This window comes from Nicotiana sylvestris, chromosome 1, assembly GCF_000393655.2.
Source record: "Nicotiana sylvestris chromosome 1, ASM39365v2, whole genome shotgun sequence".
Classification (NCBI taxonomy): Eukaryota; Viridiplantae; Streptophyta; class Magnoliopsida; order Solanales; family Solanaceae; genus Nicotiana; species Nicotiana sylvestris.
This window is the reverse complement of record NC_091057.1, coordinates 20,654,549-20,726,637: the sequence shown is the minus strand read 5'-3', so window position 1 is coordinate 20,726,637 and position 72,089 is coordinate 20,654,549. Positions and strand designations below refer to the sequence as shown.

At 38.0% G+C, this 72,089-nt stretch overlaps 1 protein-coding gene and 1 long non-coding RNA gene across 3 annotated transcripts; both read left to right on the top strand.

Annotated features, from left to right (window-relative positions):
- The first annotated feature begins 11,126 nt into the window (after positions 1-11,126).
- LOC138891183 (uncharacterized) lies at positions 11,127-12,804 on the top strand. The gene is made up of 2 exons (XM_070174257.1): positions 11,127-11,281; positions 12,195-12,804. The coding sequence occupies exons 1-2, from the start codon at positions 11,127-11,129 to the stop codon at positions 12,802-12,804; spliced, it is 765 nt and encodes a 254-aa protein (XP_070030358.1).
- A 31,993-nt stretch (positions 12,805-44,797) lies between these two features.
- Positions 44,798-50,945, top strand: LOC104242534 (uncharacterized). 2 transcript variants are annotated; one of them, XR_011405971.1, is made up of 4 exons: positions 44,798-45,043; positions 49,210-49,286; positions 50,058-50,139; positions 50,267-50,945. It is a non-coding gene; the product is annotated as an uncharacterized lncRNA (long non-coding RNA). The 2 variants fall into 2 exon arrangements; XR_011405970.1 differs by lacking the exon at positions 50,267-50,945 and having other exon boundaries at positions 50,058-50,192.
- Positions 50,946-72,089: the final 21,144 nt, after the last annotated feature.

The following is a 72,089-nucleotide window of genomic DNA, read 5'->3' as shown; positions in this document are numbered from 1 at the left end:
TATGAGAGATCAATAACCGAGGGTTTAAAGGCAGGATTAGGGATAACAAAGCCTTGGGTGTGATCTAAAGTGAGCTGTAATCAAGGCCAGCTAACGTAACTCGGGAGAGTGCATCTAGTAAATTGTCGTAATTACTCAGGAGAGATTTACAGTAGTAAGAGTGCTCATGATCGATAGAGATGATTATGCAAATCTGTATGAAACATAACAGGAAGGGATTCCATCAATATGGGAAATCACAACCTTAGGTCCTTTTCTTAATTGTTTACAACTTAATCATAGTTAGTCTTTAGTTACTTATTGCAATCAGTTATAGTTAGTAAAAATATCCTCAATTGTTATTCAAAACGTTTGGGAAGTTGATTACGTAGAATTTAGTGAGTCTAACAAGAGTAATTGATAGGTTAATTCCTTGTGGGTTCGACTCTAGGCTAAATACTCAGATTATATTTGCAATGTCCGCTTAGTCCTTTTATAAGGCATAGTTGGGCGTGATCAGCTATCTACTGTTTGAATCTCTGCATACTTGAAAATGTTTTCGAGTTCCTGTGGTTTTTCTTTAAGTTTCTCTTATTCCTCTACTATTGACCGATTTTAAGCACTATAATACTTCAAGTTTTTTACTTCTATGACTAGGGTTTCCCGAAATGTTCTTTCTAAAAAACGTTTAATTATTTTTGAGTGTTTAATCTTCTGTTTCTTGTGTGTTTTGACCGATTTCATGAAGATTGCTTTTACCCTAATTTGTTTATGCTAAAAGCCCTAATTTTCGACATTGTTGTTTGGATTTTGAGTTTGTCTAGATTACTTGGGTACTGACTTTGTCCTATGCTTTGATTTCTATGATTCTTCTTAGCCTAATTCAATGTCTTTTGATCCTAATGTGCCTCTACTAATGTTTTTGGTTCAACTCTTCTACTGATTCTATTGTCTATGTTCATTTTTTTACCTATTCATGGTAAACCTATACTTTTTTCCTTAAATCAATGATTGACTTGGATTCTTGATTTATCAGTTTGTTTTGTTAAGACATATTCCTGACTATTTCCTTATTTGCAATCCTGAGCCGCTTTCTTACCTTGTTTGATTAATTGTGATATTTATTGATTCTTTACCAATCATTTCCTTAGTTAAAATTCTGTCGAGTTACCCCTAATTACTCGTTTGATTTTCTTTCCTTAAATGTGTTCTGCCTTTCCCGTTGGTTGATTACCCTTAATTAAGGGAAAATTATACTAACTGATGTATAATTGATTAAGTGGCTTCCTTAATTGCTGAAGGGTTGATTCCCTTTACCTTATTTTCCTTGTTCTTAACTAGTATATATGCTCTCCTTGCTCCTCACTTCTAGGCAGGGACAATAGTTCATCTATACTCTCACACTCTCAAAGCTCTATTCTCTTCTGTTACTTGTAATTCTTATTAATCCAGTCGGCTGTAAGCCAAGGTTGGCTACTTGCACCATCTTTGCTCTATACTCTGTATTATCTCCTTAACTGGTATGTCCTGGTTCAATTCACATTCCAAAACTATGTGTTTCTTGGTTGCTGCAGTTCATTAGTTGTAAATTCCAGTTCTAGTTGCTACTCTATTCAATATGCAGTCAACATGCCTAGATTATTGTATCACACATCATGTTTAAATCTATTATGTTAGAAGCTATAACTAGTACATTGTTTAGCATGCCAATACTGCTTTGGATAACTTGTTCACTAGTATGTCTAAGCTATATTTTGTGTTTAGTGTCTCACCCAGCATGTCAAGATTCTGCTTGTTTTGTATATGATTAGTATTTCTAAAACCTGGAATGCTTCATGAAGTGTTTATCTAGTTTGTCCATCTAAGTTTAACATGCTCTACTTCACCCATGAGATCCTGTTTGTGTCTAAGACCTGTGAGTTCTCAACTTAACTTTGCAACTACAATATGTATATTTGTTTGCTATCACTAAGGTGCATTCTAGGTGTTCCCTCTACCCCTTTCCCTTATGTGAAGTCTGTTCTGAAACTGTATGTTCTGTGACTTGCTCTCTGATCCCAACATGTTCTTTATGTTTTCTCAAACTGTTTTCCACTCAAACCAGTACAGGTTTTCAGAAAACTCTTTTCCTAAGACCTTTTTTATACTATTTACCTAACTCTTTCAAATCATTATGCACTCTCACCTTACTCTTAGATTGCTAAGTTCTGCCCCTCTGATATGTGTACTGCCTTGAGACCCTTGAGATCTCTCTAAACTCTGGCATATCAGGGTTGACACTTCCACACTGCATATAATCAGTCTTTGTTTGAGAAAAGTCTAGGTGTGAGCATTGCCGGGGATCCTTGAGATCCTTAGGGAGCTCTGACACACCTAGACATGAATTGGGATATGGAACTTTGGGTAATTGAGATCAGTGAAGGCTTGGTACACCATGACTATTTTGGGCCTCCTTCAGGCTCCCTATAGCTTAGCTTCTATTTATTTATGTAATTCATATTTATTTCTTGGTCTGTAATAATTATTGTAAACAAACATTGGGGTGATTAGTGAAAAAGGGTGGGTAGTTGTGTATTGTGGGTAAATTGGGTAGATAACATGCCTATCGGGTCTATTTTGATTCAAAATATGATCTGTTAGATAACATGCCTATAGGATCTACTTTGGTTTAAAATAAATTCAGCATGCTTTACTTTCACACAATTGGAAACCATATCTATAGGATCTAAATGGCTTTAATAATAGAGATTATGCCTATAGTGTTAAAATCATCTTTAAAGATATCATGCCTATAGAGTGTAAAGTAATTGAAGTTCAGTTTTTATTACAGCATGTATTCAAATTCGTCTCCCTAGAAATCATGCTTATAAGTTCAAAGTCAGCTTTTAATACTTAGATACCATGCCTATAGGAATTAAAATCAACTCTAATAGAAATCATGCCCATAGAACTTAAAACCAATTTAGTTAGAAAAGCAGTTTAATTCACGTTTGTTTATTGTGAATTGGATTAGTCAATTAATCTGTCGCTTCTTTAATAAGTTTTCAAACACTGCCTTAAAATTAATACCGTTAGAAATCATGTCTATAAGATCTCAAGTTGTCCGTTTAAAATTGATCACTGTTTTACTGCATTCTTAATCAATATAGATATCATGCTCATATGACATCACTATTACGCCTAGGCAAGCCTGTTGGGCGATTAAAACTTTATGACTATAAAACTGCGCTTTAAAACTGCTCGCATTCACAGGTCTAAAATCAGTAGGTCTTTGAAACTTTAGTCCTAATTCAATGTTGTATACTTTCTTCTCACTTAGATACCATGTTTTAGGGTTTTCTCTTAAATACTTGAAACTGTTATTTGAGACGTGTACTTGTTTGTTATGATTGTGGAGGTAAAATGTGAGCCTTTATTTGTTCCTCCTTTAAGTGCAGTCCTAATTGTTTTGATTGACGCCTAGACTTTTATCCTTTAAAATTTTAGGATGGTCTAGAACTACCTAAAATTAGAGGTCCTAAATACCTCCAGGGCCACGAGGAAGGAACGGGTAGTGCACATATAGGATATCTTTCAAGGTTGCTAGAACGCTTTAGGCCATAACCAAGTGAGGGAATTGGGTAGTAAGGAATATGATGACTACGCGCTAATGTCACGTGTAGCCCCTCGTTGAGGAGTTGTTACCGGGCATTGTGTGGGTATGATCTTGTAGGCTAACCAACCTAAGACCCATCTTTCCCAACTCCCATCGTTTAAATAAATTTTACTTTCCTTTATATATGTGTCACTTGTTCAGGTCTTTTTCTTTCGTTACTTGAATCATGCATGTGCTTAAAAAATTAAAACATGCCTTTATTTGCAAGTATGTATTTAGACTATTTATTTGTTAAAAGGTCTAATTCACATAAGTATTAGTTCGGCCGGGACCCATCGTTATGAACCGAGAGGGGTGCCTAACACCTTCCCCTCAAGGTTATTTCGAGCTCTTACCCTAAATCTCTGGTAAAGCAAACTAGTCTAAGAGTTAATTGCTCTAGGTGCCCTAACGCACCATAATCTGTTAGGTGAAGACTCTTCAAAATACCCAAATCCCAAAAGGAAATAATTTATTACCCCCATGAATGTCGAAACCCGGACTTCTCTCCGCGAAGGAAAAAAAGGGGCGCGACAGCATGGTGACTCTGATGGGAATTGTTTTAGGCTCTTACCATAACGAACTTATTTTTTGTGAATTAGTCCAAGCATGCTTTATCCCGTGTACCTTTTCCCCTTATATGAATTTAACTGCTTTCAAGCATTTATGATTTCTTTATTTCTTCTGAAACTGACTTGTCTCCTTGTTTTCTTTTTTCGTAATTGTCTTTCAATTATTTAAATATTGTATTTACTTTTTCCTACGTGCAAATACTTGACTACATGCTATTTATTACTGTAGATCATGCTCCACATCATATTTCACTCGTGCGTATTAAATCCTATTGCAACGCTTGATGAGTGGTTGTGCTCTTCCCATTTATTACCCTTATATTCGAAAAGGCTTATTTGCAGTAAAACTAGTCGATCAGCGGTGCAGTCGACGGTTCTGTGCCTTTCCCCCTCAAGTTGTCCGCTTGAGGGTACCAGTCTAAACCCCCATAGTAACCTTACTCTGATTAAAATTGTTCATGCATCATGGTCAAATCTAGTCGGATTAATATGTTGTCCACATAATAATCCTTTAAGACGAGCATTATCCAAAAGTCCACCAGGGTTTTCATAATCCCAACGGACTCAACTACGTTCTGTGCATTAGTTTGGAGAACTAAATGCATATATTCTAATCATGAATGTAGAAATAGTCGAGTCTGGTGGGGGAGAATGGCCTAATCTTTTTGTTTTGCAGAAAATGAGGTACGAGGTCCCCAGATTCGGTATAGTTAGCAACATTCCACCATTGCTGCTAGATTGGTGGGAGGACCTTTCCTCAAGTGACAAGAAACATGTAAGAAAGTACCTGGGTAATTTGCCTTCCCTGCTAGACATTTAGCCAAACAACATGTTGATCGAGGCTACCGCTTTGTTCTGGGACAATGAAAGGTCTGTGTTCCATTTCGGCGATATAGAAATGACTCCACTCCTAAAGGAAATTGGGGGACTTGCGGGATTGACCTGGGATAGCCCTGGGTTGTTGGTACCGGATAACCGTACTGGTAAGGAGTTCCTAAAGATGATGGGGTTGAAGAAAAATGCTGACTTGGGATGCCTGGAGAAGTCCTATATACCCTTCGAATACTTATATGAGAGATATGGCCATAGCAAGTCCTACTGTACCTTCCACGACGAGCTCTCTATCACTTCTCTGGGACACATCCACCGCAGAGTGTTCGTATTCATCGTATGCTTCTTGGGCTTGATAGTATTCTCGATGAAAAGTGAAAGAATCCACACTAGGTTGGCCATGGTAGCCAAGACTCTGATGGAAGGGATCAATAGACAAAAATACACTATAGTCCCCATGATCATAGCAGACATCTATAAGGCTCTGGACCGCTGTCAAAGAGGGGTCAAACATTTCGAGGGCTGTAACATGTTGCTGCAGTTGTGGTTATTAGAACATCTTCAAAAGGGTCACTATCACCAAGAATTTCCGCGAAGGGCTTGGAACGACCATATTTCCTTACATCACCCCAAGCGGATGACTTACATTCCAGACATGTTTGCTCAGCCGGAAAGTGCCAAAGAGTGGGTAAAGTTCTTGGAGAATCTGACTGAGGAGCGGGTGCAATGGATGTTTGAATGGTTCCTAACAGACGATTCATCATCAGATCCAGGGATGCTCCACACTTGGTACTGATTGGGTTGAGAGGGATATACCCTTATGTCCCTATCCGAGTATGAGACAAGCATGCAGGAAATAGGTTGTACCCAGAATTGCCAAAATGAGCTATTTCAGAGCAGACTTTCAGGATGATGATGTCCCTTACAAGTGCCAAGCTAAGCACATGTGGCACTACAAGATCATTGTGTAAAAGAACACCATTGAGCCAGACAGGTATCATGCAGCATGTGAACCTCTCTACCCAGCATGGTTAGAGGACAATCTGAAGGGGATGGTGATACCGGGAACTGGTCGAGGGAATAAGATCATAGACGAAGAAGCTGAGGCTCAAGTAAAATACAACATGCTATGCAAGAGGGTCCACGACTCTGAGAATGAGCACCTAGAAATACACGAGAAAAACATAAGATTAATTGACGAGTGGAAAGAGATGGCTTTCACTTCCAACAGAAAATTGGAATATCCGGAGCGAGGATTAGTGGAGCTGGAGGGTAAAGTCATAAAGAGGATTGAGGATTGCCAGAATGCTGAAGGAAGTGAAGGAGGACATCTGGCTAGAGCCTACCTGCTGCTGGGTCTGCGCGAGCTGGGTAACCTGTACGACGGAGTCAAGAAGATCGAATCTGAGGAAGGTCCTTCTAGGACCAAGTAGGCTAAATTTATTTTCTTTCCTAAATGTAATAAGGCCAAGTGCCAATACTGACTTGCTTTTCTATTGTCTTAGTGTCGTTTTGGGATTCGTCTATTTTCACATTATGAAATAAAGCATTTACTGGCATCTAAAAAGATCTCCAAGTTTACTTGTCGTTAGACCTACCTCGGGCACAACGAGGCTCCCAAATTAGGACATGAATTTATATTCCCGCAATATGTGTTTAAATACTGCAAACATTTCAGAATCCTCACTGACTTGTCTACCTTTTTGCTTTTTCTTTATTCTTTATTCATATCCCCTAAGGTTGGTTCCCTCATACTGGCCTTATCAGCATATCACACCAGATATAGAGGCCCTCCACCTCCTCCTCCTCCTCCTCTAAGCAATACAAAAGGCAGAGGAAAATCAAAAATGGATAACTTAAGTGTTATCCAAAAGGAGAATATTGAGAACGCAGAAACTTCAGATGGACGGAGTACTCTGGTACCAAATGATCTAGTTTTGAGACTGGAACAAAAGATATTGGAATTACAAGGAGAACTTGAGCAGGTTCGCAACTTGGCAAACTTTTCACTCACCCTGAATGTCCTCGACATCAACCAACAAAAACAAGGAACCCAACACCTCCCCAAACACACAAAACCAACACCCACAAAATCCTCCTGCACCGAATCAATATGCAACCCCACCCCAAAATCTCAATCCCTTACCAGTACCAACTCCGCCATAACATCTCCATCAACCGATTCAGTATATACCAACCACCACTTACGATACTCCCCAAAATACACCACAACTCGTTCCCGATCCTCAAAACTCAACCAATGACCATCACTACACCCAAGTCCCCGACACCCATCAAAGCATCCCTATATACGTAGAAACCGTACCTAACTCTATCCAACCAATCTCCTATACACCAGAATCCTTCGAGAAGGCCTGCTCATTAAGAACATGGATAAAGAACTCAAGAAGTTGACGAGTCGAGTTTAGGGTGTCAAATGTGGGAAGGAATAGAAGGGTTGAACTATGAAGACCTATGCATACAGCCAGACGTAGAACTGCTAGAGGGATACAAACCTCCTAAGTTTGAGATGTTTGATGGCACAAGTGATCCTAGGGTCCATCTGAGGACCTATTGCGACAAGCTTGTCGGGGTCGGGAAAGACAAAAAGATTCGAATGAAACTCTTTATGAGAAGTCTTACTGGAGATGCTTTGTCCTAGTACATCAGCCAGGATCCCAAGAAATGGTCTAATTGGGTGAATATGGCGTCATATTTCATGGACCGGTTAAGGTTCAATATAGAGAATGCACCTTGATGTTTTCTATATCCATAATCTTAAGAAGAAACCCACCGAAACCTTCCGCGAGTATGCTACTCATTGTAGGTCGAAAGTGGCCAAGGTCAGGCCATCTTTGGACAAGGAACAGATGAACAAGTTCTTCATTAGAGCACCGGATCCATAGTATTAGGAAATATTGATGGTCATTGAAAACCATAAGTTTTCTGATATCATCAAGCTTGGGGAAAGAATTGAGGAAGGCATGAAAAGCGGGATGGTAACGAATTTTGAGGCATTACAGGCCACAAACAAGGTGTTACAATCAAGCAACATATCAAAGAAGAGAGACGTTGGGGCAGTAATGGTGGCCCAGGGCCCAAAATCTCCACTCACCTATCAAACACCCCCACCCACATATCAAACACCTCCACCCATTATCAAACACCTTTACCCACATATCAAACACCTCCGCCCACATACCAAGCATCACTACCTACATATCAGCCTTCATCTCCCAGATATTCCCAACCAGCCACTATCCATCACATCTATAATTCCCAAATATACCATTTCCAATCACCTACAACTCGCCAAAACTTTCCAAGACCAAGACCCAATTTCGACCATAAACCACCCAAATAATACACCACCAGTGCTGAACCCATCGACCAACTATATGAAAGGTTGAAAGCCGCTGGTTATGTCACCCACATTCCTACTGTGGCATTAGAGAATCCATCCCAATGGGTCAATCCGAACAAAACTTGTGCATACCACTCTGGTATGAAGGGGCACACCACTGATGAGTGCCGAACATTAAAGGATAAGATCCAGATGCTAATCGACAACAAGGCCACACAGGCAAAGAAAGCCGCACCTAATGTTCGCAATAACCTCCTTCCTGATCATAGAGGCGGTAGGGTACATGTGATAGAGACGAACGAAGAGTGGGACCCTGAGGGGTCGATTGGGCATATTCGAGAAGGCGATGACTTTAAAGTTGCAGTCACACTTACTCCTATTATGGTACAGACTCAGTCACCAATCGAGTTCGAGGTAGCTGTACCAGTTCCATTTGAGGTAAAGGTAGCTTCACCTGCGGCCACCCCCGCTCCATTTGAAGTAGAAGTGGTCACACCTTTCATAGTGACAGTGTCAACCACACCTCCTTTCGACTCAAAAGCAATACCTTCGGATTACGTTGCCGAAGCTCGGCGAAAGGAAAAGGAAAAAATGGAGGAATTCGATGTTGCACAAGGAATGACTAGGACTAGAAGAGTCTACACATCTGAACGTTTGGGAGGACCAAACAAGGATGACACTACTAGGAAGTCTGTCATTGAAACAAGGCCAGGTGACCTGTGGAGGAAAGTACAAGCAAATGAGTATTCTGTCATCGATCATTTGAACAAAACTCCAGCTCAGATATCCATCATGTCATTGTTGTAAAACTTAGAGGCACATAAGAACGCTTTAATGAAAGTACTGAGTGAAGCTTATATACCTAATAACATCACCGGCGGAGAGATGGCCAATATGGTAGGGCAAGTACTGGAAAATCATAAGATCAACTTCCACAAAGATGAGCTACCACCTGAAGGATTGAATCCCAACTGAGCATTGCATATTACAGTACAATTTGAAGACAAATTCATTGCCAGGGTTTTGGTTGATAGAGGTTCAAGCCTCAATATTTGTCCGTTAAACACCCTGAAAAGGTTGGACAAAGGTTTTCATGAAATACGGGTAGGAAGCATGAACGTGAAAGCTTTCGACGGGTCTTAAAGGGTCACGATCGGGGAAATTAACCTTTGTTTGCATATGGGGCCAACTTGGTTCGACGTCGAATTTCAGGTGCTCGACATACCGGCCTCATATAATCTTCTGTTTGGCTGACCATGGATCCATGCCACTAGGGCCGTGTCTTCCACACTACATCAAGCCGTGAAGCTCGAATGGAATCGTCAAGAGGTGATCATTCATGGAGATGGGAGTAACCCCATTTACACCAATCAAACCATCCTAGTTATTGGACATAGGAGAAGGCTAGGAGGGGAAACCTATCATTACATTGAACGCGTCAATGCCATTGAGAAAGATAAATGGTGGAGAAGTAAAATAGAAAGAATATTGGCATGGTCTGGGTATGAGCCCGACAAAGAGCTGGGAAGAATCTCCAAGGTATCCCTAAACCAATACGGCTGAAGGGTCATGGTACTACCTTTGGGCTCGGATATCAGTACATATGGAAAAAATACAATGATTTGTCACCTCCATGGCGCGGACTGTATTACCCTCTTTGAGCAACTAGTGCCACGTCTAGATCAAGCTTTTCACCAAGCTGATACAATATGGGGAACTACAGAAAAGGAAGCATTAGCTGAGTTGAAGAATCTGTTCTTGGAGAATGAAGACATGGACTACAGTGCCATAATTAAGGAGGAAGAGGAAGAAGGCCTCACTATTCAGACTGTGAAGAAGGGAGATGTTCTTAGGAACTGGACCGCCACACCATCTCGGGCCCGCCGAGTCCCTGGGTAGCTTGGCAGATTTTATTTCTATAGCCATTCTAGGCATTTAAGATTTTTAGTAATTTTGATTTAAAGACCTGCTTGTTTAAAAATAAGTGCTCGATTCATCGAGCCGCACTTGTCTGGATGTTGTTTAATTTTAATCAAATGCATTTGCTCTTTATTATTCATTACTATTTTCTACACTTTTTCTTTCTACAACGTTATTATTACTTTTCCTGATGAACCGGTGACTGTGACATGTAATGAGGCAATGCAACATAAGAATAGTGATTCAAATAAAGAAGAGGAGATACCCGAGGAAATTGTCAGGGAAGTTGAAAACTTTGAGAATAAGCCTAAGTCCAATCTGGACGAAACCAAAGCAGTAAACTTGGGGGACGTCGAGACTGTCAAGGAGACTCGCATCAGCATTCACTTATCACCAACAGAGAAGGAAGAGTACATCCGTTTCTTAAAAGAATATGAAGACATTTTCGCATGGTCATATGATGATATGACCGATTTGAGCACATCCATAGTAGCTCACAAGTTGCCTACTAATCCCATGTGTCCGCCAATGAATCAGAAACTCAGAAAATTCAAGCTAGATATGAGCCTTAAAATCAAGGAGGAGGTTACCAAGCAGATCAAAGCCAAAGTCCTCAAGGTCGTTGAGTACCCTACCTAGTTAGCTAACATTGTGCCAGTACCGAAAAAAAGGGAAAGTCAGAGTATGCATTGACTATCGAGATTCAAACAAAGCAAGTCCCAAAGACGAGTTTCCACTACCAAACATACACATTTTGATCGACAACTGCACCAAGCATGAACTCCAATCCTTTGTAGATTGCTTCGGGGATTATCACCAAATCTAGATGGACGAAGAAGACGCGGAGAAAATAGCTTTTATCACACCTTATGGGGTATACTGCTATAAGATGATGTCGTTTGGTCTAAAGAATGCTAGGGCTACCTACATGAGAGCCATGACAACCATATTCCTTGATATGATACACAAAGAGATAGAAGTGTATGTGGAGATGTCATTATCAAATCCAAGAGGGCCGCAGATCACATAGCGGACTTGAGAAAGTTCTTTGATAGGTTAAGGAGGTACAACTTAAAGCTGAACCCTACAAAATATGCATTCGGGGTTCCCCCAGGAAAATTACTGGGATTCATTGTCAGCCATCGAGGGATCGAGCTGGATCCATCTAAAGTCAAAGCCATTCAGGAGTTACCACCACTTAGGAGCAAAAAGGGCATGATGAGCTTTCTAGAACGTCTTAATTATATCAGTCACTTCATAGCACAGTCCACAGTCATATGTGAACCCATCTTCAAGATGCTGAGAAAAGATGCCGAGACAAGTTAGACCGAGGATTGTCAGAAAGATTTTGACAAGATCAAGGAGTACCTGTGCACACTACCGGTTCTGGTCCCAACAGAGCCGGGGCGGCCTTTGCTACTCTATCTATTTGTATTAGATGAAGCCTTTGGATATGTTCTAGGACAACATGATGAGACAGGGAGAACGGAGCAAGCCATATATTACTTGAGTAAGAAGTTCACACCTTACGAAGCACGGTACTCTCTGCTGGAACGCACTTGCTGTGCTTTGACCTGGACAGCTCAGAAATTGAGGCATTACTTTTGTGCCTATACTACATACCTTATATCCAAGATGGACCCTTTGAAGTATATATTTCAGAAGTCCATGCCGACTGGAAAGTTTGCCAAATGGTAGATACTATTGAGTGAGTTTGATATCATCTATGTAACTCAAAAGGCGGTCAAAGGACAAGCGTTGGTAGATCATCTTGCTGAAAATCCGGTGGAGGAGAATACGAGCCCTTGAAAACATATTTTCCTGATGAAGAAGTATCGTTCCTAGGGGAAGATATTACCGAAGCATACAACGGTTGGAGGATGTTCTTTGACAGAGCTGCAAATTTCAAAGGAGTGGGCATTGGAGTAGTTTTGGTATCAGATATGGGTCAACATTATCTGGTATCCGCTAAACTTAAGTTTCCCTACACCAACAAAATGGCAGAATATGAAGCATGCATACTAGGACTCAACATGGTTGTCAACATGAACATTCAGGAGCTGCTGGTAATCGGTGATTTAGATTTGCTCTTGCACCAGGTACAAGGAGAATGGGCCACCAAGAATTCCAAGATATTGCCATATCTATACCATGTGCAGGAATTGAGAAAGAGGTCCACAAAGATAGAATTCCGACATGTGCCCATAATTCAGAATGTGTTTGCCGATGCATTGGCTAGCTTGTCATCTATAATACAACATCTGGACAGGAATTTCATTGATCCCATCCCAGTGAGGATTCATAATCAGCCAGCGTATTATGCCCACGTTGAAGAAGAAACAGATGGAAAACCTTGGTTCCATGACATCAAAGAGTATTTGGCAAAAGGAGAATATCCGGAGCATGCAAACCATACTCAGAAACGCACACTCCAGAGGTTGTCCAATCTTTCTTCCACAGTAGAGGAAATCTGTATAGAAGAATTCCCAATTTGGGACTGCTAAGATGTGTCGACGCAAAAGAAGCTTCTAAATTGCTTGAGGATATACATGCTGGGACCTGTGGCCTGCACATGAATAGTTTTGTCTTGGCTAAGAAGATACTTAGGGCCGGTTACTTTTGGATGACCATGGAGACAGATTGCATCTAGTATATCCGCAAATGCTTCCAATGACAGGTACACGCCGATATGATAAAAGTGTCTCCAAATGAGCTCAATGCAACAAGCTCACCTTGGCCTTTCGCCGCCTGGGGAATGGATGTCATCGGTCCGATCGAGCCCACTACTTCAAATAGGCACAAGTTTATTCTAGTGGGCATTGATTATTTCACAAAATGGGTAGAGGGTGCATCTTACAAAGCTGTAACCAAGAAAGTCATCGCAGATTTTGTCAAAGATCGTACTGTTTGCCGATTCGGAGTTCCCGAGTCCATTGTTACTGATAACGCCGCCAATCTCAACAGTGATCTGATGACAGCTATGTGTGAAACTTTTAAATTCAAGCACAAGAATTCTACAGCATACAGACCTCAGATGAACGAAGCCGTACAAAGCCAACAAAAACATCAAGAAGATACTAAGGAAGATGGTAGAAAACCACAAACAATGGCACGAGAAGCTACCTTTTGCTTTATTGGGATACCATACTACAGTTCGCACATCAACCGGGGCAACTCCCTACATGTTGGTTTATGGTACCGAGGCTATCATTCCAGCCGAGGTAGAGATTCCTTCTTTAAAAATCATACATGACGCTGAACTCAATGATGCAGAATGGATAAGGAGCCGCTATGAACAATTAGCCCTCACAGATGGAAAAAGGATAAACGCAGTATGTCATGGTCAGCTTTATCAAAATAGAACGTCCAGAGCTTTCAACAAAAGGGTCAAACTAAGACAGTTCGCACCAGGATAGTTGGTATTAAAGAAGATCTTCCCACATCAAGATGAAGCCAAATGGAAATTCTCTCTCAACTAGCAAGGTCCGTACATGTCACGACCCGGATTTTCCACCACCAAGAGTCGTGATGACGCCTACTAATGTGAGCTAGACAAGCTGACTGTTTGAACAAATTACCTTATAACAAATTTATATTCTTTAACAATTATAAAGCAATAACGTGTAGACATCAGAAATTACAATAAGCGGAAGAAATGTAGCAAACTATCTGAAATATGTATCTAATGCAACTGTTTGAGACTCGACCACCCAGAACTGGTGTCACAGTTTCACAGACGATCTAAGAATGCTACATACAAAGTCTAAAAGATAAAAGATACACTGTTTCTAAACTAAGTAAATGAAATAGGAGTAAAGGGATAAAGGGAGACACCACGGCCTGCGGACGCCTGCAGGACTACCTTGGATCTCCACGTGGACTGAAGGCAACCACCCAATATACGGTCCACAGGCTGCTATTGTGGGATCTGCACACAATGCAGAGTGTAGTATCAGCACAACCGACCCCATGTGTTGGTAAGTGCCTAGCCTAATCTCGGCGAAGTAGTGACAAGGCTAGGACCACACTACCAAATAAACCTATGCAATTCAACTATATACAACGGAAAAGAAGAACAGTAATATATAGTTAAGTATGGGAGAGGTAAGATGCTGCGGGGGAACTATCAATTTAGAATAGAAAGACAACAGGTAATTGAAAGAAACAACATATCTCAGATATCAACAAAGAATCAGAAATCAATAAGTGCACGACACCACCCTTTGTGCTTTTACGCTCATCCTCACCAAAGCAATCAAGTAATGAAAATGTGCACGGCATCACCCTTTATGCTTTTACTCTCGTCCTCACCAAAGCAATCAAGTAATGAAAATGTGCACAACATCACCCTTCATGCTTTTACTCTCGTCCTCACCATATAATCAATATAATCGGCACGGAATGGTACTTCGTGCGGCATGGCATCATCCTTCGTGCTTTACACTCTTTACTCAGTAATCATACACGACATCACCCTTCGTGCTTTAACACTCTCTCACCAAAACAATACACGGGATCACCCTTCGTGCTTTAACACTTTTCCTCACCCAAACAACAACCACAAACAGTAGGGTAAGGGAGTAAATAAAATTACAATAAGAATCCCGGCAAGGGAACAATAGTTCAATAATCAAGTCTTGGCAAGGGAACAACATCAAAAGAAACATCAACATCCCGGCAAGGGAGATAACATCAAAAGCAACAATATCCCGGCAAGGGAGATAATATAATGATTCTCTTCTCTTTTTCACTTTTACTTCACAACTCACTTCACAACTTGAGCCAATGCTCTAAAAAGTTCAATTACCACTTACACTTTCACATTTCATTATGCAACTTGAGCCAACGCTCCTCAAAGTTCAAATGTCACAATTACTTCCACAAATTTGCCCAACAATGGAAAGTTAATAGCAAGAATGAATAATACAACGAAGTCACAATAATCACAATATAAGACTCACGAGCATGCTTGACACCAACGTATAGATACTCGTCACCATTCCTATACGTCGTACTCAACAAATACCACATAGCATAAGACTAGACTCCTAATCCCTCAAGCTAAGGTTAGACCAAACACTTACCTCGATGCCACGAATACAATTCAAGTCTCAACTATCTCTTTACCTCATGTTTCCACCACCAATTCGCTCGTATCTAGCCACAAGTTACTTAATTACATCAATAAATGCTAAATGAATCAATTCTAACGCATAAAAATAAGTTTTCCAAAGTTTTACCCCAAAAGTCAAAAATCGCCCCCGGACCCACATAGTCAAAACCCGAGGTTTGAACCAAAACCCGATTACCCATTCCCTCACGAACTCAAATATATAATTTGTTTTGAAATAGGGCCTCAAATCTAGGTCTAAATCCCCAATTTTTGAAAAACCTAGGTTCTACCCAAAACACCCAATTTTCCCCATGAAAATCATTGATTTTGAGTTGAAATCATGTGAAAAGATGTTAATGATTGAAGAAAACGAGTTAAAATTGACTTACAATCGATTTGGAAAAAGAGTTGCCTTTGAAAAATCGCCCAAGAGTGTTTTGGTTTTGAAAGAGTGTGAAAAATGAAAGATTTCCGGCTCAGTTATAAAGTTGCAGATGTCGCAATTGCGACCAGGGTTCGTAATTGCGAACCCAGAAGTCTGTTACCTTCGCATTTGCGAACCCTGAGGAAAACTAGGCCTCTTCGCATTTGCGAATGTGCATTCACATTTGCGACCACTTCTTCGCATTTGCGAATAAGGCAGCCCAGGCCACTTCTCGCATTTGCGATACAATGCTCGCATTTGCGAGTCAGGCTTCGCAAATGTGAAGCCTGCAGGCCTGCAAATTCCTAAGTGAAATTTTCACTCTGTGGTCTATCCAAAACTCACCCGAGCCCTCGGGGCTCCAAACCAAACATGCACACCAACCTAAAAATATCATACAGACTCGCTCGTGCATTCAAATCACTAAAATAACATCAACAACTATGAATTTAACATCAAAATCATGAAATTTCTTAGGAACTTCAAATTTTCCAATTTTCTCAAATAAGGTCCGATTCACTTCATTTCAAGTCCGTTTCTTACCAAATCTCACAGGTTCGACTCAAATCATATATAAAAGTTGTACCAGGCTCCGGAACCAAAATAAGGGCCTAATACCAATGTTTTCAAACATATATTCTCTTCTTTACTTCATAATTAATTCAACAAAATAATTTCTTTCAAAAATTCATTTCTCGGGCTTGGGACCTCGGAATTCGATTCTGGGCATACGCCCAAGTCCCATATTTTCCTACGGACCCTCCGGACCGTCAAATCATGGGTCCGGGTCCGTTTACCCAAAATATTGACCGAAGTCAACTCAAACTCATTTTAAAGGAAAAATTCATTATTTTTCGCAGATTTTCACAAAATGGCTTTCCGGCTACGCGCCCGGGATGCACACGCAAATCGAGGTAATGCCGAAAGAGGTTTTTAAGGCCTCAGAATGCAAAATTTACTTTTAAAACAAGTGATGAAGGTCATCACATTCTCCACCTCTAAAATAATCGTTCGTCCTCAAACGGACAGAAGAAGGAATTACCTGAGTCGGGGAAAAGATGGGGATAACGGCTTCGCATATTGGACTCGGACTCCCAGGTTGATGCCTCAGCAGGCTCACCTCTCCACGGAACACGAACAGAAGGAAAACTCTTCAATCTCAACTGACGAACCTGCCAGTCTAGAATAGCTACCGGCTCCTCCTCATAAGACAAGTCCTTGTCCAACTGGACAGTGCTGAAATCTAACAAGTGGGATGGATCGCTGTGATACTTCCGAAGCATGGATACATGAAACACTGGATGCACGGCTGATAAGCTCGGCGGCAATGCAAGTCTATCAGCCACCTCTCCCACTTGATCAAGAATCTCAACGGGCCAATAAACCTAGGTCTAAGCTTGCCCTTCTTCCCAAATCTCATCACGCCCTTCCTAGGCGACACCCGAAGCAATACTTGCTCATCGACCATGAATGCCAAATCTCGAACCTTACGGTCAGCATAACTCTTTTGCCTGGACTGAGCTGTACGAAGCCTATCCTGAATGATCCTGACCTTGTCCAAGGCATCCTGAACCAGATCCGTACCCAATAACTGAGCCTTCCCCAGCTCAAACCATCTAGCCGATGACCGACACTGCCTACCATACGAAGCCTCATAAAGAGCCGTCTGGATACTCGACTGGTAGCTGGTGTTATAGGCAAACTCTGCTAAAGGCAAAAACTGATCCCACGAGCCTCCAAAGTCAATGACACAAGCTCAGAGCATATCCTCTAAAATCTGAGTGGTCCGCTCGGACTGCTCGTCCGTCTGAGGATGAAACGATGTGCTCAACTCAACCCGTGTGCCCAACTCTCGCTGAATTGCTCTTCAGAAATGGGAGGTAAACTGCGTACCTCAGTATGAAATGATAGACTTGGGCACACCATGAAGGCGACCTATCTCCCGTATATAGATCTCAACTAACCTCTCGGAAGAATAGGAGACTGCCACAGGAATGAAATGTGCTGACTTGGCCAGCCTATCAACAATAATCCACACTGTATCGAACTTCCTCTGAGTCCGTGGGAGTCCAACATCGAAGTCCATAGTGATACGCTCCCACTTTCACTCAGGAATCTCAATCTTCTGAAATGAACCATCGGGCCTCTAATGCTCGTACTTAACCTGCTGACAATTCAAACACCGAGCCACATATGCAACGGTATCCTTCTTCATTCTCCTCCACCAATAATGCTACCTCAAATCCTGATACATATTCGCGGCACCTAGATGAATAGAGTACCGGGAGCTGTAGACCCCCTCTAAAATCAACTCTCGAAGCCCATCCACATTAGGTGTAGGATTGCGTATAGGTGTTCGTAACATGCAGCAGAAGACAATAACAATCCTAGGAAGATCTTTTCGTGTTTAAAATTTATTTACATGTCAAAGATCGGATCTGAGACGTACCTGGTGAAAAGAGCCTCGTTTTAGAATTTTCTTCGATAGTGCGAAGACTCTATGCGTATCTACACCGAGACCGATCCTTGCTATCAACGCTTTGATCAATAAAACGCGCGAACAAATTGAACAAACTATGTGCTCGAATTTTTCCACAAAACTTTCGGTGAAGAAGAACAAAGAAAACTATCTTCTTGTCAAAGTAATCTCTTGGTTGTACGGCTCGCAAAACCCTTTTTTCGTCATGGCTTCGTGATCCTTAGTGATGTATTTATATATCACATAAGGCAATAACACTATTCCGCTAGGTTTGGGAAAAGAATAAAGACGGTGGTCTAATTCCTTTTGCAAGTCATTCCAAAATTGGACATTGCAAAACCTTTCCTATTGAAATACAAAATCCCATTCCAAATGGGTGTCATGAAAGCCATACGTCCTTTATGGACAGTGCACGTGACAAGTCCTTTATGGACTTTCTTTGCAAAAAATTTCCTATTAAAGAAAATACAAATTCCATATCAAATGGGAATGCAAATTGCCGTACTTTTTAGGAATTTAATTCCTAATTGAATTTCATAATTAAGCTTTTAATAATATTTATATATATCCCTTATATAAATAAATATTATATATATATATATATATATATATATATATATATATATATATATATATATATATATATATCTCATATATATTTTTAACCAAGAGATATAATTTAATTTTCTATTCCAAATAGAAAACTTTAATTTGTTCAGAATATTTATTATATCCTTTGTGCTAGCAAAGAATATAGTAATATTTCTTTTGGACTAATAACTAAATTTATTTGACTAATCAAATTCTTTAATTTAATTATCAAATAATAAAGTAATTGATCCTTTAGCAATGATCAGAACACTCGTTAGTGTGCGACCCCAAAGGTTCAATACTAAACCGATAGTAAATCAATCACATTAATATACTAATCAAGGGTGGCGTCTAGCAACACTCCTTAACGACCAGATAGCATGAAGTATACAATTTACTCTCAAGAACCCGTAGAAGAATAATATAGTAATTCCTTCCATCCTTATAGCTTCGAGTCACCCTAGGATATGGTTCAACTGTCAAATCCTAATAGGCGACCAACTATGTGTTCATGTCAAATATAATCGACCATTGAATGACCTAAGAAACTCATTTCTTCTTTCATTCAATTGCCCTGGCCAAGGTCTTAATTTGGTTGTTTATGATTCATGACAACATGGAACTTAAACTCATTACCAAGAGTTAACAGATTCCATCTTGATCAATCACTAATTCTACAAGCATTTAATCATACCCAATATCCTTTCAACTATCGCCCTAGGGCCATAGGTGTCTGGTATCAAAGCACAATAAATAACTTGTCAATTACTATGACGATCTCAGGTCAAAGGAAACTTTTACATCACATTCTTCAAGAGAATATCCTATTGGCAGTTTATGGTAATTATAACCATTAAGAATTATCCAATGACTCGGTTCAATGATCATATCTCTATATGCATCATCTATCTATGTAATTTAGTTAACGAGATCAACTAATCTTTATCCCATAAAGATGATCACATAAATGTTGATCTAACCGGATTACTAATGTCCAAATTAATAATCCTACGATCAAGAACAAATTTAGATTAAATTATAAGAAACTTTACTCTCATTATCATGATCTCCATCACAATGTCAAGTCTCAAATTTAATCAAGGACCTTATCAAATTAATCAAGCAATTAATAACAATGATAAAAGAATATCAAATGCCATATATATTTTATAAAAAAATGTTCAAAACATCAAATATGATATTGGATCTAGGGCATATCTACTATATCCCTAACATTAGGCACACAAACTTGACCCTGCAACCTCAAAACTCCATCATCTCCTAAGGTGACTTGCTTGGTGCCTCCGTGCTGCACCGTGTCTCTGAGGACATACAAATGAGGATAGTCATACTACCGATCTCGAATATGCTCCAATAAAGAAGAACGAGCGACTGTGCAAGCTAACATATGGCTGGGCTCAGAAACATCCAACCTCACGAACTGATTGGCCAAATCCTGAACATCCAAAGCAAGCGGTCTCTCACCGACTGGAATATAAGAAAGATTGCCCATACTGGCTGACTTCCTACTCAAAGCATCGGCCACCATATTGGCCTTTCCAGGATGATATAAGATTGTGATATCATAGTCCTTTTATAGCTCCAAACACCTTCTTTGCCTCATATTTAGCTCCTTCTACTTGAACAAATACTGTAGACTCTTGTGATCCGTGAACACCTCACATGCCACAACATACAAATAATGGCTCCAAATCTTCAACGCATGGACAATGACTGCTAACTCCAAATCATGATCTGGATAGTTCTTCTCATAAATCTTCAATTGGCGCAAAGCATAGGCAATGACCTTACCATACTGCATCAACACTGCACCAAGTCCAATACGAGATGCATCACAATAAACTGTATAAGGCCCTGAACCTATGGGCAGAGCCAACACTGGTGCCGTAGTCAGAGCTGTCTTGAGCTTCTGAAAGCTCACCTCACACTCGTCCAACCATCTAAACTGGGCACCCTTCTGGGTCAACCTGTTCATCGGGGCTGCGATAGATGAAAATTCCTCCACAAACCGACGATAGTAGCCTGTCAATCCCAAGAAACTTCGAATCTCTGTAGCTGATGCTAGTCTAGGCCAGTTCTTGATTGCCTCAATCTTCTTCGGATCAACCTGAATACCCTCTACTGATACAACATGACCTAGGAATGCAACTGAACTCAACCAGAACTCACACTTCGAAAACTTGGCATACATCTGACTATCCCTCAAAGTCTGAAGATCCACCCTAAGATGTTGCTCGTGCTCCTCTCGGCTGCGGGAATAGATCAAAATATTATCAATAAAGACTATCACGAATGAATCCAAATAGGGCCTAAACACTCAGTTCATCAAATCCATAAAAGCTTCTTGGACATTTGTCAACCCGGATGACATCATCAAGAACTCATAATGCCCGCACCGAGTACGAAAAGCTGTCTTAGGGACATTGGATGCCCTAATCCTCAACTGATGGTAGCTAGATCTCAAGTCAATCTTTGAAAATACCTTGGCAACCTGAAGCTGATCAAACAAATCATCAATCCTCAGTAATGGATACTTATTCTTGATTGTAACCTTGTTCAACTGCCGATAATCAATACACATTCTCATCGATCCATCCTTCTTCTTAACAAACAACACCAGCGCACCCCAAGGCGAAACACTAGATCTAATGAAACCTTTTTCAAGCAAGTCTTGCAACTGCTCCTTCCACTCTTTCAACTCAGGGGGGCCATACGATACGGCAGAATAAAAATGGGCTGAGTGCCCGGAGTCAAATCAATGCAAAAGTCAATATCCTTGTCGGGTGGCATACCCGTCAGGTTTGAAGGGAATACCTCAGGAAACTCACGAATAATAGGCACAGAATTAATTGAAGGAACCTCAACACTAGAATCGCGAACATAGGCAAAATAGGCCAAACACCCCTTCTCAACCATACGTCGAGCCTTCATATATGAGATAACACTATGGGTAGAATGACCAGGAGTCCCTCTCCACTCTAAACGAGGTAAACCTGGCAAGGCTAAGGTCACTGTCTTGGCATGACAGTCCAAGATAGCGTGATAAGGTGATAACCAGTCCATTCCCAATATGACATCGAAATTAACCATGTCCAGTAGAAGCAAATCTACACGAATCTCACGACCCCCAATCATAACTATACATGAACGATGGACTCGATCTACCATAATAGAATCACCACTGGTGAAGACACATAAACATGAGCACTCAAAAAATCAGTAGGCATGACTAGATACGATGCAAAATAAGATGACACATAGGAGTATGTAGATACCAGATCAAATAAAACTGAAGCATCTCTGCTACAAATGAATAGTACCTGTGATAACTGCATCGGAAGCCTCAGCCTTGGACCTGGCTGGAAGAGCATAACATCGGGGCTGGGCCCCACCACCCTGAACTACATCTCTAGGATGGCCTGCTGCTGGCTGGCCTCCACCTCTAGCGGCCTAAGCTCCACCTCGAATACCTCTACCTCCACCTCTAGCACCTCTACCCCTACTTCTAGCTAGTTGGGCGGGCTGTGGAACACTCGGTGCCTAAACCATGGCACGGGAACCCTGATGCTAAGAGCTACTCGGTGCTCGAGGGAAAAACCTAGCAATATGACATGTATCACCACAAGTGTAACATGCCCTTGGCTGTTGTGACTACTGACCCTAACGACCTGAATGACCACCCCAAAAACTCTGAGGTGGCAGTGCACTGACAGGAGCTGGTGGTGCACTGTAGGACTGCTGATCAAAATACTGCATATGGGAACCACAACCACCTGAAGCACCGTGAGAAACCTGAAGTGCTGATTGAAAAGGCATAGGAGTATGGCCTCTACCACACAAATCTCTGCCTCCAGATGAGGTACCACAGAATAGGCCTGAATAAAGAGGCCTTTTGTCAAACCCCTGAACTCCTCCCTGCGATAGAACCATCTCAACTCTCCTAGCCACATTGGCCGCCTCCTGGAAATAAATCTCACTCCCTGTCTCCTTGGCCATCTGAAGCCGAATAGGCTAGATACGTCCCTCAATGAACCTCCTCACCCCTTCTCTCGGTGGGAAGTATGATAAGAGCATGACGAGCCAAGTCGATCAATCTGGTCTCATACTGAGTAACAGTCATAGAACCCTATTAGAGACGCTCAAAATGCCTCCGATAGATCTTTCTCTAAGTGATGGGGAGAAACTTCTCCAGAAATAGTTGAGTAAACTACTCCCAAGTCAAAGCTGGTGATCCGACTGGTCTAGCCAAGTAAATCTCTCCACCAAGTCTTGGCGGATCCAGACAAGCAAAAAGTAGCAAAATCGACCCCATTGGTCTCCACTATCCCCATGTTCCTGAAAACCTCATGACAGCTGTCGAGATAATCCTGGGGATCCTCAGAAGATGCACTGCTGAAAGTAGTAGTGAAGAGCTTGGTGAACCTGTCCAACCTCCATAAAGCATTGGCAGACATAGCTGCTCCATCACCGGTCTGAGCTACCATGCCCGGCTGAACTGCTCTGGAGTACGAGTAGCAGTAGTCTAGGCTCCTCCTCTAGCCTGAGAGACGGCTGGTGCTACATGAAGCAAGCCTACCCAGGTGACACTCTCCATAAGGCCCACTAGACGGTCCAGAGTATCCTAGAGTACTGGGGTAGCAATAAACCCTTCTAGGACCTGAGTTGGGCCTACCGGGACTGTCTGGGCTGGAACCTCATCATCAAAGTCAACCTGAGGCTCCGCCGCTGGTGCTGCTGCTATGGGCTGAGCTTTGCCCCTACCTCGGCCTCAGTCTCGGCCTCTACCCCTCGTAGGAGCTACTGCTGGGGACTCGGGCTGCTGGTCAGTGGACGAGGAAGCGCGTGTTCTCGCCATTTGCGAAAGAACATAGTAGAAATCCAATTAGCATTGAGAAACCAAACCACACGACAGGAAAGAATAAATGTGAAGTTTTTCCTAACTCTGTAGCCTCTAGGGGATAAATACAGACGTCTCCGTACCGATCCCTCAGACTCTACTAAGCTTGTCTATGAACTGTGAGACCCATGTAACCTAGAGCTCTGATACCAACTTGTCACGACCCAGATTTCCCACCCTCGGGAGTCGTGATGGAACCTACTAATGTGAGATAGGTAAGCCAATTGTTTGAACAAATTACCTTTTTACCAATTTATATTCTTTAATAATTATAAAGCAATAACGTGTAGACAACAAAAATTACAATAAGCGGAAGAAATGCAGTCAACTATCTGAAATATGTATCTAATACAACTGTTTGAGCCTTGACCACCCAGAACTGGTGTCACAGTTTCACAGATGATCTAAGAATGCTACATACAAAGTCTAAAAGATAAAAGATACACTCTTCTGAACTAAGTAAATGAAACAGGAGTAAAGGGATAGAGGGAGACGCCAGGGCCTGCGGACGCCTGCAGGACTACCTTGGATCTCCACGTGGACTGAAGGCAGCCACCCAATCTACGGTCCAAAAGCTGCTGCTTCGGGATCTGCACACAGTGCAGAGTGTAGCATCAGCACAACCGACCCCATATGCTGGTAAGTGCCTAGCCTAACCTCGGCGAAGTAGTGACGAGGCTAGGACCAGACTACCAAATAAACCTGTGCAATTCAACTATATACAATAGAAAAGAAGAACAGTTATGTACAGTCAAGTATGGGAGGGGTAACATGCTGCAGGGAAACTATCAATTTAGAATAGAAAGATAACAGGTAATTGAAAGAAACAACATATCTCAGATATCAACAAAGAATCAAAAATCAATAAGTGCACGACACCACCCTTCGTGCTTTTACTCTCCTCTTCATCAAAGCAATCAAGTAATGAAAATGTGCATGGCACCACCCTTCGTGTGTTTACTCTCGTCCTCACCAATCAAATAATGAAAATGTGCACAACATCACCCTTCATGTTTTTACTCTCGTCCTTACCATATAATCAATATAATCGGCACAGAATGGTATATCATACGGAACGACATCACCCTTCTTGCTTTATACTCTTTCCTCACAAATCATACACGGCATCACCCTTCGTTTTTAACACTCTCTCACCAAAATAATACACGGCATCACTCTTCATGCTTTAACACTCTTCCTCACCCAAACAACAACGACAAATAATAGGGCAAGAGAGTAAATGAAATTACAATAAGAATCCCGGTAAGGGAACAATAGTTCAATAATCAAGCCCCGACAAGGGAACAACATCAAAAGAAACATCAACATCCCGGCAAGGGAGATAACATTAAAAGCAACAATATCCCGGCAAGGGAGATAATATAATGATTCTCTTCTCTTTTTCACTTTTACTTCACAACTCACTTCACAACTTGAGCCAATGCTCTAAAAGGTTCAATTACCACTTATACTTTCACATTTCATTATGCAACTTGAGCCAACGCTCCTCAAAGTTCAAATGTCACAATTACTTCCACAAACTTTGCCCAACAATAGAAATCATCACCAAGCATATAATACAACGAGGTCATAATAATCACAATATAGGACTCACGGGCATGCTTGACACCAATGTATAAATACTCGTCACCATGCCTATACGTTGTACTCAACAAATACCACATAGAAAATAAGAATCAACTCCTAATCCCTCAAGCTAAGGTTAGATCAAACACTTACCTCGATGCCACGAACACAATTCAAGTCTCAACTATCGATTTACCTCTTGATTCCACCACCAATTCGCTTGTATCTAGCCACAAGTTACTTAATTGCATCAATAAACGCTAAATGAATCAATTCTAATGCATGAAAATAAGTTTTCCAAAGTTTTACCCAAAAAGTAAAAAATCTCCCCCGGCCCACATGATCAAAACCCGATTTCTTTCAAAAATTCATTTCTCAGGATTCAGACCTGAAATTCAATTCCGGGCATACGCCCAAGTCCCATATTTTCCTACGGACCCTCCGGGACCATCAAATCACGGGTCTTGGTCCGTTTACCTAAAATATTGACCGAATTTAACTCAAACTCATTTTAAAGGCAAAATTCATCATTTTTTGCAGATTTTGATTTCCAGCTACGTGCCCAGACTATGCACGCAAATTGAGGTGATGCTAAAAGAGGTTTTTAAGGCCTCGGAACGTAGAATTTACTTTTAAAACAAGTGATCACAATACATGGTTCACAGGGTACTGACAGGAGGCTCATACTTGCAGAGATGGATAGAGAAATCTGGCCAAAACCAATCAACTCAGACGCAGTCAAAAGATACTATGCTTAGACTATTTACATTTCCTCATCTAATGTAATTGAACTATGCTTGACCTGATTCCCGTTTAAGAGGGGATACATAGGCAGCCATATGGGTTCGGTCATATCTAATAAAATTTTCATTTCTCCGCGAGATCAGAAACTAGGGTAGAATTTTAAGGAGGACCCTCAAAATTCCGGAGCAAGTCCAGCCAACACCAACATATGTCAGACAGTCAGAAATCGGTTAAGAAACTGGGGCAGAATTTTGAGAATCTTTCTCAAAATTCCGAAAAAGGTTCAACAAGGCTCATTACCCGCAAATGGTCGACGGGTCATCTACCAAACTGGGGCAGAATTTTGAGGAGGACCCTCAAAATTCTAACATAAGAGAGTTGCAATGTCTTTGAAATGTGTTACAGTCACTAGTTCATCTAAAAATCACTTGATATATCAATGTGTTTCTAAAATGACTTTATTTTTTACCAATAATTGCATATTTTCGAAAAATCTATTTCCATAATGTCTAGGTGTTACCCGGGGAAATTCAAAAAGTCCTCCATAATGGAGCAAAGCAAGACCAACGGACAGAAGCACGAACCAAGCTCCCCCTCACAAAACTTACAATTTTTCTTTGAACGCAGGCACATCTGACGTAGCAATAGCGTTCGCAAATATATACACGTAACAAGATCACTATCAATCAGGCCCTCAGACACCGAATATATCTCCAACTAAGACATACACTACTCTTATTTGCTACTCGTTCTTCGCATGGGACCAAACCTTGTCCCGCATACTTGCATGAGGCTAATCCTTGCCTCCACACTTGCATGAGGGTAATCCTTGCCTCCATATTTACATGAGGCTAATCCCTGCCTCCCATATCTGCATGAGGCTAATCCCTGCCTCCATAATTGCATGAGGCTAATCCTTGCCTCCATACTTGCATGAGGCTAATTCCTGCCTCTATATCTACATGAGGCTAATCCCTGCCTCCCTAATCTACATGAGGCTAATCCTTGTATCCATAATTGCATGAGGCTAATCCCTGCCTCTATACCTGCATGAGGCTAATCCTTGCCTCCATATTTGTATGAGGCTAATCCCTGCCTCCATAATTGCATGAGACTAATCATTGCCTCCCTATCTGCATGAGGCTAATCCTTGCCTCCATATTTGCAAGAGGATAATACCTGCTTCTGTAATTACATGAGGCTAATCCTTGCCTCCATAATTGCATGAGGCTAATCTTTGCCTCCATATTTGCATAAGGCTAATCACTGCCTCCATATGTGCATGAGGCTAATCCCTGCCTCCATATCTGCATGAGGCTAATCCTTGCCTCCACATTCGTATGGGACCAGGCACTGTCCCTCTTTGCATATATATATATATATATATATATATATATATATATATATATATATATATATATATATATATATTGCTCTATTTCTAGTACTACTTATTTGCTTTTCAATCGGGCTAAGCTTTGCCCTTCATTTCACAAGACTAAGCATTGTCTTGGTAGCATCATATTATTGAACCTCATGGGCTGAAATATTGCCAACCTATCCAAAGGCATCATAGTCTAAAAGGCATCATCCTCATAGCCGAAAGATACCATGCCATGGCCTGAGGATCCCTCAAATTTGCATATCATTATTTAAAGGCGTCATAGTTCGGAGGCACCATCTTCATGGCCGGAGAACATCATTTCATGTCCCGAGAATCCCTTATCATATGCTTCATGGCCTAGAACGTCATGGTCCAAGGATGTCATCTTTAACCGTCCAAAGACAACCTTCATGGTCCAAAGGGAATCTGCATCATGTTTAAATTTTCATGCAAATACATGTCGGCAAAATCTTTTCATCTGCAGGTGACCAGCAAGCAACCGCTATCCTAGTAGGAGCGACCTCACTTCAGTTCCTTCAATTGTCTCAAACTTTAACTGCTGCCCATAGCCACTCTTGCATCACATGTTCGTTCTTGCAATGACTTCATCGGTATATTCTGTCGATGAATCCAGAACTACACATGGCCTGATTCCTGTAAGACTAGAGACATGTAGGCAACTCAAGACCAGAGTCCGACCTCTGCCTTTCAAAACACTCCGTCTGGTCAAAATTGGCCATCATTTCTTTATCCGAAAACTCTTTCATCTTTCCCGAGTAAAGAGGGGCAGCTGTTGATACCCAATTTTTCCTCATATATTTTTTAAATACATATGTATACTTTCAAATAGCACTTATGTAGTTATAAGCATGAATAAGCATTTTTATAATTTTCTATAATTTTAAAAGCTCCAAATCAATTTATTTCTCCTCTTTTATTTATAAAATATCCAATAATTATCCTTCAAATTACTTTTGTGATGATTTAGTCATTTAAAATCATTATTTATACCATCATGATTGTTTAAATATTTTTCGTGAATTTTTTGTAATTGCATTTACATTTTTAGGCTAAATTGCACATCTTTGCAATAATAGCCCATGTTAACGTAGAATTACATTATTTATGTATAAAATGGTCTTTAATATTTTTAAAATGTTAAATAACTATTTTAAAATTAGTTTAGTGTACAAAGATATTTTTTGGTACTCATTTATTATTTTTATAAATTATTTAGTTATTAAAATTAGCTATTTAAAAATTGGCCCTATTTTTATTCAATTCTGATCCTAATACCCAGCCCAATTTTAACACCTAGCCTATTAACTAGCCCCAAATTCCTTATAAACCAGCCCAGGCCCAATACCCCACCTTCCCCAACCCGACACCCGGCCAAATCCTGGCCGTTCATCATTTTGATCAACGGTCCAGGGTCCTCCTTTCCAAAATTAAACCAGACGACCCCCAAACCCTAGTCATTTCTCACATACGACCGCCCTTGAATCCCCTTCTCTCTAGTTCTCTCTGAAACCTAACCTTAATCTCCAATTGTCGTCACCCAAAACCAAGCCCTAATCCTTCAATCCCTGTCCGATCTATGGCATCCTATGTTTATACGAAGCCTCTACTTGTCTCCTATCCCTTTGGTTGTTCGATTATGTGGTTTTGTGGAAGGAACTCGAAAAGATCTTGTCCAGATCTTGTTCAAAGCTCTTCAAGGGTTCGTCCATGGTTTGCAAGTGACTCCTACTGAAATCCCTTGGTTCAAATCTCTAGTTCAAACCAGGTTTTCTTTACCCCTCCATTTTCTCCTCAAAACCCTAATCTTTGGACATGAATCCGTTCGATCTTTGTATATTTGGAAGGTTCTGAGTTTGTCCATGACTTTGCTTTAAAGATATCGTGTTTCTTTATTGTCAACCGATTTTAACACTGTATCTTCGTTTCTTTGCTATCTACTGTTTGAATCTCTGCATACTTGAAAATGTTTTGGAGTTCCTGTGGTTTTTCTTTAAGTTTCTCTTATTTCTCTACTACTAATCGATTTTAAGCACCATAACACTTCAAGTTTTTGACTTCTATGACTAGGGTTTCCCGAAATTTTCTTTCTAAAAAACGTTTAATGATTTTTGAGTGTTTAATCTTCTGTTTCTTGTGTGTTTTGACTGATTTCATGAAGATTGCTTTAACCCTAATTTTTTTATGCTAAAAGCCCTAAATTTTTGATATTATTGTTTGGATTTTGAGTTTGTCTAGATTACTTGGGTACTGATTTTGTCCTATGCTTTGATTTCTGTGATTCTTCTTAGCCTACTTCGATATCTTTTGATCCTAATGTGCCTCTACTAATGTTCTTGGTTCGACTCTTCTATTGATTCTATTGTCTATGTTCATTTTTTACCTATTCATGGTAAACCTATACTTTTTTCCTTAAATAAGTGATTGACTTAGATTCTTGATTTATCAGTTTGTTTTGTAAAGACCTATTCCTGACTATTTCCTTATTTGCAATCCTGAGCCGCTTTCTTACCTTGTTTGATTAACTATGATATTTACTGATTCTTTACCAATCATTTCCTTAGTTAAACTTTTGTCTATTTACCCCTAATTACTTGTTATTTTCTTTCGTTAAATGTGTTCTGCCTTTTTCGTTGGTTGATTACCCTTAATTAAGGAAAATTATACTAATTGATGTATAATTAATTCTGTGGCTTCCTTAATTACTAAAGGATTGATTCCTTTTACCTTATTTTCCTTGTTCTTAACTGCTTTATATGCTCTCCTTACTCCTCACTTCTAGACAGGGACAATAGTTCATCTATACTCTCACACTCTCAAAGCTCTATTCTCTTCTATTACTTGTAATTCTTACTAATCTAGCCAGCTGTAAGCCAAGGCTGGCTACTTGCACTATCTCTGCTCTATACTCTGTATTATCTCCTTAACTGGTATGTCCTGATTCAATTCACATTCCAAAACTATGTGTTTCTTGGTTGCTGCAGTTCATTAGTTGTAAATTCCAGTTCTAGTTACTACTCTATTCAATATCCAGTCAGCATGCCTAGATTACTATATCACACAACATGTTTAAATCTGTTCTATTATAAGCTATAACTAGTACATTATTTATCATGCCAATACTGCTTTGGATAACTTGTTTACTAGTATGTCTAAGCTACATTTTGTGTTTAGTGTCTCGCCTAGCATGTTTAGATTCTGCTTGTTTTGTATATGATTAGTATTTCTAAAATATGGAATGCTTCATGAAGTGTTTGTCTAGTTTGTACATCTAAGTTTAACTTGCTCTACTTCACCCATGAGATCCTGTTTGTTTCTAAGACCTGTATGTTCTCAACTTAACTTTGCAACTACAATATGTGTATTTGTTTGCTATCACTAAGGTGCATTCTAGGTGTTCCCCCTACCCCTTTCCTTTATGTGAAGTCTATTCTGAAACTTTATGGTATGTGACGTGCTCTCTGATCCCAACATGTTCTTCATGTTTTCTCAAATTGTTTTCCACTCAAACTAGTACAAGTTTTCAGAAAAGTCTTTTCCTAAGACCTTCTTTATACTATTTACCTAACTCTTTCAAATCATTATGCACTCTCACCTTACTCTTATATTGCTAAGTTCTGCCCCTCTGATATGTGTACTGCTTTGAGACCCTTGAGATCTCTCTGAACTCTGGCATATCAGGGCTGGCACTTCCACACTGCACATAATTAGTCTTTGTTTGAGAAAAAACTGGGTGTGAGCACTGCCCGGGATCCTTGAGATCCTTAGTGAACTCTGACACACCTATACATGAATTAGGCTATGGAACTTTGGGTATTTGAGATCAATGAAGGCTTGGTACACCATGACTGTTTTAGGCCCCTTTCAGGCTCCCTATAGCTTAGCTTCTATTTATTTATGTAATTCATATTTATTTCTTGGTCTGTAATAATTACTGTAAACAAACATTAGGGTGATTAGTAAAAAAAGGTGGGTAATTGTGTATTATAGGTAAATTGGGTAGATAACATGCCTATTGGGTCTATTTTGATTCAAAATATGATTTGTTAGATAACATGCCCATATGATCTGCTTTGGTTTAAAATAAATTCTGCATGCTTTACTTTCACACAATTAGAAATCATGTCTATAAGATCTAAATGGCTTTAATAATAAAGATCATGCCTATAGGGTTAAAATCAGCTTTATAATTAGATATCATGTCTATAGAGTGTAAAGTAATTGAAGTTTAGTTTTCATTACAACATGTATTCAAATTCGTCTCCTTAGAAATCATGCATGTAAGTTCAAAGTCAACTTTTAATACTTAGATACCATGACTATAGGAATTAAAATCAGCTCTGATAGAAATCATGCCCATAGAACTTAAAACCAATTTAGTTAGAAAAGCAGTTTAATTTATATTTGTTTATTCTGAATTGGATTAGTCAATTAATCTGTCGCTTCTTTAATAAGGTTTCAAACACTGCCTTAAATTAATACCGTTAGAAAGCATGTCTATAGGATCTCAAGTTTTCCGTTTAAAATTGATCACTGTTTTACTACATTCCTAATCAATATAGATATCATGCTCATAGGACATCACTATTACGCCTAGGCAAGCCTGTAAGGCAATTAAAACTCTGTGACTATAAAACTGCGCTTTAAAACTGCTCGCATTCACAGGTCTAAAATCAGTAGGTCTTTGACACTTTAGTCCTAATTCAATGTTGTATACTTTCTGCTCACTTAGATACCATATTTTAGGGTTTTCTCTTAAATACTTGAAACTGTTATTTGAGACGTATGCTTGTTTGTTATGATTGTGGAGGTAAAATGTGAGCCTTTATTTGTTCCTCCTTTAAGTGTAGTCCTAATTGTTTTGATTGACGCCTAGACTTTTATCCTTTAAAATTTTAGGATGGTCTAGAACTATCTAAAATTAGAGGTCCTAAATACCTCCAGGGCCACGAGGAAGGGACGGTAGTGCACGCATAGGATATCTTTCAAGGTTGCTAGAACGCTTTAGGCTATGACCAAGTGAGGGAATTGGGTAGTAAGGGATATGATGACTACATGCTAATGTCACGTGTAGCCCCTCGTTGAGGAGTTTTTACCGGGCATTGTGTGGGTATGATCTTGTAAGCTAACCAACCTAAGACCCCTCTTTCCCAACTCCCATCGTTTAAATAAATTTTACTTTCCTTTATATATGTGTCACTTGTTCAAGTCTTTTTCTTTCATTACTTGAATCATGCATGTGCTTAAAAAATACCAAAACATGCCTTTATTTGCAAGTATGTGTTTAGAATATTTATTTGTTAAAAGGACTAATTCACATAAGTATAAGTTCGGCCGGGACCCACCGTTGTGGACCAAGAGGGGTGCCTAACACCTTCCCTCAAGGTTATTTCGAGCCCTTACCCTATATCTCTGGTTATGCAAACTAGTCTAAGAGTTAATTGCTCTAGGTGACCTAACGCACCATAATCCGTTAGGTGGCGACTCTTCAAAATACACAAATCCCAAAAAGAAATGAGTTATTACCCCCATTAATGTCGAAACCCAGACTTCTCTCCGCGGAGGAAAAAAAGGGGGCGCGACAGGTGTTGGTGCACTTTACTTGCTCCGGAGTTGCCTATTTGGTCAGTATGATTTGGACATGTATTGATTGGTATGACGGGGCCCTGTCCCGACCTTTATGATGTGTATGTACCCTTAGAGACTTGTAGACAGATGTCATGTATATGAAACATTATATGGCCTTGTCAGCCTATGTTCAGTGTACAAATGTTCATTTTGGTCTTATAAAACCGTATGTCACATGTATAAGTTTGTATTACATGTTGGGTCGTCCTATGTCAAGTATTCCCTTATGTTTTATTCTGATTATATCATAACGGACCTTCCGGCCCATTTACCCATGATAGTATAATAAGAAAGATACGTTACATTGGTACTCGGTAGAGTAAAGTACCGGGTGCCTGTTGCGGCCCTCCGATTTGGGTCGTGACAGAACGTCACCTGCAAATGGGTTAAATGGTCCTCTGCGCACAGGGACTTAACTAGAATGTCATCAATATAAACTTCCATGGATTTGCCTATTTGATGTTCGAACATCTTATTAACTAGGCATTGATATGTGGCTCCTGTATTTTTTAGCCCGGAAGGCATTACATTATAACAATATGTACCATACTTCATGATGAACAAAGTCTTTTCCTAGTCCTCTGGGTTCATTTAAATTTGGTTGTACCCGGAGTAGGCATCGAGAAAAGTAAAGATCTCGTGGTCGGCCGTAGCATAGATCAAATGATCGATATTGGGCAACAGGAAAGAATCTTTAGTGCATGATTTGTTCAAATCTTTGTAGTCTACACACATTCTAAGTTTATTCCCCTTTTTAAGGACTACCACTACGTTAGGTATCCATTCAGGATATTTTACTTCCCTAACGGATTCTATCTTGATAAGTTTGGTTACCTCTTCTTTGATAAATGCATGCTTTTCCTCGGACTAAGGTCTCCTCTTTTGCTTCACCGATTTAAATCTGGGATCGACACTTAGTCGATGGGTAGTTATCTCTGGTAGGATCCCTGTCATATCTAAGTGGGACCAGGCGAAGCAATCAATGTTATTGATAAGAAATTGAATGAGTTTTTTCCCTGTCATAACCTTTCTTTCTGGAAGATTCTCGATCAATATGGCCTGCTCGAGTTCTTCGACTGTGGACTTCATCGCATCTGATTCCTCGGGGGTAATGAAGGCTCGGGGGATAAGGAAATCTTCTTCTTCGTCCTCGACCACCTGTTCATCGAATACCTGTCCCTCGGGCTCAATCGAGGTTATGGGCTGTGATTGCTATTTGGCCACTTGTTCATCCTTTGACTTTTCCAGTGTGGATGATATCGATACCGGTGCCAAGTTGTGTACTGCAAACATCTCCTTAGTTGCATGTTGCTCTCCATATATTGTTTTCATGCCATCCTTTGTTGGGAACTTCATCATTTGATGAAGGGTCGATGGCATCACCTGCATGCTATGGATCCACGGCCTTCCAAGCAAAGCATTGTACCTCATGTCACATACGATGACATGAAATTTGGTATCTTGTATGGTTCCGGTCACGTTGACTGGGAGGATGATTTCTCCCTTCATTGTTTTACTTGCCATGTTGAAGCCATTCAAGACTCGAGATGCTGGTATGATTTGACTGAGCAACCCGAGCTGCTCCACGATCCTTGACATGATTATATTTTTTGAACTACCTGGATCCACGATAACACATTCAACTTGAACTTTATTTAAAAGGATAGAAATTACCAGTGCATCGTTGTGAGGCTGAGATAAGGCCTCGATGTCTTCCTCACTGAATGTGAGGGTGTCCTCGGGCATGTAGTCCCGAGTTCGTTTCTCCCTTGTGATGGATACTTTGGTACGTTTGAATATAGGTCATATGGGACGTCGACTCTACCGATGATCATGAATGACATGTTGAGGTTCTCCAGGTTCATTCTTCCTGTTTGTATCTCTTTCTCGAAAATGGTTCTTGGCCCGTTCACTGAGAAATTCATGAAGATGCCCCTCGTTGAACAACCGGGATACCTCCTCTCTAAGTTGCCTGTAATCATCGATCCTATGCCCATGAGTACCATGATACTTGCACATCAAATTAGGGTTCCTATGAAAAGGATCAGTCTGTATAGGCTTGGGACATCTAGTATCTCTAATTTGCCAATGGCTGAGACGATACCTGAGGCATCGACGCTGAAGTTGTACTGTGATAATCGGGATGCCTCCGCTGGTCCCAAGTGCCTATCAAACCCGATTTTGCTCATAAGACCCCGGGAACTTTGACCCCGATCTGCTCTTTGATTATTCTGAGGTATATTACGCCTGGAAATGTTTCTTCGATCCTCGACGTATAGCTGATATCTTTCCTTATTTGACCTTGACCCCTGTCTGCATTTCCCGACTCCTTTGCTAGTAACCTGTTTGGATAAAATGAACCCGAGGGGGATCCCAACTGATCATCCTCGACCCTAAATTTTTATTGGTACCTGTTATGCACATTTGCCCAAGTCACAACGGGATACTCGATCAAGTTCTGCTTCAGATGCTTCGAAGCTATTGAATTTCGTTCATTTAGCCCCTAAGTGAAGGCTTATACAGCCCAGTTATCGGAGACCGGTGATAACTCCATTTGTTCTGACTGGAAATGAGAGACTAATTCCCTCTGCATCTCGTTCTCCCTTTGCTTTATTTTGAATACATCGGACTTCCTTGTTGCGACTTTTATGGAACCGGCATGTGCCTTTACAAACGAGTCTGCCAACATGGCGAACTAATCAATAGAGTTCGGGGGTAAGTTATGGTACGAAATCATGGCACCCTTAGACAGAGTTTCCCCAAACTTTTTTAGCAAAACAAACTCAATCTCATCGTCTTCCAAATCATTTCCTTTTATGCCACAAGTATATGTGGTGATGTGCTCATTAGGATCAGTGGTCCCGTTGTATTTTGGGATGTCTGGCATCCAAAACTTCTTCGGGATGGGATTCAGAGCCGCACTCTGGGGGAATGGTTTTTGCACGAACTTCTTCAATCCAGTCCTTTCAAAATCGGAGGTGCTCTCGGTATTTGGTCGACCCTCGAGTTGTATGTTTCCACCTTTTTATCGTTGTCCTCAATCCTTTTTTCTCCTGACTCGATCCTCTTCGTGAGTTCCTAGAGCATTCTCATGAAGGTGGGGTCAATTCCCAAGCCGTTGTTTCTTGATCTCTCCGGGGTTGGCTCAACACGATGAGCGGTTTCTGGCCCAGCCACGCTCGGAGTCTTTTGCTGACTCTGTAACTGGGCGATAGCAACTTGTTGTGCTTACAACATCTCAAAAATCACTTGTAGACTAACTTCTCTTTCTCATTGAGCCTGTGTCCTTTGAGCATCAGGTTGATCCCCTCTGCGTACACTTCCTTCGACATCAGTGTCCAAATCAACGTTCACGGTAATGTGTGAACTAACATTGATGGGGTTGGGTGCTGGTGCTACCCCAGGGTTTAGCGGTGGCACACCGGTCCCTACAGCTGTTGCATTTTTTTCTCCATGGGATCCGAGACCGTCGTTTCCATGCACGGGTGTATTTGCTGAGCTAGACATATCTTAGCCTAAAATCAAAGAATCTTTGACAAGAAAAAGTGTGAAGAATAACGTGTGTTATCAGAAAACTAGCACTAAAATAATCACTATTATCTTTAGCCCCACGGTGGGCGCCAAACTGTTTACCTCAAAAAATGTGAGTAACAATTAAAGGTGATTTGTGGTTTTAAAGATATGTGATTTATTCCAATGCTAGTGAATATACAAGTAATATTAGGTTTAAGTAAGAAGAATTGATGAACCAAATAGAGTTGTTTAAGCAACGGGGACCTCGAGCTCGATTATTTCGAGGGCCTCGAGGTGAGTTAAGAGCAGATGAAATATGAACAATAAAGTAAAAATAATAAAGCTGAAGAATAATTGTGGAGCACAGTAAACGAGAAAAGCATAGTAGAATATTCTATTGCAGTGAATGAGATGAGATTGAAAATAATTGGGGTCCCCTTTATATAGGAGGGGAAAACTCTAATATGGTACATTTTCAATTATGGTAAAGAATTCTATTGGTACAACTGTATAACAACCTAGTACAACCTCGTACTATTTCGTACAAATCTTATCCCTTAATTTATGCCCTGATCCACGTGTCTTTGAGAAATTCCCGCTTTTTCTTGAGTGTCATCGAAATTGTTACTGTTTATATTGATTAACAAAGCATTTTGTGATGAAAAAAATAAGTTCAAGTTTAAAATTAATCATGTTTAAATGAATCAAATTAAATATTTTTTCAGGATGATTAAGTTCAAAATTTTACTCGTAGCGAAAAGGCTCGTGATGCATAATATAACTCAAAAGCCAATATCAGATTTGAGTCAATATTTCTAGAGATTGTCATTTGTCACGCTTTCGTTTACCGGAACTTTATTTTTCCACTACCAATAAGTGGAAAGTTTTGATTCTTCAAAAAAAAAGCAGAATAGCCTAAATGACACTTATACTTGTGCCACTTTGTTATCCCGGTCCCCAAACTTAATGAAATTTCATCTAAACATTTCTACTCTTTCAAAAATAAGATTTTAAACCCTTCTGACCATTGACCAAGCCTATGTGGCATTTGCTTTGCTGAGTTGGATAAAATGCGTGACTACAAGCTTTAAGAAGCGAGTAAAAGTTTATGATTCTAATTAAAAATACCAAAAAATAAAAAGAAAAGAAAAAATAACGGGGGGTGGGGGGTTAACGCCCAGAAGCATTCAAGCGTCTTCCAATCCCCAGTTTTCTTTTCCTTCTACCCCTTTCTCCTCTCATCTTTTCCTTTTTTTTTACACCGTGCTCAAAGGTGGTATGCGGGATTGTATCTTTTTCTTTTTTTTTGCTTGTTATTATGGTTTTGGTAGCGGATGTGCTTGAGATTTTAGAAAGACTTAGTTTTGGGGAGGTATTGTTAGAGCTAGTGATGTTTGTGGGGTTCATATGGATTGTTGTTCTTGTTGGGGTGTTGGTGGGATGGGCATGGAAGCTCAAGTGGGCTAATCTTAGCCCTGATTCTTTTGATTCACCAAAATGTTTTTGCCTTTTCTTCTTCCGATATGCTCCTCCAGAACTTGTAATCTGGGTTTGATTCCCTCAATTCTCTCAAATTGCAACTTCCCACCTGCATTTCTTGAATCAAGGAAATTCAGTCCCTGCTAATGGCTGATTTTCAGAGAGAGAAAGGCATGAATGTGTTTGTGAGAGAAAACTTTAGGATTCAACTTTTTCTTTTCCAAAGATAGTTTTTGTGAATAAAAATAATGACATGGAATATTTTTATCTGACGTGGATAATACAGTGAGACGATTGAGGAACACACACGGTCAGAAAGGTTTAAAATATTACTTTTGAACGACTAGAGGTGTCTAGATGAAATTTCATTAAGTTTGAGGACCGGAATGACAAAATGACACAAGTATAAGTGCCATTTAAGCTATTCTGCCAAAAAAAGGAGAAAGAGAAAAAGGTTTCTTCTTTATAAAGTAATGAGCTATTCTTCATTGTAGTAGCAAAATATTGTATTTACGTACTAACTACTAAGGATAAAGCACTATTGAGAACACAAATATTTGATTGTATTTTTACATTTAGTAACAAAAAAACAATTGGCAATCACTAATTATATAAGAGGTTACCATTAGAGGGGAACTTTTTTCTTAAGTCATTCTCTAAAATTGACAATTTAAAAAAAAATGTTATATCTGTTATAAATATATTATATTATGGATGTTCATTTAGTACTCCGTTGTAAATAAGCTTCCTGAAGAAGCTTATCCATATGGGACTCCACCGTAAATATGTTTATATATTTAAGTACTCTATTGGAAATAAGCTTCCTGAAGAAGCTTATCACTTCGATACCCGGTTATAGATAAACATTACCCCCGGTAGAAGATTATCCATACCAGGTATAATAAGCTTATCCTTTCAGTACCCAGTTATGGATAAACATTACCCCCGGTAGAAGATTATCCATACTGGGTATAATAAGCTTATCCTTTCAGTACCCAGTTATGGATGAATATTATTCCCGGTAGAAGATTATCCATACCGGGTATAATAAACTTATCCTTTCAGTACCCAGTTATGGATAAACATTACCCGATAGAAGATTATCCATATCGGGTATAATAATCTTATCCTTTCAGTACTCCGTTATGGATAAACATTGCTCTCAGTAGAAGATTATCCATATCTGGTATAGTAGTAGCTTACACAGCAACTTCCTTTCTTCTATAAATAGAAGAGATTTCAGTTCATTATGTACATCAGTTTGAATTCGAATAATATATCAGTTTCTCTCTATACTTGTCTTTACTTTATAGTCTTTATTTTATAACACGTTATCAGCACGAGACTCTGCCATCTCGAGCAAATATTTTGAAAGTATCTGAGGTAAGAACTTTCTTTTCCTAAATAATGTCAAATCTTTCTAAACTTGAATTTGTAGCCCTGGATATATCGGGCAAAAGCTACATGTCTTGGGTGCTTGATGCTGAAATTCATCTTGATGCGATGGGTCTGGCAGACACCATCAAAGACAAAAATCAGGCATCAAACCAAGACCGTGCCAAAGCAATGATATTCCTACGCCATCACCTTGATGAGGGCCTGAAAATGGAATATCTTACTGTTAAAGATCCAGTCATACTGTGGAATAATTTGAAAGATAGATATGACCACCTGAAGATGGTCGTTCTTCCACAGGCACGATATGATTGGACTCATCTAAGGCTACAAGATTTTAAATCTATCAGTGAGTATAATTCTGCTATGTTCAGAATTATTTCCCAATTGAAGTTATGTGGTGATAATATTACTGATCATGATATGTTGGAGAAAACTTTCACCACTTTTCATGCCTCGAATATGCTCCTGCAGCAGCAATATCGAGAGATGGGATTTAAAAAGTATTCTGAACTTATCTCACATCTTCTTATAGCCGAGCAACATAATGGGCTATTAAAGAAAAATCATGAAAGTTGACCTACTGGTTCTTGTCCATTCCCTGAAGTGAATGAGACGAACTTCCACCAGGCTAAACGTGGAAAAGGTCGTGGCCCCAGTCGTGGTCATGGTCGTGGTCGGGAAAGAAACTCTAATCATGGTAATAATAATGCACCAAAGAACACTCCTCACCACCAGCAGTGGAAAAGGAAGGAACAAAAGCATGAAGCAGTGCAAGCACTAAATGCAGAAAATGCATGCTATAGATGTGGAGAAAAAGGGCACTGATCACGTACCTGTCGTACGCCAAAGCACCTGGTTGAGCTTTATCAAGCCTCCCTAAAGAAGACAGAGAAAAATGCTGAAGCAAATTTTATTTGTGAAGATAATTTAGACTTCATGCATTTGGATGTAACTGATTACCTTGCACTCCCAGAAGAAGAAACAAGTCATGTAGTTGGTGGTGAATCTATAGAAATGTAAATATTTTAATTTTTGTTGTTTGTAATAGATAGTATCGTTATGTAATTGTTATACATAAAGAAAAAATTATGATTTGATAATGATGTTTACTATAATATATCTTATTTATGTCATTTTGAAGAATATGGATAATATTATTAGATCAACTTAAACTCTAGCAGAGTTTGTAAGAAATATACAACCACCAGAAGTAGTTATATTTCATATATCTCATTGTAATTATATTTTGTTAACCACCAGAAGTGATATATGTCTATGATCACCAGAAGTGATAATTTAGGGTTTCTATGGTTACAATTGAAGATAAGCTACATAAATATTCTCTATATTAAATGCACGCCTCGATTTGCTCCTGAAGTAGTAAATATTTTAAAAGAGATTAAGGCATCACAATTTGATGTGATTAATGCGCATTCAGATAATTATGTTCGATTTCCTGAAGGATGAGAACTTTGGATAATATTAATCCATTCCCTGAAGTGAATGTGATAATATTAATAAATCGGGTAAATATGAACGCACTATTGATGTGAATATATCACAATTCACCTTCAGAAGAGGTAATATAATTGAGAGAATATATACTCAATATTTCGTATTTTAAATTTGCTCTTGAAGAAGTAACACAATTGAAATTACCTCCTGAAGTAGGAAAATATTATGAAGAAGAGTTTTCTTGTGCTTAAACAATTGTTTTACATTGTTTATTTGATTGTGATTTTCTCTTATGATACCAGAAGTGTATGAGAAATATTTGATAGTACAAAATGTATCAACAACTCCTGAAGAGCTAACTGTTTGCCTAAAGGATACATGACACCAGTAGTGCCCGATAAATATTAGATTGTGGATAATAAATGAAGGCTCTCGAAGAGCTTATATACAAATATGTCATTCATATTATATGATTATGGTCAAAACATATGTTGTAGTAAACCTGAAGTTTACTAATACAAATGGCTATCATATTGAGACTACAAATGATTGGAAGATTGATAATCTTCATGTTTCCACAATCATAGGGGGTAAAATAATATGTATGTGAGAAGTTACCCATCTTATTCTTTAATTTGTACTATATCATGTATCACAGTAAACCAGAAGTTTACTAAAACAAAAGTTTATGCCATAGTAAATCAGAAGTTTACTAAGAGATAGCACATGACATGATAAACTTGAAGTTTTCATTTGCCATTTTTAAATGAGCTATTTGAGAATTCAGATAAGCATATACTAAAGAACTAGAAGATTCTTCAGGAATTGTCATGTGTTGCTTGCTCTCATAATGAATTGATTATATCAGCTAAGGTTGGGACTTAGACCCCTGATTCTAAATATATAAAAGGTGAATATGAGCCCGTTCACCTATCATGTGAACCACTTATAGGTGCATATATGAGATGGTTACATGTGTAATTATTGTCAACCTGCAGTTTGACATTTGGAATTGCTTTGCTCGATTAAGAGCATAATTTTCAGATTATGAAATCAAGACAGTTTATCTTGACAATGTTGGTTTATATCCAAGCTGGTTTAGCATTGAATACCTCCTATTAATGGCTAAACCATTGCTTATGAGAACAAAGCTTCATGTGTTGGTCTAAGATTTTCTAAATTGCATATAACAACACTTGTATGCATCAGATCAATAATATATGATAAGTCCTCCCTTCACAATTGGTTTAGGATCGGAAACCAAATATTTTTACTATCTTTTGTTGTGTGGTATATGATTAATTTCTCTACCATAATACACAAAGATATGTTTCCCAAAGATGATTGGGGATATATGTTAGTTTTTCTAACATTTGGGGGATGGAATAAACAGTTGAAAAATATGCTATATGAATCGAATTATCATTAATATGATCCTCACTTAGAAGATAATTCAAGTCGAATGCCAGAAGCATTTGCTGATCCAAAATTAAATATCATATTTCAGCTACAAATGCTCCTATTAAAATTAAAGTCCCTGAAGGATAGAGTTTACTGTACGCATGAAGCGTGGTAGACCAATCGGTTCCAAAGGTAACAATCCTTGAAAAATAGTAGGAGCTAATGATCAAAATGATCATAATGAGGAGGAAATAAGCTCTAGAAGAGCCCACGACATAACATTTCATGAAACTCCCGAAAAAGTTCAGGTACCTGAAAATAAAGAAAGTGATGAGATCTCCACAAGTTATGTCGCTTCGGAACTGACACAAAATGATCGTCGACGATATATTTAATACAATATAGTGCACAATATTGTAAAAGATTGTGAGGATCGGACTAGCAGTCCAGACACTTGAAGATGTCATACCATTTAGATACAAGTCTTAACCTATATGACTTATTTGGCTAAATCTATATGAAGATCCTTGAAGGATTGAAAATGCCCGAAGCATATAATTCAAAGTCTTGAGAAATGTACTCGATCAAATTATAAAGATCTTTGTACGGTTTAAAGCAATCTGTGCGCGTGTGGTATAATCGCCTCAGTAAATATTTGCTGAAAGAAAGTTACATAAATTATGTTATTTGTCCATGTATTTTTATAAAGAAAATGTCATCAAAATTTGTTACACTTGCTGTTTATGTTGGTGACATAAATCTTATTGGAACTCCGGAAGAGCTCCAAGAGGGTCTTAAAAATACTTTTACATGGACAAAGTGTACCCATTAAGTACACCAATGAATATTCAATCACTTGAAGTGAATAAGGATCCGTTCCAACCTCTAGAAGAGGATGAGGAGCTCCTTGGTCCTGAAATACTCTATCTCGGTGTAGATAGTGCACTTATTTATCTTGCTAATACTAACAAAAGTGGTGCAGATCGTATTGGTAATGCAGATGCAGGTTATTTATCCGATACCCATAAAGCTCGATTTCAAACCGGCAAGTAGGGAGTGCATATGATTGAGATCAGTGATTCATTCGAGAAACATGTGGGTTGGAATGTGATAAAAGACCCACAATATTATACGGAGACAATGTTTCATGCATAGCCCTATTAAAAGGAGGATTTATAAAAGGAGATAGAACGAAGCATATTCACCAAAATTATTCTACACACAAGATCTTCAGAAAAATGGTAACATTGATGTGCAACAAATCCGTTCAAGTGATAATCCAGCAGATTTATTCACTAAATCTTTGCCAACTTCAACTTTTGAGAAGATGGTATACAAGATTGGAATACAGAGACTCAAATATTTGAAACAAGGTTTTCATCAGGGGGAGTAAAATACGCGATGCACTATTTTTCCCTTACTAAGATTTTTTCTCATGGTGGTTTTCCTTATAAGGTTTTTAATGAGGCACCTAGTAATGCGTATTACTAAATATGTGTACTCTTTTTCCTTCACTAGGATTTTTTCCCACGTGATTTTTCCTAGTAAGGTTTTAATGAGGCACATTATCTTTTAATGAACATCCAAGGGGAGTGTTATAAATATATTATATTATGGATGTTCATTTAGTACTCCGTTGTAAATAAGCTTCCTGAAGAAGCTTATCCATATGGGACTCCACCGTAAATATGTTTATATATTTAAGTACTCTATTGGAAATAAGCTTCCTGAAAAAGTTTATTACTTCGATACCCGGTTATGGATAAACATTACCCCCGGTAAAAGATTATCCATACCGGGTATAATAAGCTTATCCTTTCAGTACCCAGTTATGGATAAACATTACCCCGATAGAAGATTATCCATATCGGGTATAATAAGCTTATCCTTTCAGTAACCAGTTATGGATAAATATTATCCCCGGTAGAAGATTATCCATACCGGATATAATAAGCTTATCCTTTCAGTACCCAGTTATGAATAAACATTACCCCCGGTAGAAGATTATCCATATCGAGTATAATAAGCTTATCCTTTAAGTATTTCGTTATGGATAAATATTGCTCTCAGTAGAAGATTATCCATATTTGGTATAGTAGCAGCTTACACAGCAGCTTCCTTTCTTCTTTGAGTTCATTATGTACATCAGTTTGAATTCGAATAATATATCAGTTTATCTCTATACTTGTCTTTACTTTATAGTCTTTATTTTATAACAATATATGACAATAAGGAAAATTATAAATGAAGAGCTACAATTTATTTTAAAAAAAATTAAATGTATATGGAAGTGGAAAACTGAAGGTGTAAATCATATTAACAATTGCGACTTATAAATCGCATGCCTAAATGTGACTTGTAAATCAATCATCTATCGCGGCTGATAAATCACATCAAATATAAATCGCACTGCCTAATTGGGTGTTATAAACAGCATTCTTTCTATTCACGCTTCCGGGTTAGATGCTCCCCGGTTTTGTTTAGCGTTTACAGCAATTTCTGTATTCTCTGATGGTAGAAAACCGTTGATACTTCCGGGTCGGATAGCGGGTGTGAATCCGGTTTCATTATTGGAAGGGCACAAACACAATTACAATGATGCTGTGAATTAGTATGTTTTTTGATTGATTCTTATTGTGGATCATAATAGATTTTTGTGTTTATTTATTTATTTCTATGCTCGTTGTGCCCTTGCGTTTAATATGAATTTAGAGAGTATAAGATGTAAATATGTTTTGCAGAAATTGATATCTTTGTTATTCTTAATACATGAGTGCGTGGGAAAAGTATGCTGTTATTTTCATACTGGTGCTCGTAATAGTTTTATTCTTTTTGACACAGAGGAAGCATATTATTGTCTAAATATTTAAATAAAAATCGCGTTAGATACTTTCCTGCAATTTCTATTGGGAGTATGCTACTAGTTTTATTGTTAGCTTGTTTAGTATCTGATTCAGTTTAATAGAAGTCTTTGTTTGAGTTAAAAAATTTACTTTTTCCTACTCCTAATATGTTCTTCTATTTATATGAAGATATCCTAATACTACCTATTTTGATTTTCTAATGTAGATGTGTTATATTAAACCTTAATAAATTTCTATTAAGTATATAATGAGAACTCAAGCAGAAAATCTTATGAGCCTTTTTAGATATCTAGGCAAAGATGAGCTCGAGCTTGAGGCTTGTTAAACTTCTACTGGTCGAGTTTGAGCACGATTTAGTATTTGAGCTGATCTCAACTTGTATATTAACACAGTCTAGTTCGACAATCAAAACTTGGCCAGGCTCGATTGAATTTACAAAATCTAGTGTAATGCAAATAAAAATAAACATGAAAATTCAGTTTTTATACAGTTAGGGATTTCCTTATGGATTCAGATTGACATGATTTAGAAGTCGGTGGTGTAGAGAATGTGCGAAGGCTAAGATGTATCCTTTCGTTAATTAATATTTACTCTTTACTATTTGAGAGGATAATTAGAAATGGAGACTTGTGCATACCAAGGCTAACTATCGAGCTTTCTTGGGAAAATGGTTGTGGAGATCCACATATGAGGAGAACCTCTCTTTTGTAGGAGGTGATAAGCGTGAAGCAGGATGCAGTCAATATGGGTGGCTCTCAGAAAAAGTCTCATCATCATGCTGAACGAGTAAAGGAAAGAGAATATGAAGCAAAGAAAAAATAATCACAAGTCTCCTAACTGAATAAGCAACTTGGCTAAAGTCACGGAGAGGATGTGGATCATCTTCCACTCCATAACATTTTTCTTCAGAAATATGGGTGGTGATGTTCTCCATTTTCAAAAATTAATAGGTGGTTCCTAGAACAGTAATTCCATATGATTAGTGAAGATATAGTAGATACAACCGTCAACCGGTAGTTTCAATGGATCCATTCTTCCATAAATGGAGTGAACCAAGACAACATATATGAGAATGAGGATTGAAAAGCAATAAGCAATTTACCATCTTTGGTGTCCTGCATTTTTGCTAGTTTTGGAACTTAAAACCTATACTGATAAGTTTATAAGATAAGACACGCTCAATCAGTGTTATTAACAGCTATCGCTTTGTCGGTCAAAGCAATGAAGCGATACAATGCGAGGTGTTACCATGTCGTGGTGAAGTTATGCACTTTAAAGAACTGTGCACTTCAAATAATGATGTGCAAAGTAATCCGAATGAGAAACAATCAATTCTTTAACTACCATGTTTGAGGAGTTGGATTGATATCAACATTATTGTACTGCCTTCGTCCTGTTTTATTGTTAAGGGGTTTGGAGTACGAGAATCAAAGCACCTAATTTTCAATGTGGATTTCGGCATAGATATTTCAATTTTTTTAAAATTAAAATTTACGTATTTGAAAACTATGTGGAAAGGACCATACATCAGCATAGTTAATAATTCAAAGTATTACAACATAGTTTAAGAAAATCTTAGTCAAAGAACTGTTTGACTCCCCAAAATAGTGTTAGTGTTACATAATGGGACATAGGGAGTATATTGGGTATTGGGTACTGAAATTAGTTGTTCTAATTGCAGTTTGATTACTATAATACTAAACTTATTATTTTTGGCATTTTTTAATTTTCATAAATTGCATGCTTTACTTGAAAGTGTTTATGTTATTTCAAGCTTTTCTTTCTGAACTGTTTTAAAAACAGATTTTATTAACCTGTGAAGAATAAAGTTATCTGGATGCAGATTCATGCTATAAAATCATGAATGTTAAGCCAATGTTAGAAACTTATCATGTAAACTTGCCTAGAAATGCTATGGAGTTTAATCTTTTCCTCTTGTTATGACAATTTGAGCCTTGGTATGAATGTGACAAAATTCTCGCTAGTTGTTCTCATCAACATTAGGGCTCCAACCAGTTATGTGATCTGCCTGTTTTCTTGATCAGTAGATAAGTTTCTACTGCCATGTTTATTTCTATGTTGGTGTTAGGTAGTTAAAACTTGCTGTGCACTTTCACACGTTGAAACAGAGGTTTTAAATGGATTTAAAGCTAATGTGTGTCCAATGAATTTTGTTACGTGCAGAAGCAGCAAAACAGGTAAATAATTGGTAGATGAGTATGCTAATTTGTAACCTATACTCATTTTACAAGCCAGAGATTTAGGATCCGTCAACCATTTACCTATTTTTCCACCTCTATATATTGGTAGATTAGATTAACATACGACTGACTACTAAAATTGAATATTGTGCTTATGTGAATTATAACTTCCATTCATGTATCAGGTGGAATTTTCTTGAGATATACGTTTATTACTCTAAATTTTAGTATCATCTTTGAAACCAAACAGTTTTTTAGCTTTATGGAAAGTTTCTGTTGTTCAAAAAGCATTTAATTGCACATTTGCGCGTGTTAACATTTTTGGCTCCTTAATTGCTTGTTTATTTGATCTCCATCCCTTCTTCTTTTAGCCTTTCTCTGGGTTCAGGTCATAGGATATCTCTAGAGAATGGAGGTCTAGAACATTGATAAAGTATTTGCATGTATAAACTTGACATAAAATTTGTTACCATTTTTAAATACATTTGATCCTTACCTCCTACCACCCCCACCCCCTTTCAGTTCAATCAGTACCATTATCTCCTAATATTTAGCTAGTAAATTGAACACTGTAGGTGCTTTACCTTTGGCTTTGGTTTTTGACTATGTGTTGGATGCAATGGTCATGTTCCAGGAAATAGATTTTGGCTTACTCTGCAGATCAGAACTTTTTATGTATGCTTTAAAGCACTATCCTCGTGATCTTTGCACGGAACACTCGTGAGGAGTGCCACTTGCCTTTTCATCTGTTACAACTCTGCCACTTGCATCAGTATTCCTTCCAGATGCATGCACACTTCATTTTACTGTTCTATATATCGGTCAGTTGCTGGATATGAACTGCATAACCCATTTCCAGTAATTCCACTGGCTTCCCTCTGTCCCTGAATAATGGTAGTCTAACCTTTCTCTTTTTCACCAGAGACTCGCTCCAAATTATCAGTGTCTTCATCAGATGAAATTTTTGTTTTGACATCTGCTATCAGATTTCGTTTACTTGGTATAGCTCTGGTATGAGTGCTTGTGAATATTCTGAGGAAATTGAGTGCATTGATTGTCCACAAAGTTTCCTAATATACTTTTGCTGATAAAGATTTATTTGGTGCATGTTTGTTTCTGTAATTGAAGTATCACCTTGCTTCTTTTCGTGTTTAAATGCAGCGAATGCTTTTATTGGCATTAAGTTATTTAAGTATGGTAGACCGTCAAATATGGCATCCTTGCTGCTCTTCGTGTTAAATGCAGCAAGTGATTTTATTGAAAATCTGACGGCGTCATTTTCGAGTTATTTAAGGATTCTAGAATGTGAATATCTAGATCTAGCAGTCCCTGGTTAATTTCTAAATTAGGTTCTGCTGGAAATAAGTGTTTTTATTCTTCTCTAGATTGGTATAGAGATAGTTGTGTAGTTGATTAACTGAAAAAGTTACGTGCAGCGTCTCTGGAGTAGGACTAGGATGTGTGACCCCTTGGGATGTCCTCGTGTCACATCCACCGTGTTATCGAAGTATAAGTTTCCTCTCTGTTTTAAGTGCTTCCATTATACCAGCATAACTTACTGGCCGAGCCCTTCGTATAAGGTTTTCCTGGATGATTGTTGAATGAAAAGTTCCGATTCTGCTCATGTGCTTCTATTAGACCAGCATAAATTATCATTGTCAATGAACTTGTAATCTTTGTAAAGTCTTACACGTGCTAGACTGTTCCCGCAGGTACATTACTGGAATGTCCGAGGATCAGGACTTTGTATCGGAGAAAGATCTGGATCATTTTCTGCAACTTCTAGATGGTAAAGGCACCTGGCTCCTAGAATTGCTTGACCCATATTCTTAAGGGTTGTTGCCATTTGGATATATCTTCGGTACCTTTTTACCAAATTAAAAAGGGAGACAATCTTTTAAATTCACAAGTTTTGAGTTTGATTTTATGATATCTGCCTTCTTCCTCTGAGGAACCCGTTGCTGATTCACTGTTTCCGGACAAATCATTTGAGAGCTGCAATTTGACATGAAAAGGCTTGCTTTGTGTTCTGAACTTGCGATATGTGTGTTTTTAAGTTACTGTTTATTTTGATGTAGTCGGAAGGATGGGTGATCATGACATATGGAATTTTAATAGGTGCAACACGTTTGATACTTTACACATCGACATTTCAATTTTAAAAGTTATACTTATGTCAGTTCTAGAATTATCCGTGACCAAGATACCAAGTTTATAATGAATTTTGTGGTACGAAAGTTGTGCTGATTGCTATGAAATTGAATTCTTTCATCTATATTTGGAAAACCATATTCATCGGTTTTGCTCTACGTTTTGCTTAGTGGTTTTGTCTATCAAGAAAAGCTTATCTCTATCCTAGAATTAATTAATTTTCTTCTTATCTTCCAGAGTCTCTTGGTATACAAAGTGAACTATGTCTTTGTTCACTTTTTTTATTTTATCGTCATTATGTATAAGTTTTAGAAACTATGTAGTCACCCATGATGTGTCATTGTTTATGTTTCCGGAAACAATGTAGTCATCCATCATATGTACATCGGTAACATGAAATCTATTGCAGGGTGCACCCTCTCCAGCTTTTCAAAGGCGAGACAAACCTAGGCGTGTAGACCTGTACTTTTCAAATTGGGTTGTTAAGCCTGGTAAGTGGTGCCATTTCTAGTGGATGTACAAAACGAAAAATATCAACTTTGCCAATTGTCTAGGACACTATAGCTTAAGATTTACTTTAAGTGTGCACTTGTAACTATGGTTACTGTGGAATCAAAGAAAAGGGATGGACAGCTATCTGCATGTGAGATCACACTAGTTCAGTATGATGATTTGGGCATCCCAAAAGATGTAGTACAATTAGGTGTTCGTCAGGGGATGTGGGGTACTGTCAAGAAGTTGCACAATGGCCTCCGAGCATATCAGGATGCAAGGAAGTCAGAGGCAATGGTTTCCAGGTGTGCAATGATGGCAAGAATCACTGCAAAAATATCATCTGATGTAGGTGCTGGTACTTTGGAGCGAGTCTCTGGTGAAGAAGAGAAATGTGAGACTATCGATATCCAGGGTCAGAGAGGAGGTGGTGGCATCAAGTGGAAATACGGGAAGTATTCCTACGCTGTTGATTTGAGCTTCCGAGGGGACAAGTTTTCAGTTTCACGAACTCCACGGGGATTAATCTCATCACGGTTTCAAATGGACAAACAATTATTTTACATGGAGAGTAGAGACCCTCCAGCTTCTTTTTATTGTTAGTAGTAGTGTGAATTCTCGTGTTCTCAATTTGGATAGTTATGGTTTCTAACTTATGTATTAGATCATTTTAACAAGCAGCACAGAGATCAAATTGTTCACTGCTCTTGACGAGAACATTTTCATGTGTAGACTGCATCTTATGTTCATATCAACATTTTGATATGAAAATCTAACTTTGGGATGACTAAAATGTCTTGAATCATGTTGTAGTACGTTTTCGTAAATAGATGATGTTATATGCAAAAGTACCAAACCAAACATGTGATCTTGTACCAATCTTAACCATTGAGCCTAACAACTTTTGTTTGAAATTAGGAATTATCCATTTTGCATCACCAAGATCATCATTGCTACTAGGCCCAACCCTAATGCCAGGAAATGGTGCACCGTATCATAGGCGAATTTAAGATTTTAAGTTAGTGAATATGAAGTATTAGTCCATTTGCTACTCCTTTATCGCAATAAAAATAGAATAGTAAGTATAACAGTTATTTTTCTAGAAAAATATAGTTCGTCTAAAAGGAGAACTAGAAATCAGCTTATTATTTGTACTGAGATAATTCAACCCTTTTTACTACGAACGAAATAAATTATGATGGGGAGCGTTTCTCCTTTTAATGGATCTTACACGCAGTCGCACAAATTCTAATTAATGTGAAGCCAATGCGACGAACAACCATTGAAAAACAAAAACAAAAACTTCATTTTACCACATCCAAAGATAGGATGAGCGGATAGTATGACTTCTCAGGGGCATTTGCATCTATACCCGCTTTTTGGGTCACGTTTTAACTTATACCCGCTTTGCAACAAAAATTACAAGCGTACTCACTTTTCGCGTAACTTCAGGCATACGGGCCTGAAGTAGCAAATTTTTTTGCCTGAAGTGTAGCAAAACTTCAGATATTTTTGCATGAAGTTGGGCCTGACTTGCAGACTTTAGTTCATAGTGCAAATGGCAAATTTCAATAAAACAAACAACATGTGTTGGCTGAAGTTTTTGTTTGTAATTGCTGAACTTAAGCATTCTAGTAGCTGAAGTTTTGTTCTGTATTTGTTGAACTTCAGCATGTTTTAGTTGAAGTTTTGTTCTGTATTTGCTGAACTTCAGCATGTTTTAGTTGAAGTTTTATTCTATATTTACTGAACTTCAACATGTTTTAGCTGAATCTTTGTTATGTTTGTGATGAACTTCAGGGCTGAAGTTTGTTTTGTATTTGTTGAACTTCGGCATTCTAGGAGCTGAAGTTTTTGTTTATATTTGCTGAACTTCAACATTCTTAGAGCTGAAGTTCTAAAACAACAATGACAAATTGTCATTAAGATCCAGTTGCTAACTACTATTTATTGTATACTTTAGCCTTAGAATAACAGAATTATCAGGAAATTTGAAAAGCAATACTCCCTATAAAACAAGACCATTAGTAAAAGTAACATCTTCACCTAATGCACAGAGAATCAAGTCGTGCTTTCATGTTTCAGTAGCAATTAAAATTAGAATTTCCGAACTGGACGGTCCAGAAGCTAATTCCTAGCTGTAAAGAGCTAAAATAGCAAATATAAGTTGTTCTCTCTATCTTCAGCATTCAGAAACAAAGGAGGAGGAGAAAGAGGCCTGAAGTTATTTAAACAGTAGGTACAAGTTAATTTTTTTTTTAAAAGTGGGTAAAAATTAAATATGGGCGGCCAAATAAGGTGCCCCTGCAATTTTTACCTTCTCAGGCTGTCACAACACACAAACAAGGAGCCTTTATGACGAAATGACTTACTCTCTAATTTTTTGGACCCTTTCTATAATGTGCAAATTCATGACTCAACTCTCCTCTTTGTCTCTATGGATAAAAACTTGAAATGGACCACCTAATATCAAAGCAGAGAAAAACAAAAACAAAAATAGCTTCTTCCTTCAACGATATAATAAAATATACTTATTTTATTTCAAGAAAATGAAAGGAATGTCTGGCCCAGTGGTTAGTAAAAGTGATGGAGAACCATAAAGTTTCGGGTACAAATCAAAACAAAAACAAAAACACTAGGTAATTTTTCTTTACATCTATGCAAATTTTATTGGCTGAGTTACCTGTACTTATGCTCGTGGGAGGTAATAACGAATATGAAGATTAAAATGTCTTATATTCAGTGCAAACTTGGAATTGACAATAAAATAAGTCATAATATATTAATATTTGGAAAATATCATAATCGAATAGAGAATTACTTGATTCTCTAAATAATAATAGTGTCATAAAAAATAGAATCAAAGCGTACAAAGAATGAAAAAGATATAGACACACATACAAACACTATATCTTTTTTTCTTTTTTGTTTTATGCATTTAGTATTTGAAACTCACTAACTCGATTAATTCAAATTTAACCATTTAGAATTTACTAAGGAAAAATACTTATTATCAAAAGTTTCTCCATTCCTATAACTCAACCCTGAGTCTTCCCGTTAAAAATGGAGAAGCACATTGATTCCATGATATTACGTGGTGACATGCGTATACTGTGAATAAAAGGCAGTTAGGTGCACAAAAAATTTCAGATTTACGCAAGGTCCACATTTTTTGTATACACTACGAATATGTGTGTAGAAATAATACTAGGATAGGATGGAAGTGCCAAAACTCAACATAGTGAAATTATCCTTATTGGGCCAGAAGCCTTAAATAACCATGGATTTATTTGTTTAAATATAGACCCACTTTTGGTCCCATATTTTTGGATTAACATTGACCACTTGAGCTGTAGTTTTCAATTGTGTCAAATTGCTATCAATTCTTTTCTTTAGTGCTAAAGGTCCCCTCTTTAGATGCCTAAATTTGACTTCTTACCATAAAAACAATCATAGTGTTATAAAATAAAAGCAATGCAGTAAAATGTAAACATGAAGAGATAGAGAGAATGAAGAAGTGTTTTCTTCTTTCACTTTGGTGTAATTTTTCATTGCAATTACATGGCCTTTTATAGGCATAAAAAGTAAAGATGATGGACATAAAATAGGAAATTTAATCTTTAAGTTATTCACAACATGGGCATCCAATGTAGCATCCAATGTAGTATCCAAAGTAGTATCCAATGTACAAACTATTCATAACACTCCCCCTTGGATGTCCATGTAAGATAATGTGCCTCATTAAAAACGTACAAAAAAAAATATTGGGATGTACATAGGTATTTATAATATGCATTGCTTGCTGCCTCATTAAAAACCTTACCAGAAAAACCCAGTGGGATAAAACCTTGGTTAAGGAAAAGAGTGCAGTGTGTAGTTACTCCCCTGATGAAAAATCACTTAATGTCTCGAAGACGACGCATTCCAATCTTATATATCAGCTTTTCAAATATTGAGGTTGGTAATGCTTTAGTGAACAGATCAGCCAAATTATCACTTGAATGAACTTGTTGTACATCTATTTCACCATTCTTCTGAAGATCATGAGTGAAAAAGAATTTCGGTGAAATGTGTTTTGTTCTATCTCCTTTGATAAATCCTCCTTTCAATTGAGCTATGCATGCATCATTGTCTTCATACAATATTGTTGGAATATTCTCTTTCGAAGAAAGACCACATGTTTGCTGAATGTGTTGAGTTATAGATCTTAACCAAACGCATTCTCGACTTGCTTCGTGAATGACTATTATCTCTGCATGATTTGAAGAAGTAGCAACCATAGTTTGTTTTGTCGAACGCCATGATATGGTTGTACCTCCACTTGTAAATAAATAGCCTGTCTGAGATCGACCTTTGTGTGGATCAGACAAATATCCTGCATCTGCATAACCAATCAATGATGGCTTGGATTCATTTGAATAAAATAAACCCATATCAATGGTCCCTTGGAGGTATCTGAATATATGTTTAATACCATTCCAGTGTCTTTGTGTTGGCGAAGTACTAAATCTTGCCAATAAGCTTACTGAGAAAGCTATATCTGGTCGGGAATTATTGGCAAGATACATTAATGCCCCAATTGCACTAAGATATGGTACTTCGGCACCAAGAAGCTCTTCATCATTTTCATGAGGTCGGAATGGATCTTTCTTTATATCAAGTGATCTCACAACCATCGGGGTACTCAATGGATGTGCTTTATCCATATAGAATCGCTTTAAAATCTTTTCGGTGTATGTCGATTGATGGACAAATATTCCATCTTTCATATACTCAATTTGTAGACCAAGACAAAATTTTGTCTTTCCAAGATCTTTCATTTCAAATTCTTTCTTCAAACAGTCTACTGTTTTTGGAAGCTCCCCAGGAGTTCCAATGATATTTAAATCATCAACATACACGACGATTATAACAAATTCAGATCCAGACCTTTTTATAAAGACACAGGGACAAATTGGATCATTCTTGTACCCTTCTTTCAACAGGTATTCACTCAGGCGATTGTACCACATACGTCCTGATTGTTTCAATCCGTATAAAGATTTCTGAAGCTTTATTGAACAAGTTTCTCGAAAATTTTTATATGCTTCTGGCACTTTAAATCCCTCAGGTACTTTCATAAAAATTTCGTTGTCTAATGATCCATACAAATAGGCTGTAACAACATCCATTAGATGCATATCAAGTTTTTCTTGCACTGCCATATTTATGAGATACCTGAAGGTGATAGCATCCACTACAGGAGAATATGTCTCCATATAATCAATTCCAGGCCTTTGGGAAAACCCTTGTGCCACAAGTCGTGCTTTATATCTAACGACTTCATTTTTATCATTTCGTTTTCGCACAAAAACCCATTTATACCCTACTGGCTTTATGCCTTCAGGTGTTCGAACTATGGGTCCGAAGACTTCACGTTTTCCAAGTGAAGTTAACTCTGCCTGGATAGCGTCTTTCCATTTTGGCCAATCATTTCTCTGTCTACATTCATTGACAGATTTTGGTTCAAGATCCTCATCTTGTTGCATTATTTCAACAGCAACATTATAAGCAAAATATTATCGATAACAATATTATTTCGGTTCCATCTTTTCCCGATTAAGACGTAACTTATTGATATCTCTTCATTTACATTATTTTTAGGTACTTGGACCTCCCCTAAGGTCTTATCATTTGTTACGTCTTGGGGCTTCTTGAGCCACTACCTCTGTGTTATGTTCACTTTGATCACTTGCTCCTTTTCTTCTTCGATGATTTTTATCTTTAGAACCGATTGGTCTACCACGTTTCAAGCATGGCTTAGACTCATTTGCTTTAATTAATTGTTCTGTCGGGATATCAACTCGAATTGGAGCATTAGCAGCTGGAATATGTGACTTAGTCACCCTTGGTAGGTTAGTGAATGCATCTGGCAATTGATTTGCAATATTTTGTAAATGAATAATCTTTTGAACCTCTTGTTCACATTGATTTGTTCGAGGATCTAAATGAGACAGTGATAATGCATTCCAATCTATCTTCTTTTTCAGCTGCTTATTTTCTCCCCCTAATGTTGGATATACTGATTCATTAAAATGGCAATCAGAAAATCTTGCCGTAAATAAATCTCCAGTCATCGGCTCTAGATATTTTATAATAGAAGGAGATTCATATCCAACATATATCCCCAACCTTCTTTGAGGACCCATCTTTGTGCATTGTGGTGGAGCAATTGGAACATATATCGCACAACCAAAGATCCTAAGATGAGAAATATTTAGCTCCTGACCAAAAGCCAATTGCAATGGGGAGACTTTATGTTAACTTGTGGGCCTTATCCGCACAAGTGCTGCTGCGTGCAAAATAGCATGACCCCATACTGAAATGGGAAGTTTTGTTCTCATAAGCATTGGTCTAGCAATTAATTGGAGGCGTTTGATCAATGATTCTGCTAGACCATTTTGTGTATGAACATGAGCAACCGGATGCTCAATTGTTATCCCAGTTGAAATACAATAATCATTAAAGGCTTGGGATGTAAATTCACCGGCATTATCAAGACGAATTGTCTTAATTGCATAATCTGGAAATTGTGCTCTTAACTTTATTATTTGAGCCAACAATCTCGCAAATGCCATATTGCAAGTTGATAGTAAGCACACATGTGACCATCTTGTAGATGCATCTACCAAAACCATATAATATTTGAATGGCCTACATGGAGGGTGAATGAGCCCACATATATCACCCTGCATACGTTCCAGAAATGCAGGAGATTCCATCCTAACTTTAATAGTTGATGGTCTAATAATTAATTTTCCTTGAGAACACGCAGCACAAGAGAATTCCTTAAATGAAGAATCTTCTGATTCTTCATTGCATGTCCATGTGAATTCTCAATTATTTTACGCATCATATTAGAATCAGGATGACCCAACCGGTCATGCCAAATAACAAAATTATCTTGATTAGTAAACTTCTTGTTTACTATGGCATGTGTTTCAATCCTGCTAATACTTGTGTAGTATAAGCCGGAGGAAAGAGCAGGTAATATGTCAAGCACATATTTCTTACCAGACATTATTGTAGTAATATAAAGATATTCAATCTTTTCATCATTTGTAGTCTGAATATGATAGCCATTTTGGCGAATATCTTTGAAACTTAATAAGTTTCTTTGAGATTTACTACAATATAGCGCTTCATCAATAGCCAAATTTGTTCCTCCTAGTAGTAATAAATTGGCTCTTCCAGAACCTTCAATTAATCTTGTACTACAGGATATTGTATTAACATTCGCTTCTTTCATTACCAAATAAGAGAAATATCTCTTATCTTTTAAAATAGTATGTGTTGTAGCACTATCCAGAAGACATATATCATCTTTATTAATCTTGAGTCCAACTGAAGACTGGGGAATTTTCATATTCTTCATAAAAAAAACAAATAATACATCATAAGAAATATGAAAGACAAGCGGAAAAAAAACATTAAGAAATACATTAGGAATGTAGAAACTAGCAACACATGATGCATTAGGAAAATACACTCAAGAAAAATAAATTAGTTGCAAACATAAAAATAACAACTTTTATAGCTTCATTCCCCAGTAAGATGATTAGTTCTTCAGTCAATATCCTCAAAGAAGTCTCCAACTTCTAAATGAGTAATATTTGTTAGGCCTTCAAAATCATCATCTTTATATGCAAGATGTGCCTTAGAATCATATTTATTTGAGGACCTGCTTCATCATCATTATTTTGAAAGATCAAGTGTGCCTCCATATTATTTTCTTTTTTCTTGAGGGAGGCTTGATAAAGTTTGACAAAATGTTCTGGCATACGACAAATGCGTGCCCAATGACCTCTCATACTACATCGGTGACACATACTAGCTTTACCTTTTGAATGATTAATTTGAGAACCTTTATTGTTCTCCAATTTATTTCCACCATAATGACGATAATTGTTTCGCCCCTGCCACGTCCACGTTTACGACCATGTCCACGACCACGGTAATTATTTTGTTTTCTTTCAAACCTATCATATGTTGCTACAACATTCACTTCCGGAAATGGAACTGACCCGGTGGGACGAGCTTCATGATTTTTCATTAATAGAGTATTATTCTGCTCAGCCACAAGTAGGCATGTGATTAACTCAGAATATTTCTTAAAACCTTTTCACGGTATTGTTGTTGTAACACCACATTTGAAGCGTGAAAAGTAGAAAATATTTTTTTCCAATAAGTCCTCATCTGTGATAGTGTCTCCACATAATTTTAATATAGAACTTACTTTAAAGATAGCAGAATTATATTCACTTACGGTTTTAAGGTCTTGCAACCTTAAATGTATCCACTCATACCGAGCTTTCGGTAATATCGTAAGTTTTAGGTGGTCATATCGATCCTTCAAATTAATCCATAATTCAAGTGGATCTTTTACAGTTAAATATTAAGTTTTTAACCCTTCATGTAGATGATGACGAAGGAAAATCATGGCCTTCGCTTTATCCTGATTTGATGCTTCATTTTCTTGTATAATAGTATTTCCAAGACCTTTAGCGTCAAGGTGAATTTCAGCATCAAGAACCCATGATAAATAGTTCCTTCCGGTGATGTCAAGTGCCACAAATTCAAGTTTTGATAAAGTTGACATAGTGAAAACTATCATAAAAGATGAATAAGTTAGAGAAATAATTATAATAATAAACAATTAATGAAAACAAAACGATTACGGTAAAAGAAATGAAAATAGAGCTATATCATGTTAACAATCTACTATTTCATTTTATTCTTGCCATAAAATAGAAATTACATACTTGTTTCATTTCACTTTATATTATTGATATATATGTGTTAATAGAATTGAACGTGACTAACATTATTTATATGTTCCAATAAATATAAAGTAATTAAAAAATTATTGCTTGTCAATTCATTTCTCACAGTTCTTCAAAATGCCTTAAAGATATGTTTTGATCCAGGGAGTCCATGACATTAGTGCACAGCTAGTTTGATGACTTTGAGGTCCTCTAAGAGTTGAGCACGGAAGGAAATAGTTATTTAATCACTGCAATGTACTTAAACTATTTAAGATGCCCAAGCGCACAAGTAATCTGCAAACAGTGAGCATATGATATGTACTGCCATAAATAAGATGATTATAATGATACATACCTTAATAAAATATGGCTCAACTTAGCGGGAGTTAAGAATAAAATTAGAGCTTCGTGCTGATAACGTGTTATAAAATAAAAGCAATGCAGTAAAATATAAACAAGAAGAGATAGAGAGAATGGAGAAGTGTTTTCTTCTTTCACTTTGGTGTAATTTTTCATTGCAATTACATGGCCTTTTATAGGCATAAAAAGTAAAGATGATGGACATAAAATAGAAAATTTAATCTTTAAGTTATTCACAACATGGGCATCCAATATAGTATCCAATGTAGTATCCAAAGTAGTATCCAATGTACAAACTATTCATAATACATAGGGATTTTTCATGTCATTTTAAAGAGTAAAATTTTGGCCTACTTGTAATTTTCTTACTTGTTTTAAGTCATTTATACCTTATCAATCCGCTCTTTTATGAAAATGAAATGGATATGATGTTCACATGCTATGCAACTTTACACCTTTCATTTTGATATATAACAAGCTCGTAAACTTTTGTTATAAAGTTTAAAAACCAAAAATAATATTTATACTAAAGAATAGAGTGAATTTAAGAAATTTCATTGGAAATAATTAAAATATCCAAATGTAAGTTAAATTGATTGGCTCTGGTGTTCTTTAAAACTATTTTTACCAAAATAATTCAAATAAATAATTTCTCTCTAGAATTCTATTTCGACACTGATTTTTTTATTTAAAAAATTAAGCGAGAAAAAAGAATCAATTTGTGTAAATCGAATTTTAAGCAAAAATTCGCCTCTCATCAATCTCTAACTATAGCACCACTTTTAATTAGAACAAGTTAATACTTTGACATTTATAAAATTATTTTTATGTGAACAATATTTTTTGAAAAAACTAATTTGAACCAAAATTAGATGTTTTTTTGTGGGAGTGTTTCATTTGATCAAAATATCTTATTGTAGAACTAAAATTGAAGTATTGTGAATGTCTAATGCAATAAGATCTTTGACGGAATTTTAGGTAGGAATTGTCATTTTCCACTAGGTTTATCACAAGGGATAGAGCTAACAACCTTGGAAATTGGACTTAACATAGATACTCATTGAGTTTAAATTGACCATTTCTGTAACGACCCGATCGGTCGTTTTGAGCTCTAGTGCATCGTTCAACAGTTTGAGATTATGAGCAGCTTCATTTCAGGTATTATGACTTGTACGCATGGTCGAAATTGAATTTCGGGAAGTTCGAAGTTGATTTGGAAAGAGAATTCCAATTTCGGAAGCTTTAAGTTGAAAGAATTGACTAAGATTGAATTTTTGAGTAAACGACCTCGGAATTGGGATTCGAAAGTTCCAGCAGGTTCGTATGATGATTTCGAACTTGGGCGTATGTCCGGATTGGGTTTTAGAAGACTTGAGAATGTTTTGGCACCTATTGTGGAAGTTAGCATTTTTGGAAGAATTTTATAAGTTTGGGTTGAAGTGCATTTCAATGTTATCAATGTCCGTTTGGGGATTCCGAGTCTGGGAATAGCTCCGTATGGTGATTATGGTATTGGGAGCACGATCGGAAGTGAATTCGGAGGTCCGTGGGTCATTTTAGAGTCATTTGGCTAAAGATAGAAATTTGAAGGTTTTTGAGGAGTTTGACCGGAAGTGGACTTTTTGATATCGGGGTCGGAATCCAATTTCGAAAGTTGGAGTAGGTCTGTAATGTTGAATGTAATTTGTGTGCAAAATTTGAGATCAATTGGACGTGATTTGATAGGTTTCGACATCGAATGTAGAAGTTTGAAGTTCTAAAATTCATTAAGCTTGAATTGGGGTGCGATTCATGATTTCGATGTTGTTTGATGTGATTTGAGGCCTCAAACAGGTCCGTGTTATGTTATGGAACTGGTTTGTGTGATTGGACAGGGCCCCGGGGGCCTCGGGTGTGTTTCGGGGTGGTTTCGGATCATTTCGGGTTGTTTTGCAATAGCTGATGCTGGTGTCTTGTATTGTTCTTCGCGTTCGCGAGGATCCTCTTGCGTTCGTGAAAAAGGATTTGGCTTCAGGGGCTCTGTTCTTCGCATTCGCGAAGAGATCCTCGCGTTCGCGAAAAAGAAATCTATGTTGCACAGGTCTGACTTCGGAGGCTCATATCTCGCAATCTATAACGAATTTGAAGATGATCCAAAAATAAAAGTTGTAGCCCTTTGTATCTAATTTTTAGAAAAGTAAACCATTTGTCATTTGGATTTGTGCACAAAAGGTTATGTCTAGTACACTACAAGCTGTCTGGGAAGATGAAGAAGAAATTTGCATTGCACAAGGCTGACTTTGGCAGCTTCTATCTCAAAATGTATAAGGAATTCGGAGATCACCAAAACATGAAAGTTGTATATCTTGGTTTCTAGTTTTGAAAACATTACACCATTTGTAATTTGGAGTTTTGTACCAAAGGTTATGACCATTATACTAGAGGCTGTCTGAGAAGAGATTGAAAAATGGTTTTTGGAAATTTTCTTCTTCGCGAACGCAAAGAAGAGTCGTCTGGGCAGTGTATAAGTGTAACGAAATGGGTTTGGCTCATTTCATCTCATGTCCTCCATGTGAGCCGACCTAGGAGCGATTTTGGAGCTCCATTTTCATCATCCATGTCAAGGTAAGTGATTCCCACCTATTGCAAGTTAATTACTTGGATTATATCTAGATATTAACATGAAAAATTATATAAATTAGTAGAAATTTTGGAATTTTGAAGAAAACCTGGGAAATTTGTATTCTTGAATTTTGACCATAACTTTGGACATGAAATTGAGAGCCAATTATATATTTGAATTAGTGAGGTTATGGGTAAACTTTAATTTCGAAAATTTTCAAAAATCCGGGCACATGGGCCCGAGGGCATTTTTGTCGCCTTTTCGATCGGGGTTAGGGATTGCTATAAATTGGATTATTATGAGTAATTGAACATGTATTAATGTGTTTACATAATTATTGGCAAGTTTTGGAATATTGTGCATAAATTTGAGTCTTCGAAAGGGCGTGGAATGCCGGTTATAGAACTTTGGAGCGAGGTGAGTCTCCTTTCTAACCTTGTAAGAGGGAATTGTCCCCATAGGTAAAATAATTGGTTATGTACTCCTATTTATAGGGGCTACGTACGCACGAGGTGACGATAGTCCGTGCGTAGCTACTAATATGTGTAAGTCCGGGTAGTCTAGGACCCAAAAGCATGCTATACTTGGAATATCTGTAATCTTATTGATAGTTGAATTGCTTAAATCCTGTCGAATTGGTAAATGAATTTCTAAAAGGATTAAACTTCATTTTCTTAAATCATTAAAAGAGAATTGGCTTTTATTTGGATAAATATTCCCCGTTAAATTCTTAATTGGTTGTTTGAGAATGTATTTCTATGTGTACCTGCATTGCATGTATCATTTGCGAGCAGGGTGATTGTTTATTTAAATTTGACCGCGTCGCATGTATGATTCGCGAGCGGGGTAATAGATGCATCTATGGTTCGCGTCGTTCGATCCTCAGCAGTGCACATTTTACATTTATGTTGGATCGGGCCGTACGAACTCGGCATGATTTGTGCATGCTTGTATTGCTTTCCTAGAGATTTATTGATATTGATATTGATATTTGCTCTCTCCGACTTGATATAATTGTTAATGAATGGGTTATGAATTTAGAGACTTTTAAATAAAAAGGAACTTTTACCTGTTTTGTGATTTATTTGAATTTACTGTTGTTCTTAATAAATCCGTGATTCAGCGCATTAATAATATTACTATTGGACCCCTAGTAAAGTGTCGAAGTCGACCTCTCGTCTCTGCTTCTTCGAGATTAGACGGGATACTCATTGGGTACACATTATTTTCGTACTCATACTTCACTTGCTGTGCATTTTTGTTGCACAAGTTCATATGTGGCTAGCGGCTTAGTGGCATAGCGGCATGGTTGATATGGAGATTTAGGTGAACTGCATTTATCGAGATGACCCACAACCACCAGAGTCCACTTCAGAGTAATGTACTATGTTTTTTTTTCATTTTTGTCCACTTTGTATTCAGGACTATTATCGTATTTTATTTCATTCCCTAGTAAATGCTCATGCACTTGTGACACCGAGTTATGGGATAATTATGGGTATCTTGTATTAACTTCTTAATATTCATATTTGATTTGAAACGATTATCTTTTACTGGTAAAAATTGAAGGAAAATTATAGTTTTCAAAATTATTAAAACGAAAATTTAATTAAGTATTTTGGTTGGCTTGCCTAACAGTGGTGTCCGGCGCCATCACGACCCTTAGTGGAATTTGGGTCGTCACAACATTGTATCAGAGCACTAGGTTTACTTAGGTCTCACGAGTCTTAGCAAGTCTAGTAGAGTCTTGCGGATCGATATGGAGACGTCTGTACTTATGTTCGAGAGGTTACAAGGCTAATAGGAGCACTTCCCTTCTTGATTCCTAATCGTGCGGTTTGATTCCTTTGAGGCTTATGCCTTTGCTTATTTCCTACTCAATCTTATGTGACATAAAGCATTTGCTATATCGATTGAGAATTGAGAAATTGTAATGGTACTACAAATATGGTGCGGGATGTTCCTCCCTGCGTATTTGATTGGGCTATAGTCGTTGCCTTGCGGAAGGCCATTCTATCGTTTCTACTCAGTACCAGTATTACCTAAGGTTTTGAGATTTGGCACTAATTGTTATGACGATTCGTGCATTGCTATCGCACAGTATTGGTGTAATGGTAGGATACTTGTCTATGCATTGAAGCAGTGAATGGCTTGGAAGGATGTTTACTTAATGCAAGATTCAGAGATTCAGAATTTTATTTCCAGCGGAGGAGAGGCAATCGGGCTATGAATGTTCAAGTTTGGTTTAATGGAGTAACAAGACTTGGTATTTTCGAGCGTGGTGGAATTTTCATCTATTATGTGGTGTCATTGTCCTTCTTGAGTACGTTAAGTTCGCTGATGTTATAGTTTTATTCAATTCGCCCTTGGGGAAGAGTAGCATATGGGTTCTGTGATAGGATGACTACACTCCTTGATAAAAGTTTAGAGTGAATTGGGATTCATGGTGGACAGTGACTAGGTCTACGAGCTTAATTTGAAATATTTGCTAGCATAACGGCAGGAGATTTGATATGACGGAAAGGAGCTGCTTGATATGAATAAGGATACAACATAACTTTGAATTGGAAGATATTGTCGCACATTTAGTTGATGTCCACGAGGAGTGAATGGACTTGTGCAGCCGGTGAGTGAGCACGGGCTCAGGTGGGTTATCTCCTATGAGCAGGTCAGCGGTCGCATGGTTGGTGAAGCTCCTGCGAAGGATTTTACTGGCTATTCGGTAAGAGGTCTAATATGTGAATGTTGCTAGAGATTCAGAGTGTTCATGAAATGCTAACGGAAGGATTTCGAGGAATCTGGCGGTTTAATTGCGCAAATTCATGTCAATAAGAGGTAAAGAATCTTGGCGGGTTCCAAAGTTGTGTAATAGTGGCTTCAATCTACGTGGGAGAGTCCCGCCGCCTACGGTTGGATTTCCTGGTCACCTATTATGAGATTTCTAGTTATCGACATATTGATGGGTTACTGCGACTAAAGAAAGAGAACATCAGTGGTAATTTGAGCAAAGGAATTAAAGAATGTGTTCTATAATTGGCATCATCGATTTATGTTCAGGCTTTGGGAAGACTCAGTAATTATGTTTCGCGTAGAAGTGAGTTGCAAGGATGATGATTCGGCCGGGTGCTTCTTTGAGAGGGTGGTCATGTGCTAGCAGAGCCTTACAGTCGATTATATTCGAGACCAAGTCAGAATGGGTGACTCTCAATAACGGTCCTAGTGGGTTCAAAGGTTAAGGTGTGGTGCCTAAGGGTTTCGAGTCCATAGTATGGTTGAGTATCTAGCTTTTACAGTAGATTATGATAAGGAGCTTGGAGTGTTCTGTGTTATCTTCAGTCTGCGGTATAAATTGAGAGGAATGGGAGAAACTGACTTCGAATTCATAGAGGAATTATCAGAATGGGCGTACCAATTGAGGATGCGAATATGCACATACGGAGGGTATGAGATGGTTTGTGGGAATTGAGACAACGTGGTCTCGTGAAATAAGGTCACTCAGGATGAGTGCGGATTTGGGTTCGTGATGTTTTGAATGGGGCAACTATTATTCCTAAGTCAAGTCCAAAGTAAATTGGAAGAAGTAAAATTAGTCAGCAATGGTTGAATTGGTATAATGGTGGCAACGATTAGTTCCTTCAATATGTTAAGTTATACACATGATTACAGTAATGCGTGCGAGGTTTGACGGTCGCCGTAATTGATTTTATTTGAAAGCTTTCAAGTATTATGGCATATTCTATGCAGATGGATCCAGGAAGAGTTATGGTGGGCTAGACTACTACTTGAGGTTGGTATTTTCTGCAGTTATGAGAATTTAGTCACGGGTTGTAATGGTTCCCTTGAAATGAGGTAAAAAGCTTCTATATGATGAAGTGTTTACCCTATTAGTGGTTTAGGAGTTATGATAAAAATTTTGTACTCTTGCGCATTATCATGATTAAGTGCCGTGAGTAGCATGGGATTTGGAAGTTGATAATCAAGGTTGCGGTTCGGTGTTGACAAGGAGGTCACGGGCTCGAATGAGCAGGAACAGAATTTAGATGTTTAGAGTAAGCTGGTATTATCTTCAGCGTCACCTGAGATTAGTGTCATGAGTAAGAGGTGTTGTGTATTGACTTGCGAATCCTTGATTCGCTTTGCAGCATTTGAATGGTCAGTGGTATAGATGTGCAGATAAGTGTGACGTGTAATTACTTAATTGATTGAGGATTTAAACCAAGCATGGAGGTTGTTGTACTATTGCTAATTAAGAATTTATGTCTGAAAGGTGGTCGGTTAATTTGGTTGTGGAATATGGAAGGTTGTTCCGGATTAGACGGTTGTTCTTGTGTGTTATAGGAAAAAGGGGGTTATTATGGACCCAGGAAAGATTATTGGCCTAGTTCGGTACAATCAGAATCGGCTTGAGGTCTGTGAATGGATTTAAATATGAATATGGGCTCTATATCAGGCCGGATGTGTTTATTTCAGCATGCGCTCCTTATGGAAGAGTAGTCGGGTGTTATTTTGTTTTCATCTATTTCATGTAATGATAAATTGCGCCATGTGAGTTGTGAGACGGCTTGATATATTTCTTATGTGTTGAGGTTCCGCGTAGTGATGATGTTATATGAGCGGAATGGCTCTTGAGATTCAAATCGTATATCGCACCTCAGTTGCGCTTGAGTTTGTAGCTTGTAGCGCTATATGTCTACCCAGGGATGGTATAATGCACTTAACGTGCTTGTGACCGATATTCGATATTTTTTTGTAATGAGAAATCTAGCTCGGTGTGTAACTCCTTATGTGAATTTTATGTGTGGATCGGGTGGCACGCCGCCATGGGTATGTTGTTTGGATCGGGCCGCGCGCCACAACAGTGTAATATTGAGTACAGTTCCCTATATATGTTTTTATGTGTTTTGTTTCATATTTTTTCTGAGGAAAACTCATATTAGCTGTGTGCCCGCGTCGCATGTATGATTCGCGAGCGGGGTGTCTATTCAATTATGTTGACCGCGTCGCATGTATGATTCGCGAGCGGGATAATTGGATTTCCTTTTTAGAGTTTGTTTCCTTTATGTATCATGTTCGAACTAGTAGCCTATTGGCACATTGTGATAGTATATGAGACTTTTTTATCATGTTCGGGGTGGCTTATTGCTTGAGCAGTTCATACGGGGTGAGACAAGATCATTGGACTTAAGATCATTGCAATCTGATTATATGAAGTATATTAAGGAGCAACGACCATTATTTGGTTCAGAATAAGGTGATGATTCATGGCAGGAATATAGACCTAATGAATTGATGATTTAGCAGTTAGTTATGAATTTCTACACATCTCTTCCGTCGTGGCAGTATTGCGAAAATTGGAACAAGACTTATATATATAATGAGGTACATTGTAAGCATCAGATTTGGGGAATGTCGGTTATTATGATGAGAGAATGTTATAATGGTCCTGTGAATGATGTGGTGCATGGTGAGAATTCAGCAAAGGCATGCAGTCATGTTTTGGTACCTCGTATAGTGATTGATACGGTGTTCACATATTGAAAGTAGGCCTGGTAGAGAATTCCGGATGTTGGAATTGGGCTCTAAGCTTATTTGCTTGAATAAAAGGGAATATCTTCAGAATTGATCGAGCTAATGTGCTCCACTAGGTTGTACTATCACGGGTAGGTGCACGAGGTGTTAAATAGTGATTTCGGACAACTCCAGTGCAGTTCTTAGCACGTTCGAGGACGAACGTATGTTTAAGTGCTAGAGAATGTAACGACCCGACCGATCATTTTGAGCTCTAGCACGTCTTTCAGCAGTTTGAGGTCATGAGCAACTTTACTTCAGGTATTATGACTTGTACGCATGGTCGAAATTGCATTTCGGAATGTTCGGAGTTGATTTGGAAAGAGAATTCTCATTTCGGAAGCTTTAAGTTGAAAGAATTGACTAAGATTGGATTTTTGAGTAAACGACCTCGGAATCGGGATTTGAAAGTTCCAGCAAGTTCGTATGATGATTTTGGACTTGGGTGTATGTCCGGATCAGGTTTTAGAATACTCGAGAATGTTTCGGCACCTATTGTGGAAGTTAGCACTTTTGGAAGAATTTCATAAGTTTGGGTCGAAATGCATTTCAGTGTTATCAATGTCCGTTTGGGATTCCGAGTCTGGGAATAGCTCTGTATGGTGATTCTGGTGTTATGAGCGCGATCAGAAGTGAATTTGGAGGTCCGTGGGTCATTTTGGAGTCATTTGGCTAAAGATATTTGAAGGTTTTTGAGGAGTTTGACCGGAAGTGGACTTTTTGATATTGGGGTAGGAATCTAATTCCGGAAGTTGGAGTAGGTCCGTCATGTCGAATGTGACTTGTGTGCAAAATTTGAGATCAATTGGACGTGATTTGATAGGTTTCGACATCGAATGTAGAAGTTTAAAGTTCTAAAGTTCATTAAGCTTGAATTGGGGAGTGATTCATGATCTCGATGTTGTTTGATGTGATTTGAGGCCTCCACCAGGTCCGTATTATATTACGGGACTGGTTTGTGTGATTGGACGGAGCCCCAGGGGCCTCGGGTGTGTTTCGGGGTGGTTTCGGATCTTTTCGGGCTGTTTTGCAATAGCTGATGCTGGTGTCTGGTATTGTTCTTCGCGTTCGCGAAGAAGGATTTGGCTTCAGGGACTTTGTTCTTCGTGTTCACGAAGAAGGAAATCTCTGTTGCACAGGTTTGACTTCGAAGGCTCATATCTCGCAATCTATAACAAATTTTGAGATGATCCAAAAATGAAAGTTGTAGCTCTTTGTGTCTAGTTTTAAGAAAAGTAAACCATTTGGCATTTGGATTTGTGTACAAAAGGTTATGGCTGGTACGCTACAGACTGTTTGGGAAGATGAAGAAGAAATTTGTATTGCACAGGGCTGACTTTGGCGGCTTATATCTCAAAATCTATAAGGAATTGGGAGATGACCAAAACATGAAAGTTGTAGATCTTGGTTTTGAGTTGTCAAAACATTAAACCATTTATAATTTGGAGTTTTGTACAAAACTTTATGGCCATTATACTAGAGGTTGTCTGAGAAGAGTTTGGAAAATGCTTTTTGGGAATTTTCTTCTTCGCGAACGTGATGGGGGTCTCACGAACGTGAAGAAGAGTCGTCTGGGCAGTGTATATGTGTAAAGCAATGGGTTTGACTCATTTCATCTCATTTCCTCCATGGGAGCCGACCTAAGAGCGATTTTGGAGCTTCATTTTCATCATCCAAGTCAAGGTAAGTGATTCCCACTTATTGCAAGTTAATTACTTGGATTATATCTAGATTTTAACATGGAAAATCATGTAAATTAGTAGAAATTTTGGGATTTTGAAGAAAACCTAGGAAAATTGTATTCTTGGATTTTGACCACAATTTTGGACATGAAATTGAGAGCCAATTATATATTTGAATTCGTGAGATTGTGGGTAAACTTTATCTTCAAAAAATTTTGAAATCCGGGCACGTGAGCTCTAGGGCATTTTTGTCACCTTTCCGATCGGGGTTAGGGATTGATATAAATTGGATTATTATGAGTAATTGAATATGTATTAATGTGTTTACATAATTATTGGCTAGTTTTGGAACATTGTGCATCAATTTGGGTCTTCGGAAGGCGTGGAATGCCGGTTATGGAACTTTGGAGCGAGGTGAGTCTCCTTTCTAACCTTGTAAGAGGGAATTGTCCCCATAGGTGAAATAATTGGTTATGTGCTCCTATTTGTGGGGGCTATGTACGCACGAGGTGACGAGAGTCCGTGCGTAACTACTAATATGTATAAGTCCGGGTAGTCTAGGATCCAAAAGCATGCTATACTTGGAATATCTATAATCTTATTGACAGTTGAATTGCTTAAACCCTATCGAATTGGTAAATGAATTTCTAAAAGGATTAAACTTCATTTTCTTAAATCGTTAAAAGATAATTGGCTTTTATTTGGATAAATGTTCCCCGATAAATTCTTAATTGGTTGTTTGAGCATGTATTTCTATGTGTACCTACGTCGCATGTATGATTCACGAGCAGGGTGATTGTTTATTTAAATTTGACCGCGTCGCATATATGATTCACGAGCGGGGTAATAGATGTATCTATGGTTCGCGTCGTTCGACCCTTGGCAGTGCATATTTTACATTTATGTTGAATCGGGCCGTACGACCTCGACATGATTTGAGCATGCTTGTATTGTTTGCCTGGAGATTTATTGATATTGATATTTTCTCTCCCCGACTTGAGATAATTGTTAATGAATGGGTTATGAATTCGGAGACTTTTAAATAAAAAGGAACTTTTACCTGTTTCATGACTCATTTGAATTTACTGTTGTTCATAATAAATCTGTGATTCATCGCATTAATAATATTACTATTGGACCACTAGTAAAGTGTCGAAGTCGACCTCTCGTCTCTACCTCTTCGAAATTAGGCGAGATACTCATTGGGTACGCGTTGTTTTCGTACTCATACTACACTTGCTGTGCATTTTTGTTGCACAGGTTCATATATGGCTAGTGGCATGGAGACTTAGGTGAGCTGCATTTATCGAGACAACTCGCAGCCAGCAGAGTCTCCTTCAGAGTATTGTACTGTATTTTTTTTCATTTCTGTCCACTTTGTATTCAGGACTGTTACCGCATTTTATTTCATTCCCTAGTAAATGCTCATGCATTTGTGACATCGGGTTCTGGGATAATTATGGGTATCTTGTATTAACTGCTTAATATTCATATTTTACTGATAAAAATTGAAGGAAAATTATAGTTGTCAAAATTATTAAAACGAGAATTTAATTAAAATTGAAGGAAGATCACCCACAAATTGATCTCATTACCTTCACTGTCGAGTGTACTCTGGGCTATAGATCGTGCTCCCCCTCGGGGCGGAGTCGAGCAGACTGTGAGTCACTACATTTTTCGTATATGTAAATTACATTGTTGATACACAAGAAGGCTTCTACCACAGAAGCCATTTACCGTCGACCACGTTTCCAACGTGCTGAAGTTATAAAGTGGAGAAATCAACATCTCTCGGCCGATACGGGACCACGTTTCCAAGGTTATAAAGTGGAGAAATCAACATCTCTTCACCGATATGGGACAAGATGTCCCCATTGTAATTTCCCTCTCAACCTAGTACTATTTTAATGTTTCCCTATTATTATTATTATTATTGAAAAAGGATACATTAATTAAGAATTTCATAAATCAAACAAAAAATTATTTTTAGAAGTAAAAGCAAGTGAATTAAATTACAATTATATTACTTTTAGTTTAATAATATTCTTAGTTTTATTTTAAGTTTCATTTGTATTACTGGAATACCACATTAATTTCTTTTTATATAAATAATATATTGACTAACAAGAATTATTGTACATCGTAATTGGAAAGAATTATTTCGTTAATTCTAACAACATAAATACAAGATTAATTTATTTTAATATGTTAGAAGTTAGATGATGTTAAAAAGTAAAATCATATGATCCCATGAAATTAAGTTCCAATACTAAAATTTACAAACTAATATCATTTTATACATACTACAATTAAATTTTATCTTTTTAAATACATGTAAAAACAATAACATACATAAGATAAAAAAGATAGTTATATTTTTATAAATTTGACATATTTCTCTTTGCTTAAAAATTAAACTTAAATTGTACACTTATGCACAAATTAAATATATTTTCTGATGATATTAACTGAAATATGCTAGATGTGGTTGTATCTTAGTTTTGCTATATCCTTTTTTATCGACCATATTAAAATTTTAGTTCTTAAAATAACAAAATTTATAATACTTATTTTTTATTAAATTTATTTTAAAAATTAATGATTGACTATGTTATGCTTAATGGCTTGCAATGTTCAATCCGAATATATGCATCATTAAGTCTTAAAAAAATAACAGATGACCTAGCTACGTATAAAAACAATTCAGATAACTTTAAAAGCTTATAATCTATCACGTATCCGCTTCTTTTATTTTAAACTTTGTATGAAAATGATTGTATAGTTACTGTGTATTCTAGACGTATCAACTAAAAGAAAAATCGCGGCAGATAAATTTTGTAGTTGAGTAGCAAAATTTCGTCGCTCAATAAACGATAAATTATCAAAAATCATATCCAATTCAAGGTCTTATGTATTAGTTAACCAAATATAAA

Bases quoted from the DNA above. Each gene is read 5' to 3' on its own strand.
- LOC138891183 (XM_070174257.1), top strand. From the start codon at position 11,127: ATGGACGAAGAAGACGCGGAGAAAATAGCTTTTATCACACCTTATGGG. The intron at 11,282-12,194 runs GTATGTGGAGAT...GTTCTTTGACAG, and splicing joins ATACACAAAGAGATAGAAGT to AGCTGCAAATTTCAAAGGAG.